At 41.2% G+C, this 72,089-nt stretch overlaps 1 protein-coding gene across 1 annotated transcript; it reads left to right on the top strand.

Moving 5' to 3' along the window:
- Window positions 1–45,351: 45,351 nt before the first annotated feature.
- On the top strand, window positions 45,352–53,177 carry FAM110C (family with sequence similarity 110 member C). The gene is made up of 2 exons (XM_058682359.1): window positions 45,352–46,507; window positions 50,456–53,177. The coding sequence occupies exon 1, from the start codon at window positions 45,528–45,530 to the stop codon at window positions 46,473–46,475; it is 948 nt and encodes a 315-aa protein (XP_058538342.1). The 5' UTR covers window positions 45,352–45,527; the 3' UTR covers window positions 46,476–46,507; window positions 50,456–53,177.
- The last annotated feature ends 18,912 nt before the right edge of the window (window positions 53,178–72,089 follow it).

Below are 72,089 nucleotides of genomic sequence, written 5' to 3'. Positions count from 1 at the left end.
CAATAATGGAAATTCAGGAACACCTCAAGAGTTACAGCAGAAAGAGGCAGGGAGATTATCTTGTTCCATAAATTGCAGAAATGAAACCAGATCAATGTAAGCCCTCATCATAAATCATTCTCATTGGGAAATTCAGCCATTGGCACTATCTTCCTGGCGGAGGGAAGGAGACACACATCTGTTATCAGTAAATATTCTGTCTGACAACAGAGGACTCTCCTTGCCTGAGTGTAAATAGTACAACTGGTTTAGGCCCACTAAGCTGTTCTAGATTTCAAACAAAAACAGCTGGGTATGTATATCCTGAGCCAGAAAATAGCCTCACTCTAGCAGTTGGAAGATAAATACCAAGCCAGAGGGCCTGAAAGAGACTGGGCATTAAATAGAGACAAGACAGCATTAAATATACTTGTGTGGGAGCCAACATTTCGAACTGTGAGACATTAGGAATCTATCGACAACCTATTAAATGTAAATGTCTATTAACAGACTGTTAGCAGAGGGTGATAAAAAGAATATTTATACTTCAGTGCCATGGTATAAAAATGAAACCTGGGGCACCTGGGTGGCTCAGTTAAGCATCTGACTTTGGCTCAGGTCATGATCTCATGGTTTGTGAGTTCGAGCCCCACATTGGGCTCTCTGCTGACGGCTCAGAGCCTGGGGCCTGTTCAGATTCTGTGTCTCCCCCTCTCTCTGTCCCCCCCCCCCCACTGATGCTATGTCTCTCTCTCTCTCAAAAATAAATTAAAAAATTAAAAAAATAAAAAATAAAAATAAAAATGAAACCTGGCATGATTGTTCGTACACTGACGAGCTGTACCCTAGGCAGCTGCCACATGCTGTCTCACAGGGAGAGCCTGTCTCCTTTCCTGCCATCTCACTTGATATTTGTCTGGAATAGGGGCCTGTAGCAGTGTGACAGGCATCCCCTGTGGTCCCCTAGCCAGAGTTTGCAAGTGATCGCAGCCTACCACAGCTGACAAGCTCATCACAGAAGCGTTTTGAGTCCTACTTATTGACTTTAGGGTTTCATGTGCATATACATGAGAAAGATACACACAGGGCTTATTGGGGAAAACCGTATCTACTACCAGAGATTTCATCAACTATCTACAGTAGTACCTGGAGTCCTTCCTTCTCAAGAGGAAGACTCTTTATCTGAACAGTGTGAAATAAGAGCTCCAGAGTCTTCCAGATTTGGTTGGGATTCTAGCTCACCATTTAATGGACCGTGTGATTTCAGTTACATTAAAAAAAAAAAAAAAAAACTCGTGAAAATCCCACTGTTACTTTTAGGGAAACCATACTAAAAATAAATCAATAATGCTTGGGGAAAAGGAAAGCAAATTTCACCTTAAGTTATGGTATCAGAAGTTTAGTTACCAGATTATTAGTTAAACTAACGAATAATGAGTGTTTATTGCTTCTGTATTGGTTACCATACAAGCCACAATATAGCAAGTATGAACAAAATCAATTATGATCCCTTCCCTCACACATTTTACTGTCTAGTGGGAAAAATATATACTAATCAAATAATCACAACTGCCAATAAGTAAATTTTCTATGATGACAAGTGTAATAAAAAGATAAGTACAGGGAGCCATGAAGTGTATAAGGGGGCTTGAATTAATCCTGATTACTGAAGGGTCCCCAGAGAAAACCCTGAGCTACATACAGGAAGAGGGCAAGGAGGAGAGTATTCTTGGCAGAGAGAGTATCAGCATAGAGAAAAGGGAGAGGACCAGAGCAAATGGGGGAAAAACAAACAAACAAACAAACAAACCAACAAACACAAATAGATCCACTTATATCTAGAGTTCTGGGGCCTTCAGCTCTAAACTTTATGCAGGATACTAATGACCTGGTCTATCCTGAGGTGACGACCAGGGTGGTGGGGGTGCTAGGAGCTATACCATTCTAGGAATGGTTGAGGAAACCTGGAAACAGTCTGGAGAAAAGTAGAATGACGTTAAATTGTTTAAACTCTCTATGAAAGAAAATAAAGATTTATCTGCATTGCTTCCATTGGCAGCTAAAAAAAATCACAAGCAGAACATGAATGCAGATAGGTTTCAGTTCTACACAGGATTACAGTTAGGATAAATCTGGTTGAAATTTCTCAGCGTTCCCATATGTAGAATTCTACATAATGCCATGAAGTATGTTTTTCATTTACTATAATTTTTAGATTTTTTTATTATTTCAAAATTTGATATGAGGGTTATGTTGCACGGAACACATAATCATTTCTCTGAAATCCTTATCTACTTTTTTTCCTATACCTTTTCTCAAAAAGGTAGAATCTCAAGGTCCTATTCTTAGGAGCAAAATTTAAATGAAGTCATTCATTGAAGCCATTTATTTGTTTATTTATTCATTATTTTTTAAAAATAGTTTGGGAGTGCCTACTATGTGCCAAGTATTATGCCAAATGTTGGGGATAGAGTAGTAATCAAGGCTGATATCCTTGATAATAATTCTGGATCTGCGTGCCATTTCTCAGACTTGAGGTTCAAGACTCAGCTCTAGTCCAGTTACTATGCTTTTCTCTAAGCAACTAGAACTTATCTCTTCCAAGTTGTATTACACTTGATGTGATACGGCCTCTTAATTTAATTAGCTCTCTGGAGAGTAAGTCAGTCTGTACCCACTGTAATATGACCAGTCATTGCCCACAAGTCAACACCGGGCCACCATTTTACCCTGGTGAGTTCCTCAGCCTCACTACCAGCTTGGAGGATGCCTTAGTGCAGACAGCACCTAGAAACTAAGAATTGTTTACTGCCTTTGATAAGGAAAGAGAAACTCAAGTTCTGATATATTCTAAATTCTGATCTTTGGGTTATCTTTGTCTATATTAGTATCTCAAAAGTGAAAAAAAAATCTTGCTGACCAAACTTTATAATCTTTCTATGTAATAAAATGACAAAGAATATTTTTATACTTTATTTCACTCACTCAACAAATATAATTTTTTTTAAATGTCTATTATTTATTTTTGAGAGAGAGAGCACAAGCAGAGGAGGGGCAGAGGCAAAGGGGGACAGAGGATCCAAAGCAGAGTGGTCTCTGAGCTGACAGCAGAGAGCCTGACATGGGACTCAAACTCACGAACTGCAAGATCATGACCTAAGTTGAGGTCAGACACTCAACTGACTGAGCCACCCAGACGCCCTCAACAGATATAATTCTAATCCAACTCACACCAGATGGTGATCTTAATTCTAATTTACTGCCTTTTCCTGAGAACATCACAAAAGAATAGTTTTGCTGGTTAGCATAATGTACTACATTCTGGAGTGTTAAGAGTTACATTTTTCTTGGTTTTCTATTAGAAAGTCAAAGTTGAAGCCTTGTCTAAAACAGAAAATTGATTTATGCTGTAATTCTCTTTGACCTGGTGAATATCAGTTGTTTTAATGTCAAGAATGAAAAAGTGAACAAAGGAGTCTTGCAATTATGTGAATGAACTAGCACAATGGCACCTAGCTCTCCTCCTACAGACCTGGGATTTATCTTCCTTGTAGGGCAGGCTTTTTAAAGCTCTGATGCCACCATCTGGGCTCTGTAGTGAAGGAAATAAATCACAAATGACTTTTTAAAAAGATAACACATTCATTTCAAATATAATACTTAGCTGTGAGTTATAGTCAGAAAAAAATACCTTCATTGACATTTTTATTTATTTTGCATATTCTACCAAGATCCTTGGGCAAATGGTGTCACAGTGACATGAGTTCTGGTTCTGCAATCAGAACTGAGTCTCCACGCTTGCACTTACTACTGTGAGACCACAGACAAGTAACACTCTCTTTGTTTGCTTCCTCATCGGCAAAATACAGTGCCTAATAAATTACTGTTTCAGGATTGAATGACATAAAATATGTAAACTATCTGGCACATAGTAAGTGCTCAATAAATGGTATATTAATTCCATTGATATTGGCACATTTTAGCATTTTTTATCCTGCATAGTGTTGATTATATCTAATTTATGTTTATCAAAAGTTACATCTTAGGTTGTTATTACTATTTCTATCCTAGGAATACATATAAAATAAAATTTGTCTCAAACTGCTTCTTCTTTGTTTTATAAGGACTAAATATGATAATGAATTTAACAGAAAAAAATAGTTCTTGAATATTATTGGCCCAAATCAAAGTAATTTATATGAAATAATATCTAATATTTTATTTAGAGGAATCAAGGTTATATGTCAACTCTTAAACCTGACTTATGAAAGCTAATAAGCAGGTGAGGAGGTTTAAATCCTTAAACAGGTCACAGTGCTCTAAGATTAGATAACAAGATACAAATGAACAAAGGGTTCCAACTCTTGGAACCTTTAATGGGGTTTCCAAGTTGGGCAAATAATGAATTATGCAATGCCAGTACAGGAAAACACGTGCCAGCAGCTTAGTGAAGACGTCTAAACTGGAAATACAAAATAAAATATCCTCAAAAATAGAGAAATATATAGGATACAAAATACATTCCATATAATCTCACCCATGAAACAACTGTTCTAAATTTGTTTTGTAAATCACAGAATTGATATATGGACATGAATGGAGAGACAGACTATTACCAGAAATAACATGAGCCTGGATATACTGCTTTACATCTTGCTATGTTACTCACACTGTATTATGGATGTGGTTCCTAACGTGAAATGAAACCTACCAAAATGCTACAATCAGCTGAATTTCATATTTATTCCTGGTACATTTTTTTAGTGCAACGTCTCTTTCAACAAGATTAAAGGATAAACCATTTACAATCCGGGACTTAAAAAAAAATACTGTGTACCTAACACAAATATAGAGTTGAAAAGCTTTTCAAGCCAGATGTCCAGATGTTTTGTTTATATAAATCTGAACAGGTAACAATTTAGAAACGTTTGCATGTCTGTGGGAATTTATCTTTTCATTATTTTATTTTATTCTATGTTTTTAGTTTTCAGGCTCTATTTAATTGTTTAGATTAATGTGGAAATTATAAATTATTAATATCAATAAAGAATATTTTAAATTTTGTTCTGCCTTACCAGGTGGTGCTAATTTTTGTAGCACATTTGATTTGCTTTCAGGAAACCATAAAAAATATCATTTTTGCTAATTTCTTAGCTGTTCCAAACTAAGCCTAAAAGTCAAGATAAATTAAGAATGAAGAGTCTTTCAGTATTTGGATAAGTTGACAGTCAACCTGTAAGTCATTACTTTAAAGTACACACCAATTACGTGTGCATATAACCAGCTTTTCAAACAAACATAGCCTCTACCATTTACACAAATTGTAAGAATTTCTGTTAGTGTAACATCTCGGCACAGGCAGCATTGGTTTTTGTCAGCTCATAAGTATTCTTTACCTTGAAAAGTTTATACTATTCCTCTGTGGACACTCTCTTACCAAAAGAAAAGAAAACAAAACTTCTTAAAATGTTACATGCCCAATCAAATCACCAAGCAGAAAGCTTACAATAGTTTTCCTAAGAAATTGTGGCCAGGTGATTCAAGTCACCAACTTAATAGGGTCATAAAAATGTCAGAATTATGCAAATACTTTGCAAAAGAAGTTAAACAGTATACATTTTATGGTTAGCTCACAAATTTCCAACTCGTTACACCACTGTGTGAGCACAAGGATCAGAGGACAATAAAAGAAAAAGTCATCCTGCAGAAAGTAAATTCTAGATTAAGAATTAAATACTGTATTTCTTTCTTCCTTTTTTTTTTTTTAGATCAGTTTCCTTCTCCTTTGGGGCTCACTGACTAATATTTGTTTGAACTATTCATTAGTAATGAAATGTAGCACAAGCTGCCTACAGTTCCCAACCACAACGAAATCAGTTTAACAATTAGGGAGTATTTTGTTTTAAAATTTCCTAAAAAAGTGTCATATAATTTACATGGCAGTATGGGTCTTGTAGTTTAGTTTATAAGGACACTTTACTTTCAGTACTAAACAAAACATGATATACAAGATTTGTATAAACAAGTGTTCAGATATGCTTTTTTTTTCATTTAATTTAGAAACAATCATCAGGCAAAGACCAATGGAGATAACCCTAATAAATCTGGCTGTATGGTTAATGGCATACCTACTATAATATAGCAACCAGGCTAAGTGATATGCAGGTAAGATCTCATTTCACCCTCCTAACAACAATAGAGTTGTTTCAAATATGGAAACTGAGGCACAGAAAATTTAGTAGCTTGACTCCAGAGGCAGCATCCTCAATATCTCTAATCTCTATATGGACCAAGGGAAAATAAATCCTGCTCTTTAGTTATTTCTCTTTATTCTTAATACTTGCATCCTCAGTGCCATACCAGGAGTGGTTTTTCAGGGAAAGAATTAAAACTGTTATGTTGGAAACTGGTAAGTTAGAGCTGGCAGTTTTGGGGCGAGAACAGCGATTTCCTCCTGCCTGAGAACGCTGCTAATACACACTGTTACTAAGAAGAAATTGAACCCCGGGGGAGGGCTCCGCGGTCTAAACCTTAGGAATCAGATTTAAAATAAAGAATTCTCCATGTACTTAAACAAATTAATAAAATTTTATTAAAAAATGCTTTTAAACAGAAGCAGTACTATCAAATAGTATATTTAAACAAACAATATTTAACCTTTTCTGTGTAATCTTGAACTAGTGATTCAAGATCCGTCTAACCTTGTCCTGGTCATTGAAACCCCCCCTGAATTGTTTTAGAATTGTAACTGTGCCTCTGGCTCCCATATGCTCCTGGGATTCATGTCATCTAATCAAAACACGTGTTTTGGCAATATGTCATTTCCTTCAACATATGAATTCAGCTGCTTTTAAAGTTGATGTTTAGGGATACTTTAGCTTAAGAATTCATTCATGTAACAGTGGCCTTTTACAATCTCCTCCCCAAGCCATATAGGAACAACCATCCACAGGTTTAAGGCTGCACAAAAGAAAAAATCAGCTTGGTAGGGAAGAAGTGGAGGTGGACAGGAGGGTAGGTTAAAAGGAGAGGGGAGAGGAAGGAAGGAAGGAAAAGTGAGAACCTGAGAAAAGCAAAACAGGAAAATGAAGTTGGTGTGGCCTTCCCTTCCCAGGCTTGAGTCTAGGGCAGCACAGTAATGAGAAGAACCAACTGTTTGATCTGCCCTCCCAAGTCTCAACCAGAGATGCTGAGGACACCTTCAGCCTGTCCCTAAGTTCTACCACCCAGTGACCATGTATCTACCTCTACTGTGATCATTATTTCTCAATATGTTTTCAAGTGACTGTCTAGGGTGCTACAGAACTCCCTTGAGCATTTTTTGCAGATCTAGTGGTCCTGAACTCCCTCAGCTTTTGTTTATCTGAGAAGTCTTAACTTCTCCATTACTTTTAAGGGTAAACTTGCTGTATATAGGATTTGGGGTTGCCTTTTTTTCTTTTAGCACTTTGAATATACCAGCCCACTACCTTCTGGTCTCCAACGTTTCTGATGAGAAATCTATGATAATCTTATTGAGGATACCTTGTATGTGACAAATCACTTCTCTCTGGCTGCTTTCAAGATTCTCTCTCTTTCAACAGTTTGGTTATATGTCTCCATGTGACTCTCTTTGAGTTCATCCTAATAGAATTAGTTGAGCTTCTTTCATATTTATATTCATATCTTTCATCAATTTGGGGAAGTTTTCAGCCATTATTTCTTCAAATATTCTCGCTTCTCCTTCTGGGACACCCACGACACACATATTGGTCTGGCTGATGTTCTCCCACAGGTCCTTAAGTTCTATTTGCTTTTCTGCAGTCTTTTTTTTTTTCTTTCTGTTCCTCAGACTTGATGTTTCCCACTGTCTTACCTATAAGTTTGTTGATTCTTTCTTCTGTCCATTCAAATCTGTCTTTGAATCCCTCTAAAGAATTTTTCATTTCAGTTATTGTAATTTTCAACTTCAAAATATATTATAGGTTTCTTTTCCAGTTTTCTGCCTCTTTATTGATATTTCCATTGTGTTCATACACTGTTATCTCAACTTTCTCCATGTCTTCTTTTAGTACTTTGAGATTTTGAGACGGTAGTTTTAAAGTCTTTCTCAAGTATGTCTGCCAGCTGGTCTTTCTCAGAGATAGTTTCTATTGTTGTTTTTTTCCTTTATATGAACACACTTTTCAGTTTTTTGTGTGTGATTTGTATTTTTGTCATTGTTTTTGTTGGAAATTGAGTGTTTCAATCTAATCATATCATAACGTTGGAAATCAGATTCTCTCCCATACCCAGTGTTTGCTGTATTTTTCTATTTGCTACCATGATGTGGGGTACTTCATTGAAGCAAATGGCTTTTGAACTGGATAACAGATTAAGCCTGGAGGATTTTTGAGATGTATACAAGAAAAAAACATGTATATTGCCATGAAGAGACAGTAGAAATATGGATGTTAAAGACAATTCTTCGACACCTCAGAAGGTAAAAGAGAGCTGGAGAGAAAGCGTCCATGTTCTTGGAGAACATATAAATAATCATGAACAGAATGTTGCTGGAAGTAGGAACATTAAAGAGCATTCTGATGAGTCTCAGATGTAAATCAGGAATGGCTATTGGGAAATGGAGAAAGGTAATCCTTGTGATTAAAGTGGCAAAGAACTTGGCTAAATTATGTTCTGCTTTTGGTGGTGGGGTGGAAGATAGAATTTGTGAATGGTAAAATTGAATATTTAGCTGAGAAGTTTTCTAAGCAAAATGTTGAAGGTGTCCTAGGTCCTAGGTCCTTCTGACCACTTACAGTAAATGCAAAGGGAAAGACATGAATTAAAGGAATTATTAAGCAAAAAGGAACCAGAATTTGGAGATGTAGAATATTTTCAACTTATCTGTATTGCAGAAAAAGAGACACAGAGAGGGAGAGAGAGAGAGAGAGAGAGAAGGAGGGAGGGAGGGAGAGAGAAATTGTGTTCTAAAGAGAACATTAAGGGTACGATTGAACCACAAATGTAATCAGCCGCATCAGCAGAAATCTGGAATGAAAATGGGATTATATGAGCAGAATTAGTGCCAGTTTTAACTGAAGAAAACGAAGATGGGACAAAATGAAGGAAGGCTGTTGGACTTCTTAGATTCTACAGGACAGGGCAATAAAGCTATTCAGCTATGAATATGTGCTAATATTTAAGAAAATAGAAGAATAACCCTGAAGTTGACTCAGAGTTCATCAGGCTACCTCCTGGGCTTCAAAGGCTGTGGCCACTGCTGGGGCCACCTGAAATTTGAGAGTGAAACTGTCCAGAGCCTTAAGGGTAGGATCCCTGCCTGGCAAATCCATGGGTGTAAGACCCACACCTGACAGAACTATAAGGGTATAACCCCTGCCCCAATGGATCCAGAAGGCAGGATCACCACCGCAGGGAGTCACAAAGGCAGGGAATCAACCAAGCAGGATTGTTCTCAAGAGTTGAGATATAATGCAATTTTCCTTGCTATGTTTTGAACTTGCTTGAGACCTATCACACTTGCATTTCTCCATTTTCTCCTTTTTATAATGGGAATATCTAACCTATGTCTGATCCCCCCACTATTATATTTTAGAAGTACGTAATTCTCTGATTTTACAGGTTCACAGCTGGAGAGAAATTTTGCCTCAGGATAAATCATACCTCAAGTCTTACCCATATCTGAATTAGATGACATTTGCTGAGAGTTAGACTTTATACTTTAAGGTTGATACAGCAATTGCACTACTAGGTATTTACCCAAAGAATACAAAAATGCTAATTCAAAGGGATACATGCACCTCAATGTTTAAAGCAGTATTATATACAATAGCCAAATTATGGAAATGGCCCAAGTGTTCATTGACTGATGAATGGATAAAGACACAATTATCTATATCTATATCTATCTCAGCCTTTGAAAAGAATGGAACACTACCATTTGCAACAATGTGGATGGAGCTAGAGAGTATTATCCCAAGCAAAATAAATCGGTCAAAGAAAGACAAATACCATACGATTTTACTTATATGTGGAATTTAATAAACAAAACAGAAGAGCAGAGGGGAAAAAAGAGAGAGAGAGAGGGAGGCAAACCAAGAAACAGACTCTTAAGTGTAGAGAACATCCTGATGGTTACCAGAGAGGAGGTGTAGGTGATGGGGGTAGAGGAGAGTACATGTTGTGATGAGCACCAGGTATTACATGTAAATGTTGAATCACTAAATTGTACACCTGAAACTAGTACTACACTGTATGTTAACTAAATGGAATTTAAATAAAAACTTAAAGTTGATGGTAGAATGAGGTAAGACTTTGGGGCTGTTGGAGTGAATAAATGTATTTTGCATGCAATAAAGACATTGATTTGGAGGGGCAGGGGCACAATGTTATAGACTGAATGTATGTGTCACCCCAAATTCATATGTTGGAATCCTAATCCCCAGTGTGACTGTATGTGGATATGAGGGCCTGTGATGAAGTAATTAAAGTTAAATGAGGTCGTAAGGGTGGGGGCCCAGATCTGATAGGATTAGTGTCCCTATTAAGAAGAGACACTGGCCCACTCTCTCTCCACCATGGGAGGACACAGTGAGAGGTGGATGTCTGCAAGCCAGAAAGAGAGCCCTCACCAGAAACTGACCATGCTGCACCCTCCTCTCACACTTGCAGCCTCTGGACCTGTGAAAAAATGAAACTCTGTTATTTAAGTCACTCGGTCTATGACATTTTGTCATGGCTGCCCAAGCAAATTAATACAGTGCCAACTAAGTTACTTCAGAGCATAGGAGATGTTTGATGTTTGTTAAGGGATTCGAGTCTGTAGAAAGGAACCAAAAAGACAAATATATCCCACTATATAAAAGCACCAATATGTATAGGCCTAAATGAGGGAGTTGGCATGAACATCTAATTATAGAAAATGGTCATGCTTCAAATACGAATTAGAAAATGATCCATCCTTTGAAGTGTCATTGTCTCAACAAGATTATCTCTTAAAAACTCCTATAGTGTAAGCATAATTCTTAATTTACTTCAGACTTAAAAGGGAACTAAAGAGCAATGCTTTTTGATAAAAGACATTTCCTAACTAACAATAATAATAATGAAAATAATTAGGGTAACAATAGCACTTGCCTTTCTGTTTTATTTCTTTGTTGGAAGGAAAACATTCATACATTTACACAAACTGGTATTCAGCATCTGTTTTGCACCAGCAGGTGTATAAACACTGCAAGTAAAGTGAAATTAAATGTGGTACTTGCCTCATGAAGTATATTTCATAGCAAGAAATAAGATAGAAACACACATAGTTTGCTCCAACGTAATGGGAAACAGCCACTAAATGAGTAGGGCCAGTTCTGTGACATGAGTAGCTCAGTGTATCTTATGAAGGAAGACAGATGTGGCAAAGCCTCACAGCACTTCAGGGAGTTTCTTTAAATAAAGGTAGGCATTTATTAGGTGGGGAGGAAGGGGCATGTTCTGGGCATAAGTAACCACATCTAAATTCATTTGCAATCAGAGATCTTAGAAGAAGTTAAATAGTTAAATTACTTGCCTAAAGTCACCCTTCTAATAGAAGAGTCAGCACTTAAGCTCAGGTCTTCTAATGCCAAATCTGTCGTTTCACTATTGGTAAGTTGTGTGTGTGGTAACTTTCAGAGATGCTGGTTCCTTCCTTGTGACAGGAGATGTTGTATTCCTTACCTGTTGCTACATATCCAATTGCTCAGAATGACAATAGTCATTTGTTGTCTCCCACCCTTTCCACAGCTCAAGTCCTGGGTTGTCTTGAGTGTCTGTAGTTACACATCAACTGAGGCTACAATCATCTGAAAGTTTAAATGGCACTGCAAAGTTGGTGCTGGTTGTTGTGGAGGCTTTAGTCCTCTGCACATGGACTCTCTCTAAGATGGTGACTGGATTCTCCAGAGAAAACAACCCAACAGGCCAAAGTAGAAGCAGCAATGCCTTTGATAACCTCCCTTTTAAAGCCACAAACTGCCTCCATATTGTATGAATCAGATAAAGCCATCCCTGACTTAATGTGGTAGAGAATTAGACAAAGTCATGGATATCAGGAGACCTACTCGGGGCCATACGTCATTATATTCATACTTTCTATAACAATAATTTTATATGGCTAGAACAAAAGCTTCTATATAGCTAATGCCTTTAAAAAGTTCTCTGTGATCCTTGAGGGGCGCCTGGGTGGCTCAGGCCATTAAGCATCTGATTTTGGCTCAGCTCATGAACTCGCTGTCTGTGAGTTTGAGCCCCGTGTCCAGCTCTGTGCTGACAGGATGGAGCCTGGAACCTGCTTTGGATTCTGTGTCTCCGTCTCTCTCTCTCCCCCTCCCCTGCTCACACTCTGTCTCTCAAAAATAAATAAGTGTTAGAAAAAAATTTTTTTAAGTCTTTATAATCCTTGAGAAAGCATGACAACAGATGTCAGGATTACTCCTCTGAGGCACCAGTCTTACGAGGGCCCCTACAACTTCATGAGTTTTGCCTCTGGGATTTCTACCAGGGACTCAAGGTGAAGATTGGAGGACAATCTCCTCACACTTCCAGTAGAAAGACAGGTTAGGAACCATTTGAAAGACATCTGGTAAAAGCAACCAGTAAAGTATACCCAGCATATTCTGTTCTCCAACTGCCCTCAAGGAAAACTCCTTTACCACAGCCAACCCCCTTTGGGAAGGAAATACCAACTCCACCCTTCCTGTCTCACCTAGGGGTGAGAAAATTGCTGAGAAACACATTTGAAACTCGAAGCCAAGGAGAACAGGCTCACACAAAGGCGGAGGTGTAAGCACAGTACTATGGAATGTTTACTCCCTACTTTCACCTTGCCACAGCAATAGGGCTCCCATGGGGACATGACATCAGAAGGAGCTGTGAGACTCAGACCCTACCTAGGGATTCCAAAGAAACCCTAAGACATTAGGGGAGATAAACATGGGGAAACTAGAGAAAACTTTAGCTTCCACGCCTACAGCTATAGAAAGTACTAAACACAGCCTGACTCCTAGCCAGACACACATAAGTCCTCACAGTAATGGTCTATTTACCTCAATTCCTTTTACTATATACATCATGGCCAGCTTTCAGCATCAAATTACAAGGCAGGCTAAAAGGTGACAAACCCAGTCTGAAGAAACAAGTGAGCGTCAGACCCAGACCCAGATTTTCCAGAGGTTTCGCAAAAATTAGACTAGGAACTTAAGACAGCTATGATTATTATACCAAGTGTTCTAATGGGAAAAGTAGACAAAATGCAAAGACAGGTAATGTAACTAGCGAGGTAGAAATTAAAAGAAAAAAATAAAAAATGATAGAAATAATAATTTTAAAAACATGGTAATAGCAATGAAGAGTGCCTTTCATAGACTGGAAACAGCCAAAGAAAAACTCAATTGGCTTGAAGATATGTCAATAGAAACTTCCCAAACTGAAAAGCAAAGAGAAAAATCAACAGGAAAAAAATGGAGCAGAGTATCCAAGAACTGTGGACCAGTTACAAAAGGTCTAACACAAGTATGACAGGAATACCAGAAGAAGAATGAGAGAAAGGAGCAGAATAAATGATTGAGGTGATAATGACTGGATGAGAATTTTCCAAAATTAAAGATAAACCCCAAACCACAGATCCAGGAATCTCAGAGAATACCAAGCAGGATGAACATACTCCTAGGCATATCATATTCAAACAAAAAGAAAAGAAAACAAACAAACAAACAAAAAATCTTGAGAAAATCTAGAGGAGAGGAAAAAGGAAACACCTTACCTGTAAGAAACAAGGACAAGGATTGTAATGAGTTTCTTTTCAGAAACTTCACAAGCAAGAAAAGTGTGGAAAGGAAATATTTAAAGTGTTGATAAAAAGTCGCACAACCTAGAATTCTATATCCCACAAAATTATTCTTGAAAAGTGAGGAAGGCTTTCTCTGGCAGACCTGAAGAAATTTGTCTATTGTGAAGCTCACTTGCAAGACAGGTTAAAGGAAATTCTTTACAGAAAAGGAAAACGACGAGGTCAGAAACTTGCATCTACATAAAGAAAGAACGAGCATTAAAGAAGGAATCAATGAGGGTAAAATTAAATCTATTTTACTCATTCTTTTTAAAAATTGTACTTGTTCTTAAAAAATATATTGATCTGACAGCCTTTTTCAAAACAATACTGCGACAATGCACTGGGTTATTATAGGTTATGGAATGAAAGAATTAACAGCAATGGTAGAGGGACAGAGAGCAGGAGTGAGGTGCTGTTACAGGACACCTGTGCTTCCTGTGATGTAGGAAGCGTTAGCGAAAGTAACGTTCCTCTCAAATGTATATTGAAAACCCTGTTGCAACTACTTCAACAATGTTTGAAAGACATACAACTAATCGTCTGAGAAAAGACAGAAAGTGGGATCTTTTAAAACCTTTGTTCACAAAAACCTTTCAAATGCTGGATCCATGCTGGAGCATGGGGTGGTTCCATTTTTGAGTTATGAGGGACCTTCATACTGCTTTCCACAGTGCCTTCACCGATGAGATCCCCATTTCAATTCTTTTGGGTAAATATCCAGAAGACAGATTGCTTGAATTATGTAGCATTTGTTAGGAACCGCCATGCTATTTCCTACAGTGGCTGTACCATTCCTACCAACAGCAGACCAGGGTTTCAATTTCCACATCTTCACCAACACTTACTCTTATTTTTGTGTGTGTGATAAAAAATCCTAACAGGTATCATGTGCCGTGTCGATGTGTTTTTGATCTGCACTTCCCTGATGTTGACTGACGGTGAACAGCTTTTCATATACCAGTTGGCCGTTTGTATGTCTTCTTTTGAGAATGTCCCTCAGTTGGGTTTGTCACGTTCCTTCCTAATTTAACTGATATCATGCACCTTTGGCAAATATACCACAAAATGAGGCTATGTCCTCCTCAGTGCATCCTATGGGATGGTACATGATTTCAACTTGTCAGATCAAAGTTTATGTCACCTTGGATTGTTTGTTGAAAGTCATGTCTGGTAAGCTTCTCTACTGTAAAGTTACTATTTTTTCCTTGAAGGATAATAAGTACACAATAATTGGTCTATAATCTTCAAAACTGTCATGCATTAAAAGACAAAGTTACAAAAGATGAGAAAAAGCTGAGATTCTTTAATTTGAAAGTAAAATAATGTCTATATCTTATTTAACCAACCCCCCTTTTTTGTATATGGAAACCTGTTTCCAATGAATAAATTGGTTTTATTAAGCAATCTATTGGGGATTTTATTTTAAAATAGAAAACATATTTGCATATTTAATGAGTACTTTGAAGTCAGAGTTTGCAAAAACTGTTAAAATTTTTTTTCATACAACTGTAGATTTTTGTGTCTAAAGATGTGGTATTTGTTCACAGTTATTCATAGAAAGATGTCTTCGTCCTGTACATGTGGAAAATAACATGAGGAATTTAAGCTTCCTGCTCATGATTAACAAAAATATAACATACACCATTTGGCCTCTTGTTATTATCACTAACAAGGGGTTAAGATAAAAATACATGAATTGTACGTGTGTGTGCCTTTTCTAAAAAGCAACAGATGTCCATGGCATTAAATGACGTAAGAACTTTCAAATTATTTTGGTATCAGATAAAGACTACCAATTACTAATTTCTGGTAATTAATTACCAATTACTATTTTCCCAAGTTTCTGGAAGACTGCATTGCTGTTATGTTTATAGTGTCTTGCTTCATGCCTCCCTTATAACCAGTAGCCTTGGATTTCAGGGTTCTCCCTACTTGAAAATCTTCCACAGATGAGCACACCTTTTGACTTTCTTTGACTCAGTGTGGCCCTTATCCCTGCCCCCTACACGTAGCAACTGTGAGCAGGTGGTTAACGTTAAATAAGACACACATGCAAATGACCAGTAGGTCATGGCCCAGACTCCCCATGGAAACTTGGAGGCTTGCTCCTGTCAACCTGGGTTTCCCCACAACAATTTCACTCTGCTTGCTTCTGGCTCTTGCCTCTGATCTGACATTCTCAAGATAGTTTTGGCTTGGTACTTTACCAACAAGTGTCCCACTTGCACTTTGCTTTTGATCTATCCCCTACCTCAAGCTGATTCTGTTCATGAACTTAACCATAAGCTTCAACAATGCTCTCTGCTCCAACTACCCTGGCCCCTTCCATGGGCATCCAAACCCTGACGGCTATGATGGAAACCCTATGTTCCTTCTCCACCTACTTCTTGAGCAATCTTTCCTGTTTCAAGTTACGGCTTCAAGCTGACTTGAATCAGTGCTTGAAATGCCTTCTACCACAAGGATCAATAACTCTTTATATAGTTTATAGTATGCTTTCACGTGGCTTTGTGAGGTAGGCATGCAATGATTTATCATCTGTTTTGAAGATAGTAGGACCCAGATTCTGAGAAGTTAACTGATTTCTTCAAAGGCATATAGCTGGTAATGGACAGTAAAGACAAGGGCCCTAATTTTGTACTTTAAGCCTCGTTCTTCCCTTAAACCATAGCTGCTTGAGTTGTAGCACTTTTTGAGTGCAAGACAACATCTGACTTTAGGTATTATGGATCGGAACAGGTGCTGTGTGTATATGTTACTTATTAGAGAAAATGCTTTTAGACTGTGGTTCCTATAACCAGACAATAATTCCTCCCTCCCTGCCCCCGAGATTCTGTTCAATTACCTTTATACTGAACAAAGGATAGTAGGAAAATTAAAGACAACTCACTTGTATTAGATCGGACCCTTAGAGAAAGGGTGGCAGAGTGGCAGAGTGTGTTAACACAAACTAGGAATAAGAAGGACCTAGGTTTGAGCCCTACCTCTGGGGCTAACTAGCAGTTTTAGCTTATAGCGTTCAATCTCAGTTTCCCATTTGTTACTCTGGAATATTAGTATTTTGGTGCATAGTGTCTAGTACATATTAGATGCCCAATTAGTGTTTGATAAATACTTGACAAGTGTTATTAAATTGAGGTGTGTGTGTGTGTGTGTGTGTGTGTGTGTGTGTGTGTGGTTTCCTGGGGGAAAAGCTTTGTAGCTTAATTACGAAAATTAAAATGCAGATAATAACACTGCACATGAAGGGCCTGGAACATAATAGGTTCTCCACAACTGGCAGCTGTAGGGTTTTATGTGAGGTAGGTGCTGAGATAATGAGGAAGGCAAAAGGTATTGCATTTTCTCAATTTTAGAGTCAGGAAGCTAATCTGAGCAATTTTTAAATTTAATTCTTTCATTCCACAGATAAAGTTTATCACTGATATCAGGAAGATACAAGTAAAAGGAAAATTAGAAAGGTTCCCACCACAAAAATGTATAATAGTTGATCCTCACAACCACCCTGTAGTTGGTAGAGCGGATATTAAAATCGTCATTTATTGATGACAAATGAAATCTCATCTAGTGACTGCAGAGATAGGCCTCAATCTCAGTTCTTTGACCTTAAGACCCAGTGCTCTTTCTAGAGTCATTAATTTTTAAGTCAAGAAACAATACCTATTTTCAGCTTTGGCAGCAATTCTATGTATCTATTCCTGAATTCAAGTTACTACATATCTGTTATTTCTGCTGTTTTTGTCTTGTTCTTCCTACTTATATAACATCCACCACATCTGTCTTTAGATTACATAAAAAGGAATAAATAAAAACGCCTCGTCTACTTTGTGTTTGTGCCAAGTGCCGGCTCAGAGGACCCGCAGACAATGAATGTTTTCTGAGAGCAGTGCTTGGAATATATACGTACTTTTCTCTTGTTTTGATTAGTGCCTAATGGTTTTCCACTTCAGTTTTTGTCAGATTGTCCTGAAATAGTAATAAGTAGTAACAGGAGAACAGGTTGCAGTGTTGGTTGGGACTTCTGGGGAAGCTGGCACCGTGTTAGAGATCACTAGCTACAGTACCAACATGGGAAACAGTCTCCAGGAAACCGTCCTACTTGAATCATGACGATCTGCTCAGTTGTGATCTCACCATCAAAGTTGCAATAATTCTGGAACCACAAGCCATGGCCTTGATGCTAATAGGGATGTAGACCTTTGTTTTTCTTGCCTTTATGTTATATGCTTTGCCAGCTTGCAAATGAAGACTCTTAAGGAAAATTTGGCATGGCTTTCCTTAGGAGAAAAGCATTGAGACATCATGCTGTAAAAATTCAGTAGAAGAGTGGTCAGAATATAAATGTTTAGAATAAAAATAAAAGGAGAAGTTTGGTCTCTGGCTTTACCACAAGCTAAATGAAATTGAGCTACTTGCCGAAAAACTCTATGGTTGAATATTCTCATCTTAGTTAAAATAATAACTGTAAGACTATGACATAGGTAAAATTTATGAATATAAGGTAAAATAGTTTTATAAATATACAGCAATTTATATAAAAAAAACTCATAGCATGTTCTCTGGTGTCACCTCATTTATCCCCAGAAGCCCTCGTATCCCCATGTTCCTGGTGGGGAGAGCAAATCGGTGCTCTATGGCAAGTTACATCAAAGTTGGAAGAATAATGCACATCTTTTGACCATGGGAGTTTGGGTTAGCTACCAATATGGTCAGGAAAAGGAAACATGTTTTATATGGTTTTTAAGCAAATTTCCTGCGGAACATTGGCTGAAATCGCCCTTTACACATCATTTCTCTTTACATCTTCACAGATTAGATGTACTCAGCATGAAATTGAGGGCAGAGAAAGGCTGAAGGCCATAATGTAAGCACAAAGCAAGTCACAGGCAGCTCTTTTAAAGGTCATTTATAAAAATTATTAAGAAAATGAGATGTCGTGATAATATATCTGACTGTTTTCTCCAATATTTAAGTGCTTGATTCTAGGGTTAATTAAAAATCGAGGAAAATGGTATACAGTTGACCTTTGAAAATGTGGTATTTAGGTCCACTGACCCCCCCCCCCCCCTGCTCAATTCCAAATCCATGTATAACTTTGACTCCCCCAAAACTTAACTACTGATAGCCTACTGTTGTCTAGAGGACTTACAGATAATATAAAGTTGATTAATACCTATTTTGTGTATTAGATGTATTATATGCTGCATTCCTAATAAAGCAAGGTAGAGAAAAGCAAATGTTAGTAAGAAAATCATAAGGAAGAGAAAGTACCTTTAAGGTATTTATTTACATTTAAGTACATTTAAGTAAAGAAAGTACATTTAAGGCTGTATTTATTGATATCATAAGTTTATATATTTATTAATAGAAATCCACAAATAAGTGGACCCACACAATTCAAACCTGTGTTGTTCAAAGGTTTCAATTGTTTCAAAAGCAGTTGTTTCAATGCTAACCTGGAGAAGAAAAAAAAGAACCCTCAATTTGAATGTGAAGTAAAGAATGTATGTGCTACCGTCTAGCAGACAAGTCCAACACCTTAATTCCCAGTGTCACAAAAGTTACTTTTCTAAAGTTTATTTATTTATGTTGAGAGAGAGAGAGAGAGAGTGCAGAGCCCAACATGGGGCTCGATCCCAAGCATTGTGAGATCATGACCTGAGAAGAAATCAAGAATTGGATGTTCAACCAATGGAGCCACGTAGCCACCCCACAAAGGTGCTTTCAATGACACAATAGCTGATGGTCATCCTCGCTCCCAGGAAGAGGGGTACGGAGAGGTGTGTAACCCTGAGAAAGAAAAAAGCTGCTCTTCCTTCACCTCTAGGACCTGGACTGCTGCCCTCCCTTTGAACATCAACATTGGGAAAAGAAGAAGGTAAAACCAAGAGCCCTTGGCAATCACGCCTAAACGTGTTCAAGCCACAAACTGCTGAGTGCCCCTCTCCCGGCCAGAGTGGGTGCCAGCAGCCTGTCTACCTCAGTCATCCTCCTTCTCCTGCATGAGAATTATTGGGGCCCAGCCGGAAAATCACCCAGCTCCTGGGAGCGTCTAGGCCACAGCAAAGCCCTGCTTCCTTAAACTCTCCTAATTACCAAACATAAGCCAAATCCTAGTATAGGTTCTTTCTAACATCCTCTTGGTAAGATGCCCCACTGTCCCCTGTGATGTGTTCTCCCCTTCTTAAATGAATCATAAGGCCAACTTGTGCCCTGGCGAGCTTTGGCTGGAAGACATTAACACCAGGACAAGTTATATAGGACATGCCGGTGATGTTTCATTTATTGATCTGAGTGGTGGTCACATTAGTGTTCATGTGTTCATTAAAACACTTTTTGTCTTTTTTTATTCAAATATAATTAACAGAGTGTTATATTACTTTCAGGTGCACAGTATAATGATTCAACAATTCTATACATTACTCAGTGCTCATCCAGATAAGTGTGATCTCAACCCCCTTCCTTAGATCACCCGTCACCCCCCCACCTCCCCTCTGGCAACCACCAGTTTGTTCTCTGTATTTAAGAGTTTTGTCTCTTGTTTGTTTGTCTGTTTTATTTTTTAAATTCCACATATGTGTGAAATCAAACAGTATTTGTCTTTTTCTGACTATTTAGCATCATATCTTCTAAGTCCATCCATGCAGCAAATGATAATATTTCATTCTTTTTTATGGTTAAGTAATAATCCATTTGTATGTACCATGACTTCTTTATCCATTCATCTGTGGATGAACACTAGAGTTGTTTCCCTATCTTGGTGGTTGTAAATAATGCTGCAATAAACATAGGAGTGCATATATCTTTTTGAATTAATGTTTTCATTTTCTTCTAGTAAATACCCAATAGTGGAATTGCTGGATCATATGGCCTGTCTTTCCTTCCTCTCTCCCTTTCTTCTTCCTTCCTTCTTTCCTTCCTTCCTTCCTTCCTTCCTTCTTTCTTTCCTTCTGTCCTGCCTTCCGTCCTTCCTTCCTTCCTTCCTTCCTTCCTTCCTTCCTTCCTTCCCTCCATTCTTCCTTCCCACCTTCCTCCCTCCCTCCCTTCCTTCATTCCTTCCTTCCCTTCCTTCCTTTCTTTCTTCCTTCCTTCCTTCCTTCCTTCCTTCCTTCCTTCCTTCCTTCCCTCCTTCCTTCCTTCATTCCTTCCATTCCTTCCTTCCCTTCCTTCCTTTCTTCCTTCCTTCCTTCCCTCCTTTCTTCCTTCCTACCTTCCTCTCTCCCTTCCTTCCTTCCTTCTCTCCTTTCTTCCTTCCTTTCTTCCTACCTTCCTTCCTTCCTTCCTTCCTCCCTCCCTTCCTTCCTCTCTCCCTTCCTTCCTTCCTACCTTCCTTCCTTCCTTCCCTTCCTTCCTTCCCTTATTTCCTTCCTTCCTTCCTGCCTTCCGTCCTGCCTTCCTTCTTGCCTTCCTTCCTTCCTTCCCTTCTTTCCTTCCTTCCTTCCTTCCTTCCTTCCTTCCTTCCTTCCTTCCCTCTTTTCTTCCTCCCTACCTTCCTTCCCTTCCTTCCTCCCTCCCTTCCTTCCTCTCTCCCTTCCTTCCTTCCTTCCTTCCTTCCTTCCTTCCTTCCTTCCTTCCCTTCCTTCCTTCCCTTATTTCCTTCCTTCCTTCCTGCCTTCCGTCCTGCCTTCCTTCCTGCCTTCCTTCCTTTCCTTCCTTCCTTCCTTCCTTCCTTCCTTCCTCCTTCCTTCCTTCCTTCCTTCCCTCCTTTCTTTCTTCCTACCTTCCTTCCTACCTTCCTTCCGTCCTGCCTTCCTTCCTGCCTTTCCTTCCTTCCTTCCTTCCTTCCTTCCTTCCTTCCTTCCTTTCCTTCCTTCCTTCCTTCCTTCCTTCTTTCCTTCCTTCCTTCCTTCCTTCCTTCCTTCCTTCCTTCCTTCCCTCCTTTCTTTCTTCCTACCTTCCTTCCTACCTTCCTTCCTCCCTCCCTTCCTTCCTCTCTCCCTTCCTTCCTTCCTTCCTTCCTTCCTTCCTTCCTTCCTTCCTTCCTTCCCTTATTTCCTTCCTTCCTTCCTGCCTTCCTTCCTGCCTTCCTTCCTGCCTTTCCTTCCTTCCTTCCTTCCTTCCTTCCTTCCTTCCTTCCTTCCTTCCCTCCTTTCTTCCTTCCTACCTTCCTTCCCTTCCTTCCTCCCTCCCTTACTTCCTCTCTCCCTTCCTTCCTTCCTTCCCTTCCTTCCTTCCCTTATTTCCTTCCTTCCTTCCTGCCTTCCGTCCTGCCTTCCTTCCTGCCTGCCTTCCTTTCCTTCCTTCCTCTCTCCCTTCCTTCCTTCCTTCCTTCCTTCCTTCCTTCCTTCCTTCCCTTATTTCCTTCCTTCCTTCCTGCCTTCCGTCCTGCCTTCCTTCCTGCCCTTCCTTCCTTCCTTCCTTCCTTCCCTCCTTCCTTCCCTCCTTTCTTTCTTCCTACCTTCCTTCCTACCTTCCTTCCGTCCTGCCTTCCTTCCTGCCTTCCCTTCCTTCCTTCCTTCCTTCCTTCCTTCCTTCCTTCCTTCCTTCCCTCCTTTCTTTCTTCCTACCTTCCTTCCTACCTTCCTTCCTCCCTCCCTTCCTTCCTCTCTCCCTTCCTTCCTTCCTTCCTTCCTTCCTTCCTTCCTTCCCTTCCTTCCTTCCCTTATTTCCTTCCTTCCTTCCTGCCTTCCGTCCTGCCTTCCTTCCTGCCCTTCCTTCCTTCCTTCCTTCCTTCCCTCCTTTCTTCCTTCCTACCTTCCTTCCCTTCCTTCCTCCCTCCCTTCCTTCCTCTCTCCCTTCCTTCCTTCCTTCCCTTCCTTCCTTCCCTTATTTCCTTCCTTCCTTCCTGCCTTCCGTCCTGCCTTCCTTCCTGCCTGCCTTCCTTTCCTTCCTTCCTCTCTTCCTTCCTTCCTTCCTTCCTTCCTTCCTTCCTTCCTTCCTTCCCTTATTTCCTTCCTTCCTTCCTGCCTTCCGTCCTGCCTTCCTTCCTGCCCTTCCTTCCTTCCTTCCTTCCTTCCTTCCTTCCCTCCTTCCTTCCCTCCTTCCTTCCCTCCTTCCTTCCTTCCTTTCTTCCTTCCTTCCTCCCTCCCCCATCCTTCCTTCCTTCCTTCCCTTCCTTCCTTCCTTCTTTCCTTCCCTCTCTCTCTCTTTCTTTTTTTCTTTCTTTACTTTTTGAGTCAGAGAGAGACTGTATGAGCAGGGAGAGGGGCAGAGAGAAAGAGAGAATCTTAAGCAGGCTCCATGCTCACCACAGAGCACGACACAGGCCCAGTCTTACAACCATGAGATCACGACCTGAGTGGAAATCAAGAGTCAGATGCTTAACCAATGAACCACCTAAGTACCCCTCTATTTTTATTTTTTTTGAGAAACCTCCATATTGTATTCCACAGTGGCTGCACCAGTTTGCATTCCCACCAACAGTGTTGCACCCTGCCAACACCTGTTGTTTCTTGTGTTGTTGATTCCAGCCATTCTGACAGGTGTGATGTGATATTTCAGTTTAGTTTTGATTTGCATTTCCCTGATGATGAGTGACGTTGAGCATCTTTTCATGTGTCTCTTGGTCATCTGTATGTCTCCTGTGGAAAAGAATATCATAGGAGTATAAGAGTATAAGAATATCACAGGAGTGGTAGTATTTGTTAATAAAAGTAATTTTTAAAAGTCTGCATTGGATGGAGGGATATATTCCCTAGCCCAGGAATAAATATTCTTTCAGACAAATCACCATGCAATAATTACACAAATAATAATTAAAATAGTTTTAAAACTATTAAAAGTTTTAAAGTAGTTTTAAAATAGTTTAAAATAGTTCTAAATTTAAATAGTTTTAAATAAGTCTCATGTTTAAACATTAACAAAATGGGGGAGAAAAAAAGAGGCATAACAGACTAGTATTCCAAAATGTAGTGATAGTTTACATCAATATGAACATTCTTGTCTCTGTTTTCTCTGATCAAATGCACTTAAACTCAAACCAGCAAACTCACTGAAATTAATGCGGTAGAGGGACATGAGCTCACATGGGTTTCAATCAGTGAAGGAGACACCGACGACTTCTCATGTTGACTTTTGGTTTTTGGAAGGAATCGCCAAGAACCCCCATGAGCGGGTGTTCCTGACCAGTGGCAGGGACCAGGTGTCAGGCAGATTTGCAGGTACCCTGCCTAACAGAGACCTGGCTGTCTTCCATGAGTGGCTTCTAAGACCCACTGAAGTCAGCTCCATCAACACCTAGTAGCTAGTGGGGTCAAGGCCAGAGTGGAGGATCAATAGGAACACTTTTATGGGCCAATCCTGGAAGCATATGCATTGTTCTGTCCATATTCTACTGGCTGAGACTCAGTTGCATGAATTCACCCATGCAAGATGGGCTGGCAAATGTTGTCCCTCATGGGCATCAGCTTCTTAGCCAAATATTTGCACAATATGTGCAGTAAGGGGACAAAAAATCTTTGGTGGAGAGCTGTCCACCTACCCATCCCTACCCCCAAGTGAAAAATGTGACTTCTGTTATGTTAAGCCCATGTGATTTTGTGGGATTTTTTAAGTTATCACATCTGGTTTATTTTCTTCACTAGTACCATGGGGGAAATTCCATACCTCAGAGGGATGACCGTCGACTACCAGTTGACTGCTATCAAGATGTGGAAGTAGAGGGAAAGGAGATGGGGCAGTGGAGAAGCAGCTAAGGTGGGTCTTTCAAGAGACCTGGCCATGTGCATGAGAAGTTCCTTCATTTATCAAACAAGTGTGTAACACCTACCACAAATCGGGTGGTGTACAAAGTGCCTTGTCTTTTTACAAATGTTAACCTATTTAATCCTCATAACAGCCTATAAGCAATGTGGTTATCCCCATGTAGCTAAAACAGAGTAAGTTGAAGTAAGATCCTTAGTAACCTTCAGCTAGCAAGTCACAGAGTCAATATTTAAACCAGCCCATGTGGCCCCAGATCCTCTACTCTGGCCTTAATGCATTGTTTTATGCATTATGATTTGGGAGATTCAGAGGACAACTGAGCAGTTATCTTCAAGGCAGTTGAAGGATCTGAAATGTTAAAGGGAGCTCAGAGATAAGGAATCCGGCATTTCTCCAAACAGTAACCATCTATGGCTATAGGTGTTATGGTATCCACTGCAATGGGCATGAACTATGAGTAGATGGTATTATACCCATTTTACCAATTTTGAATAGAAGTCTAAGAAAGGCCACATGCCTTGCCCAGGATTTCACATCTACTGACTTAATGGAACCAGGCTTTGAACTCCCATCTAACTCAAAAGGCCTCCATTTTGCTTCTCTCTCTCTCTCTCTCTCTCATTTGTCTTTCTTTCTTTCTATCTTTCTTTCTTTTTGTGAGAGGGGGAGAGTGGGAGAAAAGTACTATTGATTCATTTGCCCAAATAGAAAGTTAAAGAGGAACATAAACCAAATCAACCAGAAGATACTTATTTTCCATTTTCCAGTTACCAGATAGCAATCACCTCATTATAAGGTACAATAATCTTACTCACAATTCCTAAATAATACATTTCCACTATGAATCATTGCTAGGTATGGTATGCAACCAAAGGGCATTTTATTCTTCATGACTCACATCAAATGGTTTTTATTCTAAAACCTAGAAGAGAAAATATTATGCTGACAGATAACTAACCAGAAAGCTTCTGCAGGTGTTTCCATGACAGAGCTGTAGTAAGCTATCATGAGATTTGCACTTGGATAAAATGGAAATACCAACAACACAGCCCTTTGGGGGTTTGGCTTGCCTTTTGATTGATTGGAGTTAGTATGCTGAAGGGGTTCTGCCTGCCCAAAGGTCCCAAGCAATCTAAAGCTGTCATTCATTTTGCCAACTAGTTACCTTTTCCTCACGCCCTTGGCAAGGTTTCAGTGGGTGTCCAGAGAGTTTGCCGGTTGTTGTTTCTGTCTTTAGGTTTACGTGGCTGCAGGGCTCCCATCACTGGAGCCCAGGGACACTTCTGGAATACAAGAGATGGAGTTTTAAGGCTAAAAAATCAGTATTAGTCTGTTCAACTGGAGAATCACAGATAACTTTAGCAAATTTAGTGAATTTAACTACAGAGGCAAAGATGTGCCTTAAGTGTCTTGTAGGAGGTTGTCAGGGAAATGGGGCCCACAGTCTCTCAACTGCCTTCAAACACACTTTGTAGCTTAGGCAACCTGGAGGTTTCAGAACTGACAGAAAGAGGATTTCTGAGTAAAGGGGAAAAAAGGCATTAGAGGAATAAAAAATGCTGATTGTATTGGAGACTTTTGCACATACTGCCCTTCATAATCCCTGCAGAACCCTGTGAGGAAGGTGGAATTATCTCGCACAGCTCTGGTGAGCAGCCCTTATCTTTTATCAGACTTTACAACTAACAGTTGACAGAGCCAGGGTTTGGCCCCAGTCCGTCTGGCTTTAAAATCAATGTGCTTTCCCAACCCTGTGTTGACTCACAATCAGAACCTGTTGTATGGGCCCTAAACTGGAGCAAACATGTCCACACAGCTGTTCCTCCCACGGTCTACCAATGACCTCAAAACTAATAGAAAAAGAAATCCAAAATTAATTAACTTCCTTTTTTTAACATTTATTTTTTGAGAGACAGAGTGTGAATGGGGGAGGGGCAGAGAGAGAGGTAAACACAGAACCGGAAGCAGGCTCCAGACTCAGAGCTGTCAGCACAGAGTCCCATGTGGGGCTCAAACCCACAAACCGGGAGATCACAACCTGAGCTTAACCAACTGAGCCGCCCCATCACCCCATAAACTTCCTCCCTAAAGTATAAAATAAATTGTTAAACTTCGCAATTATCTCTGAAAGTGTATTTCTGTACAGGTTTTATTTATCTTCCCGTTTAATCCACATCCAATTCTTAGTAATTGATTTTGGAAACTTCGGGTTCCCTCCGGCTCAGAGGAGGATGTGATGTCCTCAAGTGCAGCATCACCACACTTTTACCGGGTCCCTGAGGGCTGCTTGCCCCTTGGCCACTGAAAGCCGAACCATGGCCTTTTCCCCACTGGCCCTCATTTCTCGGCACAGCCATGGACAAAATAATTAGGTTTCTTGACACAGGTTTTTAGTTTCCACAAACCTCATCTGCTCTCTTAGAACAGGTTCAGGTAATGGTGTGAACTGCCAACTGATTATGTAAAATCATATTTACTGAAGATTAACATCCATGCAATGTCTTTAAAGTTTTAGAGAGAATTATAAACATGTCACTGCAATTTCACACCAATGTCTTCTTTCACTCAGGTTAGAATGTCATTATTTGAGCACTGAACTCAAGATTAAGCACACTGGGTCCTTGTTAAGAAAGAACAATTGTGCTTCTTCATCATTTTGACTGGCTTCCCACAATATTGCCAGGGAGTCCCAGGCGTTTGCTTCAGTACCTTGGGGCAGCTGGCAGGTAACACTGCAACCTGGCGCCTCTGGGGGCCTCCGAAGGCCTCTGTGGCCTGACCCCTGGTGAGGTAAGCATCCCCCCACCCCTTCCTCCTGGCAGCCTGGAGTTTTCTGCTTTAGGAACTATGACTCAGCTGCCTCTTTGTACTGGGAAGTCTCAGTTCCCTTTTTTCTTGTTTCCCAAAGAACTTCAAAGCTGCTGTAGAATGATTATAAGCAAGAGTATGGAAAATAGTGACAGTCACAAAAAGGTGAGCAAAGCCACCCAGAGTGATGCCTGCATAGTAAGAGAGGCTAATTAGGAATATTTTCTCATTATTACTGAGTGGATTTTTGCAAGAGGATATTGATCAATTTCCTAAAAATTTAGGAAAGCCTGAAGGAGGAAACGGGCCAGAATTACAATGGGTATTTTGGTAGGCCAGGGAAGGAGTGTTGGCCTTACAGTCACTGGGATGGGCTATAGTGGTATCTCCCTCTGGGTAAAGGTAAGGACACGGTCTGTGGAAAATGGGGCCCTGACATGCAATAAAAATTTAACAAATAACTGAACTCTTTTCAACTTTTTTTCAATATTGAAAAGGTACTGTACAGAATCTCCTTGTTCTTTCTGAACAACACCTGTGGTCACAGTTTGATGGAACACTGACCTATGTGCTAGGACACTGAAGCATGAGTTTGTTCTCCAGTAAGAATGAGAAGGTTTGTGCCAAACAAAATTAAATGGATTGCTGAGGTATAGAAGGTGCTCAGATTCTTTAATGTGCTATTGTATAATCTTAATCACAAAAAGGACAATTTAAAAGGTAATTTCCCAGACTCATCTGATGACAGGGCCCATTGCCCTGGGTATTCCTGCAGACCCTCCTGCTGCCACAAGGGAAGACACTCCTCTTCCCGGAATCAGGGGTTCAGTGAAAACTCCTTCTAAATATGACTGAAGTTAGGGCCTGAGAAAATTAGACTAATTTATTTAGGGCCTAATTATTTTGTCACTCTCCTTACCAGAAATGTTTGGTGAACCCTGTCTCCTAGCATCTCACACCTTTCCCCAGCCTGGCCTTCCAAGGCTTCCCCACATCACGGCCCTGCCACATTTACCCTGTTGGTTCCCGCAACCTGCCCAGGGCGTGCTTCTATTTGTCAGATTTACCACAAAAGAAACAACCTCTGTAATTAGCAAAGAAGACATCCAGCGAACCTCAGAACAAATTAGATGGGAAACAATAGAAAAAGAATTTCTATACAGCAAGTGTATCTTGAGAAAATGCCTTAGCAAAATCCAAGAACTGTCATTCATTAAAACAAACAAACAAACAAACAAACAAACAAACAAACAACTGAGACAAGCAAAGTATGTAGCAGAGATTGCACAGGGCAAGACCTCATGGAACACACAGGAGGTTTTCCGTGTTGGGAAGGAATAGCATCCAAACCAGAGCAGTGTACCCCGGCCACTTGAGAGGGGTTGTTATAGAGCAGAGCATGAAAAAGGGGTTACCGTCTGACATCAGCATCTACTTTATGTAATCTTTCATGCAAATCTTTTTTTTTAAGTTTTTTTAAACATTTATTTGTTTTTGAGAGACAGAGCACGAGCTGGGGAGGGCCAGAGGGAGAAGGAGACACAGAATCCGAAGCAGGCTCCAGGCTTGGAGCCTTCAGGACAGAGCCTGACTCAGGGCTTGAACCCACGAAACGTGAGACCATGACCTTAACTGAATGGAACTGGATGCTTAACCGACTGACCCATCCAGGAGCCCCTCATGCAAATCTTATATCACTGCAAAGTCTGTATTGTTCTCATTGCAGGATGCTTTCAGTTATTCTCAACAAAGCCTTTTATTCTCTTCATAATTCCCAAGCTAAAAGACACTACTCGAGATGTGTCATGTGTAACACCTGGACTGCACGTGACTGATGTCTGTGGTAAAAATGTCTTGCCAAAAATGAGTAGAGTGAGGTCAGGATCCTCCCACGCTGAATTGTTTCAACCAGCCTTTCTTCCATCTGCTCATGCTTCCCATTCTGCTATCATCAAAATGGGTTCACAGAATGCTGGCTGAAAACATGGGGATCTGATGCTTTGGTTAAGCTAATCAGCTGTAAAGTGGCTGAATAATTTCCACTTGGATCTTCAAAATATCGAAGATAGTTTATAGACCCCTGTATTACTTTTGAAGATCTCAACTACCCTGGGTATTTGGGCTGGGGATCCCTCTTGCAGTAGATGTGTTCTTAGCACCCAGTCCCTCCTGTGGCGTCACATCCCCTACGAGTGGCTATCGGTGAGTGTGCAACTTCCCCTTACCAGTCTCCTTCTCCAGCTTCTTCCAGCTTTTCCTTACATCGTTCCCCAGACATAGAGTTTATTTAACTTAAAGGCCTGTGTTGGACAAAGCTGACTGTTAGAGCTTTGTCATTGTTGACAAGCCTTTACAAGAGGTGAGTCTCTGAAGCCTAGCAAATAACAACATCCCAGAGTCTGATCAGAGCAGCGTTTGCAGTTTTGTTTTATTCTGAGAAACTGTTTTTAAGGAAGCCTTTCTTTGAATTTCTTAGTGAAGAAGCTTGTTTTCCTGAGAGCTGCAAACCAGAAGATACATCACTCTTCAGACCTCCCCACACTTTCCTCACAGGTCACAACAGCAGAGCTGAATAGACCTGAGACATCACCTAGGCTGACCTCCTCATTTCATGAATGGGAAACTGAGCCCAGCAAAAGTTAATCTACTTAAAAGTAGTTGGTTAGAACTGACTTTATAACCAGAGTGAACATATAGGTTATCATTCAAATGAACAGTTTTTTTAAAGTAAAGGGACGGGATTAATGATTGTGTGAGAATTACAGGTGTGAACTGGGATGGTGGCAGGTAAACAAAGATCTATGCTCCCCCTAACATAAGCAGGTCTTCTGAATCTTACAGCAAGCCTACCCTAACACTGGTTCATGAGAATGATAAGAATTCTTTTGTTTTGTTTCACAAAAGCAGTTTGAAAAAATTATTTTAATGTTTATGCAATTTACTGTAATACATCCTGAATTCATTCTTCATTATCATTACTGTGCTATCATAGCTTTGCATTACCCAAACCAAAACAAACCAAGGCAATTGAGTAATAAGAAATAATTGGCATTTTTCAAATTCCTCAGTGTGAGTAAAAGAAGGCAAGAACCCATTTATCAAAGAATGGAATTTAGTGTTTTTGAAAATTAGAAACTTTATAACTTAGCTCCCTCATTAGGTTCAGGGTTTTGCCATTTTATGCGCGTGGAAACCGATGCTACTTTTTTTAAAGGTTATTTACTGATTTTGAGAGAGAGCACGCATGAGTGGTAGAGGGGCAGAGAGAGGGAGAGAGAATCCCAAGCAGGCTCCACACTGCCAGCACAAAGTCCAATGCAGGGCTCAATCTCAGAAACCATGAGATCATGACCTGAGCTGAAATTGAGATTCAGACACTTAACCCACTGAGACATCCACACACCTCCCAATGTCATGTTTTATGAACAAAAATTTGACTATTGTAATTAAGCTTCTCATCATGGAGTGAAACTAAAACATGAGATCATGTTTTAATAAAAATCCAAATGATGCACTTTAATGAATGTCCTTAAAGTAGTAGCTGAAAAGATCTTGATATTGATTATATCAGTAATTGGTCAGGAGTATTAAAAACACAAATCAATTCACAAATTACTGTTGGTTACCCACTGAATGCAGATATGCTGCTAGTTTTTAGGGACTCGAATACAGAAAAGAAAGGTTCTGGCCTTGGAAACCCTACATAATGTGATTGGAAAAATATTGCATAAGGTTTTAAGAACAATACATCTGACAGTCGCAGGCAGACTATGATCTCCTTTCAAGTTTCCTGTGTAGATCTGGATGGGTTTCCTGGGAAGTTTCAGAAGACCAGCAAGAGACACAAAGAGAGAAGAGGAAGCTGGGCTACAGGGGTGTGTGGGAGGAAGCAGAGGCACTTGGGAGAGCTGCAGGGGAATGCATTGCCGTTAGCACATTAGCACAGCCCTGTGTCAACTTGAAAGGGCATAGCCAGACCCAGGCAGTGGTTTGCGCCCAGTAGGCCCTGTGCAGGCCTGCATATGAGGTACCATGGCAGTATTTTTTTTTTTTTTTTTACATTCCTGTGTTACATTTTGAGTGGAAAAAAAACCCTTTAAAACTAATAAAGAGATATGAAAATAACATCTAGTCTTTACTACTGAGTAGTTATTAAACCACTTGCACCAAATAGGTGTAATCTCCTTTTGATCTTTGTGAAGTATTTAAAGAAGCTTCCCTAATTTGATCAGCTTCTGGCATTGATGGGTTTTGACCACGGGAGAGCATTTTCAGTAATTTTTATTGGACGCTGTGTCTGTAAGAATGGAAACCAGTAGTTTCACCTTAACATAACTTTACACTCTTGACTGAGGATAGTCAGTTTTAGAACAAGTCTGGCCATGGCCAGGTAACAAGGGGCAACTTATGACTCAGTTTCTTACATCTACTTCTCCTAAAGAGCATTCCACAGGCACTTGTGTGCCCCACAATAGAGGATTTTTGCTTCCCTCTATGTGGGCAGCTGTACAAGAACAGTACACAGGGGCACAGTTCTCTAGACTGCCCGTATCACCACCAATATCTATATTATTTAAAAGGGGAAAAAATTAATAAATGATGAATGAATTTTACACTCAAGTTTCACTCTTCTTTTTTTTTAATTTTTAATGTTTTTATTTATTTTTGAGAGAGACAGAAGGAGAGAGAGAGAGCACGCTAGTGGGGGAGGGGCAGAAAGAGAGGGAGACACAAAATCTGAAGCAGGCTCCAGGCTCTGAGCTGTCAGCAAAGAGCCCGATGCGGGACTTGAACTCACAAACTGTGAGATCATGACCTGAGCCGGAGTCGGACGCTTAACTGACTGAGTCATCCAGGCGCCCCACAAGTTTTATTCTTCTTAAGTAAATAGTAGAAAAAGAAAGAATGAACAATAGATGAGAGTAGCTCCTGGGAATTTGTTAAGTTTCACATGTACAAGAACTTCCTATGCTCCTTGGTCAGTAACTGTGACCAAATGAAGACGGTAAGATCGAATACTATCTGCGATTTCACCTGTGGGCTTGTTGTAACATAAACTGTCAAGATTTCAGTAGCTGGAATTGATCTAAGTTTTCAGGGTTTTTTGTTTTGTTAGTTACTTTGTTTGTTTGTTTGGCTTAATTGCTGCATTTAGAAAGCGACCTGATTTAGGAAACAATTGTCTTTCTTTTGGCATCTTTCCAGGTTATCTTCCTTTTACTTTCCAACCACTCGATTTTCACTTTGAAAATGACTCTGCTCATATCTTTCACTTCTTCACCATCTACTCTCTCATTAATTCAGTGTCAGTCAGAATCTATGTCTGTCACTCAACTAAAACCACACCCTGGCAACCCTCCAGCGTCTCATCACCCTTACTTCTCTGTAATGGCTGTCATGGTTGATCACCTCTTCTTGGAATGCCCTCCTTCCTCGGTGCCACACCACCTAAACTCCTCTGAGTCATCTGTAGCCTAGGCTGCTCTTCTGGCCCCAGAACCCCCAACACACACGCGCGCGCACGCGCACACACACACACACACACACGCAGTAGTTTGTATTGGTCTTGGTTTGATTTTCTCTCTGTCTCATGCACACGTGTACATGCACACACATACACACATGCATACACATTGTCTCTCTTTCTTTTTAAACTCACTTTTGCCTTTGGGCATATCTTCCATTGCCATGGTTCTGTTCATCCAGCTTCTATATTGTATCACCTGCTCAGACATCTCCACTAAGCTTCATGTCCACAACTATATCTGGTTACTGGTTGTTTCCATTAGAATGGGCTCCTAAAACCTAAACTAAAGATGTCCCAAACTGATCTAATTCTCTTCTCCCTAAATATCCACTCTTCCATATTCGACTTACAAATTTGAGGCCTTTCCATTCTCTGAGTCAGATAGACTAGAACTTCCCAAGTTTTCTTCTTTTTTCCTTCCTTATCCAAGCAGTTGCCAGCCTCTGCAGATTTAGTCATCCCAATATATTTTCTATCCAATCTCCCATTTCTTATGCCACTGTATTAGTCAAGGTTCTCTAGAGAAACAGAACCAATAGGATGTGTATATATAAAGAGATTTATTTTGTGGAATTGGCTTATGTGATTATGGAAGATGGTGAGTCCAAAATCTTCAGGGAAAGTTGTCAGACTGGAGATCCAAGAAAAGCCAATGCTGCAGTTTGAGCCCAAAGGCCATCTGCTGGCAGAATTCTTCCTTGCTATGGTGAGTTCAGTCTTTGTTCTATTTGGGCCTTCAGCTGATTGGATGAGGCTCTCCCATATTATTGAGAGCAATCTGCTTTATTCAAAGTCCACTGATTTAAATGTTAATCTCATCCAAAACACCCTCACGGAAATATTCAGACTAATGTTTGACCACATACCTGGGCACTGTGACCCATCCAAGTTGACCTATAAATTTAAGCATCACCTCCACTATCATATCCACCTATCACTGACAGTATCTCATAAAAATTATAATACTCTTGGGGTGCCTGGGTGCCTCAGTAGGTTAGGTGTCTGACTTCAGCTCAGATCATGATCTCATGGTTCTTGAGTTTGAGCCCCACATCGGGCTCTGTGCTGACAGCTCAGAGCCTGGAGCCTGCTTCAGATTCTGCGTCTCCCTCTCACTCTCTTCCCCTCCCCTGCTCATCCTCTGTCTCCCTCTCTCTCAAAAAATGAATAAACATTAAAAATTTTTTAAATAAAAAATAAAAAAATTATAATACTCTCCAACTGGCCTTCTGTCTTTTTAATCCCTCACCACTTCAAACCATCCTACCACTGCTCTATCACTGTTAGTATATCTCTCAGTATAATACTATAAATCTTGCTCACTTTTTTGCTTTTCAAATCACATGCAGGCTCTAGTAATACATATCAGGCCCTCCCTGATATTGAGCCAAATAATCTTTCAAGCCTTATCAATAATGCTTTTATTTTTTGTGTTGATGTAGCTGACTGGCTATTTCCAGCTGTTGTAGGTTAAAGCCTTGGTCTCTCATGTTTCCCACAGCAGGAAACTTTAACTCCCCAATCTGTTCATGCTGAAATTCTGTTTATAACATCTTAGCTACCACCAAACTCAAATTTACAATAATAGCTACACTCCAGTACATTTCTTTAGACACTTGAATTGTCTGTATCACCACCAATATCAACTGCAACGGAAAGAAAAAAGAAGCTAGTAAATGATGCATGGACATTTTATACTAAAGTCATATTCTGAGAGCAACAAACTGTGACAGAGAGTGAGGTTTAAATTTTTTCATATACCTGAAAATGAACATTGCAGCAGAGTAGAAGCCTGTGTCCCACCTCCCTCGCCAGAGGAAACTTCTAGGGTAGATTTGGTGTATACTAGTTGCATATGCAAAATACTGTATTGTTCTCTTTCTTTTTAGTTTATTAAGATATCAAAATGTACATAATATTCTGTAATTTCCTTTTTACAAAGCATTGTTTTTCAGATTTATCCAAGTCAATGCATATAAATAAAGTTCATTCATGTTAGCTACTTCAATGTATTCATTGTATAAATACTCAAAATTTATCATTACAGTTCCCTACCAATGGATATTTAGGTTGCTGCCTTTCTTTTTTTCTATTACACATAAATGTGTCATGTTTCCTTATAAATACGTTTATAATTAGGCAATACACTCAAAATTTAAATTGTTGGGGCACCTGGGTGGCTCAGTCAGCTGAACGTCCTACTTCAACTCAGGTCATGATCTTGCAGTTTGTGGGTTTGAGCCCCGCGTTGGACTCTGTGCTGACAGCTCGGAACCTGAAGCCTACACCCTGCTTCAGATTCTGTGTCCTTCTGTCTCTGCCCCTTCCCTTCTCGTGTGCTGTCTCTCTCTCTCTCTCTCTCTCCCTCAAAACTGAATAAACATTTAAAAAAATTATTTTAATTCAAATTGTTAAGTGGCAGAGTGTTTTCATCTTTAAATTTGCCAGATATTGTGCAATCGTTCTCCAAAGTGATTCTGCCAATTTATATTCCAATCAGCAGGTGTATGTGTACATTTCACTATCTGTAAATCAATACTATGGTCAGAATGTTTTAAGATTGGCCAATCACGACAGTGTGAAATATTTCCTTGTTTATAATTTCTGATTATTACGGGCTTCATCTTTCAATATGTTTGTCAGGTATTTGGATTTTCTCTTCTGTGAGTTGCCTGTTTATATTCTTTGACATATGGCTATTGGAATATTTGTGCTTCCTAATTTGTTAGTAGAGGTTCTTCACATAAAGTGAATTCTAACATTTGTCAATTAGATCTGTTGTACATAACCTCTCCCATTGTGTGACTTGCCTTTTATTTCATGTTCTTTTGTAATACATAAGTTTTTATAATTGTGATGTGTTGGGACTATGAAATACCTCTCTTATTATTACTATTATCTATGTCTTATTTAAGTAATCACTTGATAAAAATTTTAAATATTATATTTTTACTTTTACACTTTGCTTCTTTAATCTATCAGAGTTTAATCCACAAACTTTGTGTTTATTGAGAGGAAGAGATAGAGTAATTTTCTATTCATAAAGACAGTTGTCCCTAAACTATTATGAACATTTACCACCCACTAATTTTATTTTATTTAAAAAAAAAATTTAACGTTTATTCATTTTTGAGAGAGAGAGAGAGAGAGACAAAGCGTGAGTCGGGGAGGGGCAGAGACAGAGGAAGACACAGAATCTGAAGCAGGATCCAGGCTCCGAACTGTCAGCACAGAGCCTGACGCGGGGCTCAAACCCACGAACTGCGAGATCATGACCTGAGCCTGAGTTGGACACTTTACCGACTAAGCCACTCAGGTACCCCTATCACCCACGAATTTTAAATGTTCCCTATATTATATCTAATTCAAGACTATTTTTAACTTATGTTTATCTGTCTTTGCAACAATGTCATACTCTATCAATAATAATAGAGTAAGTAATTTTGTAACAAGTCTTAAATATCTGTTAGTAAAAATCCTGTCCTCCTTGTTTCAATTTTTAAAAATTCTATTTTGGGGCCTTGACTCTTTTTTAAAACTTTAAAGATATATTTTATTTAGGGGCGCCTGGGTGGCTCAGTCCGTTGAGCGACCGACTTCAGCTCAGGTCATGATCTCGTGGTTCACGAGTTCGAGCCCCGCATCAGGCTCTGTGCTGACAGCTCGGAGCCCGGAGCCTGCTTCGGATTCTGTGTCTCCCTCTCTTTCTGCCCCTCCCCTGCTCACACTGTCTCTCTCTCTCTCTCTCTCTCTGTCAAAAATAATGAACATTAAAAAAATTAAAAAAATAAAGATATATTTTATTTAATCCAAAATACACAAAATATCATTTTCTTAATATAAAATATAATATTTTTGCTGCATCTTAATTCAGACTAGCCACACTTCAAGGGCTTAGTAGGTACATGTGGCTAGTGGCTACCATGCTAGATAGTGCATTGGACCTTTATTCTTGCAAATGATTTTTTGAATTGCCAAGTTCTATGAAAAAAAGATAATCTACATTTTCATATTGTTGTCCATCCATCTATGAGCAAGTTGTGTCTTTGTTCATTTAGATCTTCATTTATATCCTTAAACATATTTTGTAGTATTCCACATCCAGGTTTTGTGTATTTTTGAGCTACTTCACCAGATTCCTTGGAATATACTAAGCTATATACCTTGGATTTTTTTAGTTTTATCTCTTGAATATTTTTCTCTACTATATTTTCAAGTTGGTTGTTGTATATCATGTATGAGTACTGTTTGATTTTTATATGTTGATCTTATGTCCAACAATATTGCTAAAGTGTCTTGTTTGTTCTAATAATTCTTTTTTTTTCTTTTTTTAAACCATAATTTATTGTCAAGTTGGCTAACATATAGTGTGTAAAGCGAGCTCTTGGTTTTGGGGATAGATTCCCGTGGCTCGTCGCTTACACACCACACCCAGTGCTCCTCCCAACAAGTGCCCTCCTCAATGCCCATCCCCCATTTTCCCCCCTCCCCACACCCCATCCACCCCTCAGTTTGTTCTCTGTGCTTAATAGTCTTTCATGGTTTGCCTCCTTCCCTCTCTGTTTGTAACTATTTTTCCCTTCGCTTCCCCTGTGGTCGTTGGTTAAGTTTCTCAAGTTCCACCTATGAGTGAAAACATATGATATCTGTCTTTCTCTGACTGACTTATTTCACTTAGCATAATATCTTCCAGGTCCATTCATGTTGCTGCAAATGGCATGATTTGATTCTTTCTCTGAATCTAGTCTGGAGGTAGGAAGGAACCAGGGAAAGTGGCTTTTAATACATCATTTGCCACCCTAAATCAGCTTTGTTGTTTTTGAACTGAGCTCATTCCACTTCCTCCAAAATCACTCCTTTATCCAAGGCTAAGCTGCTTATTCCTGAATGCCAGGAAATATGTTGCTGAATCTCTCTCTCTCTCTCTCTCTCTCTCTCTCTCTCTTTCTCTCTCATGTCATCTCCTTCTTCTGAAGTATTGAGCAGAGAACAACTTAGATGCTCCTAGTGGGAAAAGGAAATACTGAAAAAGCTCTTGTTAATGTTTTAAAATATTACTATGTTATATGTAGTTAAATGCGATGCATTTGCTATAAAAGATACAATCAAGAGCAATAGGCATATTACAAATGGATATGTTTCCAAAGTCCATTTGTAAATAAATTTAAAAGAACCCCAAATATACCTTTTCATTGTAATAAAATAAAATTATAACATAAAAATGTTATAAACGGTAATTTAATGGATAATCCATCACAACCATTATTCAGCTCATAAAGTAGCTGAAATAGTGTCCAAATAGAACTATTGTAGTAACCGTCACTTGATGTTGACAGAATAGTTTCAGCTACTTTGCTAGTAATAGCACTGTAGCCATTATTAAGTAATATGATGTCCAGTAATTTGTGTGTAGGGAAAATGCTTCACTACAGCTGGAAGGGTGTGCTTTTCCTATCCTCCTAACTTAGTCTCAGAATAGAATAAGCTAATGATTTTTTTTAATATTTGTTTAGTTTTTGGAGGGGGAGCACAAGCGGGGGAGGGGCAGAGAGAGGGGGACAGAGGATCCAAAACAGGCTCTGCGCTGACAGGCTGACAGCAGCCCCGATGTGGGGCTGGAACTCAGAAACCACGAGATCATGACCTGAGCCTAAGTCGGGTGCTTAGCCAAATGAATCATCCAGGCGCCGGCTGGATCATGTAATGATTTTTAAGTTAGGTGTTATATGTCAGGGAGCTTCAATAATTAATCATAACAGAGAACAAAATGCCATGATAAATAAGTGTGCATATCTCCTAATTACTCATATATTGAAGAAAACAAATTTAATTAGGAGGGGATGAATGGGCATAGGAGCACCTGTAGACATTCAGAGAGTGACTTATGGACATCTTTAACAGAACCTTATTACTGTACCAATAATATGTTTAAAAGATTTATTTATTTAGTCATTCAAGATTATTAAGCAATTTGGGTTAATCTATGCACAAAATTTAGCTAAGTGTTCTACAACAGAAGCTTAGGTTCAAAGAACACTCTCTATTTTCCAAAGTCCTTTCTATAGATGCTACTTAATTTGAATTTTATAAAATTCAAATAAAAGAGGGAAGGAGATATTATTATCCCATTTTAGTGGTGAGGAATCTGAGACTCAGTTTAACTGATGTGAACACCTTCATTCAGTTATGTGTGGAAATACCCAGGATTCAGATCTAAGCTTCATAATTTTAACTCCAAAGTTCTTTCCATTGAAAAATATATTAATGTTTATTTATTTTTGAGAGAGAGAGCATGAGCAGGAAATGGGCAGAGATAGAGGGAGACAGAGATTTGAAGTGGGCTGTGTTGGCAGCAGAGAGCCCAATGCAGGGCTTGAACTCACTCACAAACCCCAAGATCATGACCTGGGCTGAAGTGGCTGAAGTTTAACAGATTGAGCCACCCAGGCGTCCCCGAGCCATATATATGTATATGTTAAACACACAGCTCATTTTATACACACATTCACACATGCATGTGTATGTACACATATTAAAAACAGCAGATGATTCCCTTAATTTTTATCTGGACCATCATGTATTATAAAGCATTAGCCACATTACTGCTCTCCACATGCATTTATAAAGTATTTCATTTATTTATTTTTTTTACTTTAATTTCAAATTAAAGAATATTCTCCATAGGACTTTTAGGAATTTACTGTCAATGGGCGATAAATGTTGCATAAAATCGATGGGAATCAAAATGCTTTGGATTACTATTATTTTGCAGTTTTAAATGACTGATAAGCTCCACGTGTAATCTCCATGTTCTTCTTAGCTCATTAACTGAGCAAGGAGTACATATTACCAAAACTGATTCAAATAATAAACTTTAAAAAGATATGTAACCTTCTATTAAGAAATTCATTGCTACGGTGTTATTTTAATCAAACAAATGCTTTAAAACCATTATGTGAACATATGTTATAGCTAGAGTCTATTGTCACAGGAAAGGTGAATGAGCACATCGATGGTTTTTCTATTTGTGTATTCAATCTGAAGATAATTGACTAATATGTTTCAGAGCAATTGTGGTTATTTGTAAATGAATGTGTTCATAAATAGTATTTTGCTTTAAAATCTTTAGTCATAACATTATAGTTCAGTGGTATTAAATACATTCACGTTGTTGTGCTCCATCACCACCAGCCATCCCCATAACTTTTCATCTCGTAAAACAGAAACTCTGTCCCTGTTAAACAGTAACTCCCCATTCTCCCCTTTTCCTAGCTTCTGGAAACCACTATTATACTTTCTGTCTTTATAATTTTGACTACCCTAAGTACTTCATATAAGTGGAATCATATGGTGTTTGTCTTTTTGTGACTGGCTTATTTCACTTAGCATAATGTGAAGGTCCATTCATGTTGCAGCATGTTATAGAACTTTCTTCCTTTTAAGGCTGAACAATATTCCATTGTATGGATATACTATATGTTGTTTACCCATTCATCCATTGATAGATAACGTGGGTGCTTCCATACTTTAGCTATTGTGAATAAGGCTGCTATGAACATGGGTGTACAAACGTCTGTCTGAGACCTTGCTTTCAATGTGTTGGGTATATAACCAGAAGTGGAATTGCTGGATCATAAAGTAATTCTATTTTAATTTTTTTGGTGACCCACCATGCTGTTTTCCATAGTATGATAACATTTTACATTCCCACCACAAGTGCACAGGGATCCCCATTTCTCCAATTCCTCATCAGTACTCGTTGTTTTCTTCCTTTTTTAAAATATTAGCCATACTAATGGCTGTGGGGTGATATTTGCATTTACATAATGATTTCTGACATTGAGCATCTTTTCATGTGTTTATTGGCCATTTTTATAATCTTTCCTGGAGAAATGTGAATTCAAGTCCTTTTCCCACTTTTGAATTGGTTTTTTGTTTTCTTCTGTTTGTGTGTGTGTGTGTGTGTGTGTGTGTGCGCGCGCGCACGCGTATTATTGAGTTGTAGGATTTCTCTATATATTCTGGATATTAGTCCCTTATTTGATATATGGTTGGCAAATATTTTATGTCATTCTATGGGTTGCTGTTTTACTCTTGTTGATAGTGTCTTTTGATGCATAAAATTTTTAAATTTTTATGAAGTCAATTTCCTTATTTTCCTTTCGTTACCTATGGCTTTGGCATCAAATGCAAGAAATCATTGCTAAATCTAATGTCATGAAGATTTTGTTTATGTTTTTTTCTAAGAGTTTTATTGTTTCCGGTTTACATGTAGGTTTCTTGATCCATTTTGAGTTAATTTGTGTATGTGAAGTTAGGTAAAAGTTCAACTTCATTCTTTTGCATGTGGATATCAAGTTTTCCCAGCACCATTGTTGAAAACCCTTTACTCTCCCTCATTAAATGGTCTTGGCCCCCTTGTTGATATCATTGGACTATATATATCAGAGTGTATTTTTGGGCTGTCTATTCTATTCCATTGGTTTTCATGGCAATACCATACTCTTGAAATCAGATGTGTGAGTCCTCCAGTTTTATTCTTCTTTATCAAGATTTGGCTATTTGAAGTCTCTTGAGATTACATATGAATTTTAGGATTGGCTTTTCTATTTCTGAAAAAATGTTATTGGAACTTTGATAGGAATTACATTGAATCTGTAGATTGCTTTGTGTAGCATCGACGTTTTAACAATATTGGGGTTATTTTTAGTTACTCTTTTTATTTATTTACATTTATTTATTATTATTATTTTATATTATTTTTTTTTTGGAGAGAGAGAGAAAGAACAAGTGGGGGAGGGCTAGGGAGAAGGAGAGACAGAATCCAAAGCAGACTCTGCACCATCATCACAGAACCTGATGTGGGAACTCACAAAGTGTGAGATCATGACCTGAGCAGAGATTAAGAATTGGATGCTTAACTGACTGAGCCATCCGGGCTCCCCCAACAAAATTGTTTTCTATTCCATGATATATGTTTCCATTTATTAATGTAGTTTTTCATTTCTTCATGGAATGTAGTTTTCATCGTACAAGACTTTAACCTCCTTGTTCAATTCTGAAGTATTTTGATTTTTTGATGATATTATAAATACAATTGTTTTTGTAATTTTCTTCTCAGATTGTTTATTGTTAGTGTATAAAAATGAACTTGATTTTTTATCTATTGACTTTCTATCTTACTACTTTGCTGAATTGAACCTTTCATTCTCTCTCTCTCTCTCTCTCTGTGTGTGTGTGTGTGTGTGTGTGTAATTTTTATGGTTTCCTGTGTATAAGATCATATCATCTGCAAACAGAGAAAATTTTACTTCTTTTGCAGTTTGGATGTTTTTGATCTCTTTTTCTCGCCTAATTGCTCTGGTAGAACCTCCAGTACTATGATGAATAGAAATAGTAAAAGCAAGAATCCCTGACTTGTTACTGGTCTTAGAGAAAAAAAAAATCAATCTCTCATCATTGAATATGATATTCATTGTGGGTTTTTCACAAACGGCTTTTATTATGTTGAGATAGTTTCCTTCTATTCCTAGTTTATTGAGTGTTTTTATCATGAAAGTGTATTGACTTTTGTCAAATGCTTTTTCTGCATCAATTGAGATGATCATGTGTTTTTTCCCTTCATTCTGTGGATGTGGCACATTATTTTGATGGAATTTCATATGTTAAACCATCCTTGCATTCCAAGAATAAATTCCACTTGGTTATGTGTATACTGTTTTCAATATCGTGTTGAATTCTGTTCACTAGTATTTTGTTGAGGATTTTGCATTGATGTTCATAGGGATATTGATCTGTAGCATTCTTGCAGTGTCTTTGTCTGGCTTTGGTATCATGGTAATCAGGCCTTATAGAGTGAGTTAAGAAGTGTTCCCTCATCTTCAATTTTTGGGAAAAAGCTAAGAAGGATTGGTATTAGTTCTTTAAATATTTGATCAATGAAATCATCAGGTCCAGGACTTTTCTTTTTCGGGAGATGTTTGATTATTGATTCAATCTCTTTACTAGTTATAGATCTATTCAGATATTCCATTTCTTCCTGACGTAGTGTCAGGAGGCTTCGTTTCTAGAAATTTATCTAAGACTGCTACTATATTTGTAATATTTAAAAAATCACATATATCATGCTAATTGCCTACTCCATAAAATATCCTGTAGAAGTACGATTGTAAATGGTTCCACAATACTACCGCATGGGAGTGTCACACATTACCTTCCTCCTGGTGTTGAATGTAGGTTGACTTCAACTATTTCTCTGCAATTAAAATCCACATACTGTGTGTGCATCTCTTCTATGTTCCTTGGGATAAATTTCCAGTGGTAGAGTTTGTAGATCATTGGGTCTGTAAGCACTTTTTCCTTCTGTGACCAAGTCTTTTGAGGTGGTACCAACAATTGCTTCTCGGCCTTTTGGCTAAGATCAAGTGAGGTGATACCAGGAAGGAAGTTAGGCTTCAAGTTTAAGCTACCAGTTGAGCAACAATGACACTTTATTTAGACAATTTTCTTCTTATTATCTTACTATTCCAATTCTATTTTCCCAATAAATTATCTGTTTAATAAGTGGAGAATTATGCATAAAAATGTAATTAGTTTTGTCCCATAGCAATGTCTTAAATAAAACTTTATTTATAGTAATTTTACTTTTATTCTTAATAGGTTCAGTACTCATATGTGAATTTACTAACTGTATTTAAAACTTGATAAACACTGACTAACTTATAACCATCATCACCAAAATAATAAATTTAACATTTGGTGAAAATTTGCTCTGTACCAGACATAGTGGCAAGCTCTTTATGTACATAATCTCATTGACTTAACAAAAGCCCTAGCAAAGTGGATATAATGAGTTCTGATTTACAGATGCGGAACCAGAGGGCCCGAGAGGACCAACCTTATAGCCTCAAATTAGACAAGGTAGTCACTTTGGACTAAGCAATTAAACACAGGGGTTTTTGTTTTGTTTTGTTTTGTTTTTTTGTTTTCCCTCTGAGTGACAAGAGACCATGCTGCCTAAGCAGACAAAAGGCTGGATTTGGGGCTGGCACCAGCTCTTTCCACCAAGCAGGAGTATCACACTGTAGTCACAATGTGTCCAACACAGCACCTGCCCTCTCCAAGCCTCTCTCTTAGTCTATCCCTCCCCACCCCCCCCTTACCTAGTATATCATCAGTCTTCTTTTCCCACGAGTATAACATTTTCCCAGGATACTATCTAGTTAGTCTGTTTCTCAGGAGACCTGATTTCTTGTTGGGCTTCTATCCCTGACTATGGGATTTAGCCTCACAGGGATTTAAGGTCTATGGACCCATTTGGCACAACCCAGCTGCAGTTCTCCAATCATCAGGGCATGGTGGTCAGTCGGTGCTGCAATTGCTGACCCATTACCAGCCCCTTTTGGTGTCCACTGGCACTCAAGAGGTGAAACAAAATCTGCCCCAGACCTTAAGAACCCTCCTGTCCGCCATTCACGGGCTGCTGCGTTACACTCATCCTCAACTTCGAAAGGTCAGCGTATCTTGGAGGTGGCTTTAACATAGGAGATAACGTGGACATTTCACTCGTCCAGCTGATATTTCTTGTCCTTTGTCCAACTTTTGGAACTATTTCCTCTTACACTTTTAGCATTCCTAACCGGATCCCTGCCCTGGTGACCAGTTTCCCCGTTGCCTCGATTACGGTAAAAACAGCAGTTATTTGGTACTTTGTCAGGTTTTTTTCCAACTCCTTGGAGCCTTGCCTCTGCCACCAGCCTGCTATTTTCCCGAGTCTCCGCACCCGGTGGTCTGGCCACCGGGGTTCGACCCATGGCAGGCCAGTGACCAAGTCTGGTCTCGATTCAGGTCCCTGCTGTGCGTCCACATTCTTTTTATCTAACACATACACTAACCCTGTCCTGCGATTCGTCTTCTTTCTTTTCATATCCGTCTCCTTTCTGATAAAAGTACGTGCTCAGGAGTAGAGCTTAGAAAATTAAGCAAAGTTGTTTCGAAACACGCAGAGGTCACTTTAAGAATTCAAAGGATGTAGGACACCTGCCCAGGAGTGGGGGCAGCCTGGTCCCTCTGCCTTCCCCCCACGCCAGAAATGGCAGCAGCCAGCGGTGACCTAAGGCAGCCTTGGCAGGGAGGAGGCTGCTGATATCTGGGGCTGAACAAACTCGGTTGCTCCCGGCTCCTCCGCCCTGGGAGACAGCCTGGACTTTCCCGCACCCTACAGTCTCTTCTAGGTGCGCAGCCCACCAGACGCAGTCAGCCCCGCAGCCCTCCGGTGATTGGCTGTGCAGGGCGAGGTGCTGCTGAAGACCCGGCATGCCTACCCAGCGGGGGGAGAGGGGCGGGGCCGGCGGGAGGTGAAGGGAGGGCTCCAGAGGTCAGTGAGGGGCGGGGCCCGGCGGGAGGTGAGGGGCGGGGTCCGGAGGGAAGTGAGGGGCGGGGCCGGGGCGAGGTGAGGGGCGGGGCCCGGCAAGGGGCGGAGCTGCAAACCGAGCTGCCGGGTGGGGAGGAGGTGGGGGCTGGCGGGGCGGAGCGGAGCCTGGGGGCGGGGCCGGCGTCGCTCGCCCACAGGTGTGGACTCGGGTTAGTTCAGACCCTGGACCTGGGCAGGCTGGTAGTTGGGCGCCATTCTCCGCCCGGCGCGGACTTAGGAGTTGGCCCGAGACGCCCGGGAGCCGCAGGCGGAGGGGTGTCCGCGGGGCGCCGAGCACCAGCAGAGTCCGGAGGATGCGTGCCCTGCCAGCCTCGGACGCGTCCCAGAATGAGCGGAGGCGGACCGGGGTCCCCGAGGCCCCCCGGGCGCGGGACGCGGCGGTGCCCGCACGCAGGAGCGCGGTGGAAAGGCTGGCGGCAGACCGTGCCAAGTACGTACGGGGCCCGCCCGGAGGCGGCCCGGGCCCTGCTCCCGAGGGAAGCAGTACCAGGACGAGCGAAGGGCCTGCGGGCGACCCTCGGCCCCCGGCCCGCGTCCCCGGTGCCGTGGCGCGCAGGGCCATTGCGCGGAAGCCTCTGAGGCCTGACTCGCTGGTCATCTACCGGCAGAAATGCGACTTCGTCCGGGGACAGGGCGCCCACAGCTCCATGGGGGGCCTGGTGAGGAAGCTCTTCCAGGGGCCGGGCAGGGACAAGACGCCGCTGCCTCCGGAGACGACCCGCGTGGGAGGGGAGGTCAGGGCCGGGCCCGAGGGGGCTGTCCAGCCCGAGCCCGGCTCCACGGCGGCCTCCGCGGCCCCCGGCGTTCCCTCGCCCCCGGCGTCCCCCGCGCCCTCTGGGACGCCCAGCAGAGTCCGGGCTGCGCCCCGGGGCAGGCGCGGGGGGCTGCAGCGCTCGCAGTCGGACCTCAGCTCCCGCTGCTCCGCGTCCTTGGCGGAATTTGACACCTTCTTCCAGTTCTGCGGCCTGGAGCCCGAGGTGGTGGAGGCGCTCGGGAGGGAGAACTTCTCGGCGGGGTCGGACCGCGTCACCCTCAAGGTTCGAAGCGTGAGCGTCGCCACCTCAGACAGCGGCTTCTCCCGGCACAGCGGCGACGAAGAGGGGCTACAGGAGGAGGAGCTGAGCGAGCAGCTGCCCAGTACCACGTCGGTTGTCGACAGGAACGCCCGCATCATCAAGTGGCTGTACACCTGTAAGAAAGCCCGGGAGGCGCCCGGCCAGGGGCTGCAGGGCCCGGCGTGACAGCTCGCGCTCTGGGGAGACTTGGACCCCAGGTGTGCAACCGTAAAGCCCGGAGGGGTGTCTGTAAGGGTTGGTGGGGTTGGCCGAGTTGGGTGGAGCCAGTTCTCTAGCGCTGCACGGGACCCTAGATACTGAGACACGGAGGTTCGTGCCTCCAAGGGACTGCCGCTGAAGAGCGGAAGAGCCACCAACCCAGGTCCCCTGCAGCACCCTTTCTTTTGAGTGTTTTGCTTCTGACTCCCTGGAATGGTAATTCTGATAAGAGGAGAAATTAGAGTTATGAAATGCTCAGTCAGAGAGCGATTATTTCCTGTGTTGACAACAGCCCGAGAGCGCTAGGGTCTGTGGGAATTGAACTGCAGGCACCCCGAGGTTGCATCAGAGCTTACTGGTCCACCTGCAACCCCAGGGTGGGACTGCCAACTCCCCTCCAGCAGAAAGAAAGGCTCTGTGTGTGCATGGTCCTGGAGGCCTTCGTCGAGCGTGTCAGAGAGGGAGGACTCTACAGGATCTTACCAGGTTGGCATTCAGTTAGCTGCCAAGGTCTCCCTTTGGCTAAATTTTGTTTGTTTTGAGAACTTTCTAAGGAGGGTCTTAGTTCACAAGAAGGGGCATCAGTTTGTTGAACTGGACCCAGTTACAACTGGGTGTCTTTGAAATCCACACAGCTGTGATTATGTAGTTTATTTGCCTTTTATCATACGGGAGATAAATTTCTTGCCCTTGGACACCAGTAGTACAGGGTTGTTCTCAAGTTATTTTTCACTGAGGAACTAAGGAATGTTTATCCTTATGACACCTACTCTTCCTTCCAGGCACATGTGGTGAGGGCATTTTGGGGGTAGTGAAGGGAGAAGAGAAGGTATCTTCTCAGGGTTCTCTTTAAGAACCAAGAATGTAAACATTGCACTGTATTTTTTTCTCTTACCCTTCAATGACAACTTGCTATTGATTTTTTTTTTTTTTAAATCATGAGATGGAAGTTTTTTGTCTGCCCTTGATATAAACTAAGTGAAGACACAGTGTCAGTCTTCGGAATGGTGGGCAGGCCACTAGAAGACATGTTTATGGACTGAAGAAGGGCATAACTTCCCTGAGTAGACATGGCCTTAGCACAGATGTGAAAATTAACAAGGAGAAATAGATTGGACTCAGAAGAATTGTGACTTAAGTTTTTCCACATAATTTATTGAATGTGATTGAATATATAGACAGTGAGAATTTAAATTAAAAAATGGCAAGAACAACACATTGTATTTTTCACAAATTATCTTCTGGAACTGAGGTGAATACGTTCCCGCGAAGCTGCCATGAACACGTTGGTGTCGAGGAGGAGAGTGGTAGGGACTGGCGTGGTTCGTTCTAGAGGGACATGGTTAGTGGACAGAGCACTAAATGGGGGAATTGGGAGGTGTCTTCCCCTAGAATTACTCCTGCGCCTTAGCCTTCTGTTGTCCATAAAAGGAAGGCAGATAGGCAGATAATTTCCAACCTCTCTACTTTTTTGATTCTGTATAGTTAATAGTCTGTGTATCTGTGTTTCATGGTTGGAACCTAGAAAAGGAAAACAAAACCATTATCTATTGGAGTATGTAAAAAGTAAATGTGTAAATAAGTTCCCTCCAGCTTGCCACAGCACACAAAGAGTAGGTAGAATTGGGGGTATAAATAGTGCTGAGGTAACAAGATGATGCACAAACAAAACAAAATAAAACCTGACACAGTAAAGATCAACACACTCCATTCTGTTTTTTTTAATTAATTTTTTTTACACTTATTCATTTTTGAGAGACAGAGAGAGATAGAGCACAAGTAGGGGAGGGGCAGAGAGAGAGGGAGACACAGAATTCAAACCAGGCTCCAGGCTCCCAGCTGTCAGCACAGAGCCTGACGCAGGGCTCGAACCCACGAACCGTGAGATTGTGACCTGAGCCGAAATCGGACGCTTAACCGACTGAGCCCCCCAGGCACCCCAACAGACTCCATTCTTATCCCTCCCAACCCAGATGCACCCTCACGCCCAATCTCCAATGTCAAAGCAGTGACCTTGAAAGAGAGTTTAGGAATCCATCTGTGAAGTGACTTTTTGAAGCCCCTTTTAGGTTTAAGCCTATGAAAAATGGAAGAAGCTGGATTAGCTTGTGAAAACATTCACTTTTATGACAAAGAAAAGTAGTTGAGGCAAGAGGAAAAGTGACAGAAGGTTTAGGAAACTGCCAGGGTGACTCCATGCAGGAGAGGAGTGGTTTTCCCTTTCCCTTAATCTTACTGGTTCAAGTGGGAAACTGTCATCTTCCTTTTGAGCTGTTTGCTTTTGCTCAGAGAAGGGAGATGGGTGTGACCAAGTGACTGCCCGCCATTCTGTATGTCACTGGCAATCACCAGCACTGAATGATATGCTTCACAAATTTGCTCCCCTAAAACCGTAGTTCGCATTCTTTGAAACTTCATTGCAGGAGACCCAAAGTCTGGCTGCTTGGGTGATCCTGGAGGAAGTGAGTCCCCTGGGCTTTGTTCAACTCACTGGGACTGTGCAAATTCTGTGCATGACTGCAGCCCCTCAACTCAGCACCTCCAGATGTTGGTCTCTTCAGAGGAGAGCCAGCAGAGAGAGACAGGACCCAAAGCACAGAGTGTGGCAGCCACTATCCCCCTCTGCGAGAGTCATCTGACAGCTTGAACAAAAAGGGTCTTCACAGGCTTACTTGTCTGATGCTAATTTCTTGACTTCTGGAAGCTGTGGAAGCAATAATGCAAGCTGTAGTTTTTCTCTAGTTTATCAGGATATTTGTGTGGGAATCCATGTGGATTCATTTTAGGATTTCATGAAAAATTCAGAAAATCTGAGATGAACAAAGGTGTTCTTTCTAAATGAGAAGGAAAACAAATATATTTTATATAGTAGCCTTTGTCCTTTGGTAAATAGAGATAAATTAAAATAAAAATATCCCATCACAAATTAAATAAGAAGTTCATAAGTTTGTTACCCAATAGAGTAAAAATGCTTACTTTTCAAAGTTGAAAATATCAGAACTGGAGAATAACTTACAGAATCTACATGCAGTCCCACTGGGGATCTGTGAGCAGTAGTTATACATGGGTAGTTCGGGCATTGTTTCCCAGTGTGTAATTCATGAACGTTGCTTTTCATCTGTTGGTGTTTAGTCATCTTCCTGTCCTTCAAGTCAGCACAATGGTAGGGCTGCTGAGTTAGGTCTCTCTGGTTTTCTGTCTTTCTCATAGAATATAAAAGATACTGATATCAGTATTGCTGTAAAAGAATGGCACTCTGTTCTTTGGGCTAATTAGGGATAAACATTGTTCATTTTCAAGGCAAAAAGCTCAGATGTTCTCACACTTCTCTTAGATACAAGAAGGAGCAGCAGAAGCCCACTGAGAGCTGGTAGGGTAGAACTGTGTGTCCTCCTTTGCAAAGATGCCCTGGGGGTAGAGCAAGCTGGGACTAGCCTTTCTGCTCTTTTCTTTTTTGACCTGGGAAGCTCTCCAGTCACCATCTGAGACTGGGTTTTAGGTGAACAAGTGGCTTGAGTAGCTAGAAGGCCACCCCTTTCTGTCTTCAGGCCAGCCCCTGGGCCTTTCAGAGAGCTTTGTGTGTGAAAAGGGCAAATCTCCCAGTCTTCACGTATTTATTTGGACTGCCTGCCTTCTTTTCAGTTTGTTGTCAACCTCTGTGATGATTAGCACTGGCCTGACCAACATTAAAGATAACTTTTCTAGTTGGAGGCAAACAGAAATTTGAAAAGTCTATAAAAAGGCTTGAGGGGAATGACTGTTTGTTCTCACAGAAACCAGATGATAGCTGCCTCTGCTAAGGCTACCAACTTCTTTTCACAATTGAAAATACTGAAGATACAACAAAACCAAAGACTAAGGGACCCAACTTTGTAGTATAATTTTGGCTTTACAACTTTTGCCTGGACTGACTGGTGTTGATTCACTGCCTTTTCCTTACTCCTCAGGAAGCAAGGCTTCCCGATTGTGGGGGCTCCTTGAAGTATGTCATGGATGACTGGGGACCCAGGTCCATCCTCACTGCCACAGGATTTGTTCAGTGCACCCAGGTGGCCACGTGATTGCTGTTTTCTCAGGAGTAAAGCATCCCATTGAAGAATCTTACTTAATTCAGAAGCTTTGAAATGCTATGGAGAAGAAGGGAACCTGGAACTTGGAAATCCGCTGAGCTGTAGCTGTGAAGACACAGCTGAAGCTCTGGGAAATATTTTCTTGCTTGAGGTAGACCTATCCTTGCTTCCAGAGGGCAGCAGAGGAGGGGAAAACTGCTTGGAAATATTTTCAGGGGCATCTTTTTGCCTTGCTTGTTGCCAAAGAGGTACCATGGTGAATTTTAATGATATCTAAATTGATTTTAAAAAGAAAAAAAGGCAAAGAGTATGAAAACCAAGCATGAATATTGTAGTATTTACTGCCTTCAATCAGATTGGACTGTTTGGCACCAATTAAATCAAAATTCTGTGATCATGAGAAGGTACATTCTTCTTAAACACTGTGGCTAACCAAGAGCAAACCCACACTCACATACTTACACTTACACCTCCATTTTATGAGCATCACGGCCACTTAATCTGCAAAAAGCACTTTGAAAATAAGTTGAGGACTACAAGGTCATTTTAGTGATGCCACTCCTATTGGGTTACAGACATGTGGACGTGCCATTAAAAGAGAAGTTAGAGTTGATACCACTAAAACCCCTGGTTTTGATGGCTGGCAGGAGAATTGAGAACTTCCTTTCCTCTCCTCACATCCACAGCAACCTTCCTCCTTTGCACCATGTAGAGCATGCCTCCACGGGGCTCTGGTTCCCAACTGTCCAAAGCAGAGAGCCATGGATTACGTGGAACACACCATGCCCATATGCCTAATTCCCACCTTCATGGATCACACACATCCCAGATATGGCACCAGCTTACCCTTCTCTGCAAGAGATGTGTTTGAGACCAGGGGCAGGCTCTGGGCTGCTGGCAGACTCCAGAATCAGAATGCTGTCAGTAGGGAATTACTGTGACCCTAACCCATTCCTGACACCCAGGCTGCATGTATTTTATATTTAGAGGCTTTGGAGATAAATGTTATATCAATGATGACAACCCAAAGAAAATTTGTAACCCAGTTGACTCTTTTGAAGCTTATTGTGTTTTAACAAAATCTGTCTCTTCAGGAACAAGTTATGGAGAACAGTATGGAGGGGAGAAAAATGGGCTTCTCAATGGTAGAACATTTTATAAACCAATGCATTTTGATATGTTCATGTACTTGTTTAATATTGTGTTCTAATTTTGTAACTTTTACTGTGAGAGTTTGTCTTAGAGCTACTTACTATTTATTTTTACCATTATTGGTCTCCAAATAGTTTTCCTTAATATCATATGGTTTTAATTTTTATCGTACAGCTTTAAATCATTTTCTCCTTGGTATTGTTTTTGTGTATGTTGTTTCATTCAATATTCAACTTCTGAGTGTAAGCAGAGTACTCACTACTCTATAAAGTACTCAGTACTGTAGTGATATGTTTTCATATAAATCCCACATATGCATTTTTGGAGGCTCTCTTGGCCCATGGATGTATCTTTCTCATTGTAGACTATTTAAAGACAACAGTTCCATGCTTTAAGAATTTTCTCTCAACTGTCCCTCTAAAAAGCCTGCTACTTTGCTGTTGAATGGAGTGTGGTTTAAAAAGATAATGTCAAAGATGAGAGGAGGTTTTTTTAAAAGGCTCTTTACATATGCTCAGCTCCCTTATTTGCAGATGTTTCATTAATTGTGCATGTCAGTGCTTCAAGTAAAACTGTTCTGTGCCTGTCTTCTGTCAGAATAGGATGAACTGAAACCTCAATCATATTTACCTTAGATAAGAATGGCGCAGACTCACCAGACTCACATAAACAAATTGGTTGTATTTAAAAGCACCAAGATCTTCCAGAAGCATCTATGCTTCTGTGGAGGTACTGGGAAGGATTCAGCCCTGAGCTAATTCAGAAGCAGATCTCGGAGGTGGGAGTGGAGAAGAGGAACAGCGTGTCTCCAGGCTCCAACAGGGGCCATTGAGGGTCTGTCTCTTCCATTCAGGTTCATGCCTTAGTGTCAGGTTCCAAGTGTGCGGGTGGAGGGGAGAAGTCCCTTCTTAACCCTGAATTATCCCGGTCTGCTGGAGACTTTGAGAAAATCAAATTTGAAACTCAGTCTGAATGCACAGCTTGTAATTGCTTCTCACAAGGATAACAATAATTACTAATGCAAAATAGTTTCGTTTGTTCATGAAAGAATAACATGTAAAATAATATGATTAAACACAATGAAAACAAATAATTATTGATAAAGCAAGGAAAATAGCTTGACAGTATCCTTTTCACTAATATACGGGTATAGATTAACAATGCCCCTGACTGAAAGGTACTTATGTAACTGTAAAGTTTCCTCATATATGGTTTTTAAACTACTGGTCACTGACACTGACATAAAAAGAAGGCTTTATTAAACATTGCCCTTTTCAGTAGGTTCAAAGTTCAATGCCATGGTTACAGTTGGTGATACCATAAAACATCAGGCCCAGGTGATTGTTATGGTGGTTTTTAAAGATATTTTTCTACACACTACCTGCAACTAGAGTGCAATATTATGTATTCTGTATTAAAGAAATAAAATATTTTTTATCATTTCTTACTCTTTATGAATCTGTGCAGCGTAAGGACACTGAAGCCAGAGTGTGCATATTGTAATCACTCCTGTCTTTTGTGTCTCCGTTTTCCCCTAATATGAGATTATCAGCAAAAATGAGGAAGTCTTGTAGGCAAGTCAGATGGCGTGGAAGTCTCTGGCTCTCTCTGGAAGTGGAAGGCAGTATAAACAGTTCTGAATATTCAGCATGTTGTTTTTCTTTAATTGTTTCATCAGTCTTTTGCTTTAACATATTTTCACTCATGTTTTGCTAATGTCAATATTGGAAAATGGGCACAAAGATAAAAAGAAAGTACAGTTTGTAACCTTTCACGTTAGTGAACTCATTAGGGAAGGCAACCTCTACAAATACCAAGTTTGCTGCCAGCGTCTGCTTAGACTGGAGAGGTAGGAGGGAGGCAGGTAGGGCAGCTTGATCACTGAATTGCTGCCCTGAAAGAGCCAGACTGGCTTCTTTTTCAGTCCTGCGGTGGCTTTTGCCCATACCCATGCTGGCATCCAAAGACAGGCATTCTTTGGAGAACAAATGAGCCACTCTGCATTTCCATGAAGACAACTGAAAACTCCCAGGCACCTTGGAAGCTCTCTCAGGTCCTGTCTAGAAACAGTGCAGAGCAGCTGTCTGTTTCTTCCTGCACGTGTACTTGAGCTCTGACCTCTCAGTTACCCTTTTTCAAAATTCAGCCAAACAGAAGCAATGAAGTGATGAACAGTGGTGTTTAAACTTTGCTTGTATTTTCAGTAATAAAATAAATAGATTTTTATAATATTTAAATGTTCCAGAGCGGAAACATTGAAAAGGAGGAAACTGAATTCTCAACCAGGAACTTATAATTCTGGTCATGGAAGCATCTGGGAGCAGCTGATGGGGAGAAAATACAGACACATCAGAAAATGTGTTCCTACCCAATGATACTTTCCTAATTAATTGTGCTACAATACCCCAAATTCTACAATTGTCACCTTCATGTTATCTCCTTGAAAACTGTTGTAAAATTAGAAGGTTATCTGAAAGGGAGAATGTATTAAACCATTAATAACTATTTGTCTTTAGGTCAAAATAGAACATTCATTTCCTTAGCAACAGTCTGAACCATAGGAACAGAAATGGAAAGACCTGGATCTTGGCTTCAGTGTGGCCTGTGGTATCGTCGTTTTTCAGCTTAAGTAGGACTCTTAGTCACAAGTGCCAAAACAGGACACCATGTTGCCAATTAACCCCACGTCTTACTGTACACCTGGTGGTATTGAAACAGCTGTGCTACTGGGCAATATTGATGGTGATCAAGGACAACCCTCTGATAGCAACAGGCAGAATTTACCCACATGCATTTGCTGAGGAGCCAAATACTGTATGAGGCACTGGGGAGTCTCCAAGCTCCCTGCCATGATGGGCTGAACATTCTAGTAGGGGATCAGATATTCCCTAAGGATGGATAGAAGGATAGATGATGATAGATGATAGGTAGGTAGGTAGATAGATAGATGATACTTAGATAGATGATAGGTAGGTAGATGGATAGACAATAAAATATATGATAGGTAAAGATGGGTGGCACTGAAGTAAGGGAAGGAGAGATGATGGAGGGAGGGAAGAAAGGAAATAGATACAGTGAGTGGTGCTGTGGCTCTAATTTATGAACTTCAATATGGTTTTTGGTTTCTATTTGGTGGCCAGCCCATCTGAACCACAAACAAATCTCAAAGTCCAAATAGTATTAAAAGAATCAAGCAGCAGAGAATCAAACATGCAAATTGTAAATGACAAATATTTTCACCTCCTGAGGAGGTTTATTTTATTTTATTTTTTTAATTTTTTTTATTTTTATTTTTATTTTTGAGAGAGAGAAAGAGTGTGCGCATGAGAGGAGGAGGGGCAGAGACACAGAATTCGAAGGAGGCTCCAGGCTCTGAGCTATCAACACAGATCTTGACTTGGGGCTTGAACTCACAAACTGAGATCATGACTCGAGCCGAAGTCAGATGCTTAACCCACTGAACCACCCAGGCAACCCCAGAGAGGTTAATTTTAATCTCTGGTGGCCCTTCACCCTGGCAGCCTAACACTTTGATGTCTAAACTAAATAAAAAGCAGAACACATAACAAATGGGACCTAAGGGCTTGGTTTATATCCAGTCAGAAGGTTGTTGGTAAGGGACTGCAAGCCTTCCCGTGGCTTTGAGAGGAAGTCCAGTTTTCAGACATGGAGAACCAGAACAGGCCAGTTCTGGAGAAGTGGCAATGTTTCTTCTGAGTGGTCTCCAAAGCTGTCTCTGGAGCCCTGTTGGAGGTAAACAGCACACTGGGTGGAGCCAGGCTGACACATCAGCACCTGAGGACCGTGTTCCTTCCTAAACTGTGTGGCAGGGCAGGACTGCAGAATCCACAGCTCAGAAAGGGGGCATGTCCAAGGTGCCCAAGGAGCTCTCATACTGTTTCCCTTGTAGGTGTGTGGGGGGAACCAAAGAAAGATGGTTCGTGTGGACCTCTGCTGAGATGGGCAGAGACCACTTGGCCAGGAGCACAGACGTTGAAGGCTGGAAGTAATGCTAGGAATCACTTGGTTCCACCCTCCCAGCTTCCTGGGGGATTCAAGACCCAAGATCACTTACCTCCCTGGTGCACCTAGGCCTAGAAGGTAGATCCCTCCTCATTTGTCCAGGGCTCATCTGAGCCCTGCCTGAGGTGGAAGAATGTTGGTAGGATGACCCACTGCCCCTGTTTCCCCGTCTTTCTGGGTTAAAACTGAGTTCATGTCCTGAGAAAACTTTCAGTCTCTAGTAAGTGGGGAAGTTTGGACACCCAGAGAAAGGGAGCCTTGATTAACCCACATCTGGATGCCAAATACCCTGTTTTACTTAATTCCTCCTCTGGGGAGATTGATGTCAAACTACTGTGAGAGCACATGAAAATCTTGATTTCATGGTTTCACTCTTGCCCTAAATTAGGACAGCTTATTGTGTTTTCTGCCTAGTGGGGAAGATCACATGGTCAGGACTGAAGAGGGCCAGAAGTTTCTCTGATAGGACGCATGGAGTCCAGTTTTAGTCCTGCACCTGACTCTGGGAAGAAGCTTGCCACCTCAGATCAGGAGGGAAGCTGGCACTTCCCAGGCATCTTCAGCAGCAGGAATGGGACTGAGTGCTTTGCTCTGGTTACTCCACTCAACCCTCATGATGATCTGTGAGGATCGTCATTTTACATGGGATGTAGCTGAGGTGTGGAGAAGGTTTGTACCTGCCCAGGTCAAAGAACTAATAGGTTGGAGAAGTGAGAATATGAACTCAAATCTGCCTGGCTCTAATGTGTGTGCACCAGGCTGTTTCTAAGAGGTAAATGCCAATAAGAATGTTTAAAGGATTTCATAATCTCTCAAAGGCATAGACTGATTCAACAGGTCAAAACCTAAGCAGGATTCTGATATAGGATGCCACTCCCACATTGTTTGAATGTCCTAAGATTACCATCTGCTGAATGACTCAGGTGAGGTAAGGTTGTCTCAGGGATGAAAATGCTGCCCCACATCCCACACCCCAAAGCAGCATGCAAATATTCACACACAGGAAATGCTCTCATGGTTTAGTTTATGTTGATACTTTTATATGAGATAACGTGTGTTTTAAAAAGAGGATTATGGAGAAAATCAGGGGGGAAACAAACCAGCTGTGCCAGAAGAGCTCAGACCAGCACTGAACGGGGCCGCATGGAGGCCTGGATGAATGAACTGTATGATGGTTATTTGCTGCCTTGTAAATCCCACTTCAGAGAGTTGTGAATCCAAAGTGCATGCATATCAGGGAATTCTGAGGCTGGATAAGAAGTTCAAGACCTTCTAGATCACTGCAGAGAAGTCTGGCACAACTGTGATTATTTCAGAAGCTAACCACTGACTTTTAGGTAAATAGAAAATGACCACAGTTGTAAAAAGCAGGACTCCTTTCAATTACTCTGAAATACTGGAAAGTTTGGTATATCTTTGGGTGTTTTTTTTTTTTTTTCAGCTGTAGTAAAAGTCCAATATATGCACATTCAAAACATCTACTTACAGCCTCTTGAGTATATTTCCAGGTCATACAAATGTTACTCTGTTTCAAGAGAGAAGTACAAGTGAGCCCAGTGTCATGCTCCCTCCATGCAAGGACAGGTGAAGGCAGAATGACTCACTGTTCCTGCTGGCTTGGGTTGGGCCTGAGTTAACAGCTCTGACTTGAAGGTACAGGAAGTTGTTGTCCCCTCTGCTAGCATTGCTCAGGATTGCTCACCTAAGGCCACTCTGGCCACCAGATGTATTCATGTGGTCTGCATCATAAACCTGCAGTGGTCCATGGTGTCAGGACACCCGTCAGAGAGCTAAAGAGGATTCTCTGTGGAAGAATGCATTCTAATGAAAATGTATCTGCACATACTGTATAGTGGGTGCCTGTTGAAATAGAAGTTCATGGAAGCCAAGCGCCTTAGGGGCACAGAGTTGCCATGCAGTCACAGCCAGTGTGCTTCAGAAATGATGGGCTTGGAACAGATAAATATCCTGTCTGTGAAAAGGTGAAGGTGAAGATCAGATGGTGGAGAGCCACCGTGGAGAGCCAACGGCATTTAGCCCATAGGCAGTGCGATCATGGTAGCTGCTATTATTCCAATCATATCAGTCCCCCAAGATTGCAATATATATTTGTCATTCACTAATTTGTCTAAAGTGCGTGTAAACCTGGGGCGCCTGGGTGGCTCAGTCGGTTAAGCGTCCGACTTCGGCTCAGGTCACGATCTCGCGGTATGTGAGTTCGAGCCCCGCGTCAGGCTCTGGGCTGATGGCTCGGAGCCTGGAGCCTGTTTCAGATTCTGTGTCTCCCTCTCTCTCTGACCCTCCCCCCTTCATGCTCTATCTCTCTCTGTCTCAAAAATAAATAAATGTTAAAAAAAAAATTTTTAAGTGCGTGTAAACCAGTTTATATTGTCAAGCTGCTGTCACTTCTGTGACAGTTCATACTTTTTCTTTTTTGGAGACCTCCAGCTTTCATGGCTCTAGAATGTGGAGTTTGCTGGTCAGCTTTATCATTCCCTAGATAGACATTGCTTTCAGCAGAAGAGTCAGTGCTGTCTAGAAAGTCCCTTCCCCACCATGGTTCGGTAAAGTGAGAGTGGGCTAGAATTTCAAAATAGGAAACACGAAGGGAAACAAACACTTCCTGTTGTTGTTTTGAGCTGGACAAAGCACCACAGTGGCACTCAGGAATTCTGGAGAAGGATTGCAGAACTTGATGACCATGTACTTAAAAATCTAGAAGTCATTGATGGTATTAGCGGCAAAGCAACACTATCTCATACTTACTTAGAAGTTTAAAGTTTACAAGGTTCTCTTATATCCAGTTTCTCATTTGATCTTTACAAACATCTTTGAAGCAGTCAGGGCAAGTATTAACATTGCTTCTGTTTTGTAGAGGAAATCAAGAGTCGAATTACCTGTCCAACCTCACACTGGTATTTAGCAGTATACCTGAATTGGGGTGGTTGGAGGAGTAAGAAATAATCTATTAGCTTCACTGAATTGTCAGATGCTCCCTAGGGCTCATTTAAGAGCTTAATGGAGGCAGATTTGTTTTGTGTCTTGACTGTTAGGTTTCCCTAAAGCTTTCTGGAAAACTCCTATATCTTTCTCAAGAGATTCTCCACCAATTACTTTATCCAGTCCAGTGAGAGATCCAATTAAATTTTCAAATTCATCCTTTTGCATAAAACCTGTTGTATGTTGAGTGCACAGTGTGTGTGTGTTTGTGTGTGCGTGCATGCATGTGTGTGTACATGCATGTTCAATTTTAACATGATCTCTTGACTGCTTTGACGGGTCATATTTGCACACAGTAGCTTATGTGTCACACACACAAATATCTCTTCATTCACTCTTAGTGGAAGGAAAACCTATGCTGAGGTATTTGAAGCCTAGATTACCCCCTCACATTTGCAGAGCATGTTTATAATAGTCTTCATATGCACCATTGTCTCATTTGAAATGTCATTAGATTATGGCATAGGTAATATGGAAATGGTCATAGCTGTTTTCAGACAGACTCAGGAAAAAGGGACTGACTTTCTGAATTTTGCCAAATTATTGCTTCCTGTCCTCTGATTCCATCCAACAGTCTTTGCAAACAAAATTCTAGGGTGCTTATCTGTTTTTTTTGTTTGTTTGTTTTGTTTTTCTAGCTCTTCATAATAACTCATTTTTCATATCCTGAATCTTCAGAAATAAATATCATAAAATGCATGTTACTGTGTGAGGGCTTACAGTCTGAAACCCAAAACTTCATAGTTAGATGGAAAGTTTATCCCTACTCCAACATCCCTTCATTTCTGACCAAAAGCCTTTCAGCAAATTATAACACTTGTGTATAAAAAAAAAAAAAACTGTTCAGAGACACTGTTACTAATTAGTCACAAGGTTTCAAAGTCATCTTCCATTACCTGGCTCCCTGGCTTATTTGGAAAACACCCCCTCCACCTTGGTAAGCTGTGCACCCCCAGGCTTCTAGCTGGACCTCATGGCTATGTTGAATGTATTCTGGTGTCAAGGTTAGGTTCAGACTCTCCAGGGATGTGAGGGAGTGAAGATGTTAATTATGCTTAAGAGGGGACTTCTTCCTGCACAGATTGGTCTCTATTGTATGTCTGGGATAAAGGGCTAAAGCACAGATTTATGTTCAGGAGCAGAAAGAATGCCGCAGAGGAAAGGACAGGATGGGAGGGCCTTCAAGACCACCTGTGTACACTCCCCCAGCTGCAGATGAGGGGCCATAGTTATCCCTGGTGACAGGTGGTAACTACCACCCACGCCTCCTGCGTCCACTCCCAGGGCATTGCCGTGAGCCTCTCACTGATTTTCCTCCTCATCAGAACCATCTTGGAATCAATGATTTAGAACTCTTTCAGTAACTTAATGAAAACTTTACATTTCAGAACAAAAACAACTTATCTTTAGTGTCTAGAGACACAAAATTCTGTAACTATTCATAAGAAAACAGAAGTGGGGATTGTCTAAAAGAAACTGTGGGTAACATTTGCAGAGAACTAGTTACGGGTTAATGTGTAACTCACTGGGTCCCTGTTCCTTTCCAAAGGTGACATTGCAGGGTTGAATGAATGGTCTTACTCACCTTTGCATCATTGGAATAGGCTCATTCATACTTCCTTGCCCCAGCTCTCTGAGGGTCAGCCTCCCCCTGTGTCTTGCCTCCAGGGTTTTCAGTGCACCTACCACCCACTGTCAGCACCTTGACCTCTGTCTTGGCAGCTGGGAACACATCCAAGTCTTTTCTGTCATGAAATGGCCTTCCCTGGACCACATACCTCCTGCTGGCGGCCCCTCTCCCAGTAAGGTAAAGAGGGAAGAAAATAGTTGAGTAAAGAGATCCACACAGAGGAAGCAGCATACATGAAAATACTGTGATGGAAAGAATCTGATCCTCTGAAATGTGGAAGAGTCTACTGTGACCAGAGCACAGGGGGTGACAGGGAGATTGGGGAGAAGATGGGTGCAGAAAAGTAGGGAGAGGAAGTTAGGATCATCTGGCTGCGACTTCTGTCACCCCATGATCACCAGGGTTCATTCTGCTGATCTGGCTGGCTAGGCGAATGTCCCCGTCCTCCCTCAGCCTCCACATGCAACCCTCCTGGAACTGCATGCTTGGTTCAAGTGGACGACCTTCCCTGCTCTCAGGTCAAGGGCATGTAAGTGGCTGTGTTTCCCTGCCAGAACCTCCAAATATACTCTCAAGGTCCACTTGTAGGAGAACGTAGTGTACTCAAGTTTCCACGACTCCAGATACATCCAGATGAGGCACTGCAGGTACATTCTGACTCCCACAACTCCCCAAAAAAGGCGAGAGTCAGCTTATTACACACTATAGTCTTCAGACCCAGTAAGGGGTACAGATTTTTTTCTTAAGTGTAGTGGGGAAACCATTTATAATTGTAAGAAATTGGATGACATTGAATTACATTTATATTTCCAGAAGATCACTCTACCTGTTGGATGGAGAATGGATGGGAGGTAAGGAGTTTAGGCCCTGCTTTAGCATGAAAGTTTGATGTGCCTGCAAGATACCCAAGAAATGCCAAGTTGGCAGGAACCTGGAGGGGTCTGGATTGTGTAAGAGAGGCCTGGGGATAGTTAGGATGTAAGCAAGGGGACAGAGAGAGAAGAAGACACAGGCCCAGGACTCCAGGATAGTGGTGCTGACATACCTGGGGAGGAGGACCCAGCAAAGATGATGCAGGAGCCATCAGAAGGCTAGCAGAATGCCAAGAGAACAGGTGTTTTGTTTCCCTTTTATCCTTGAGGTGGGGGGGGGGGGATGCTTAGTATAGTTAGGATTGCTAGTATCACGTTTGACAAGGTAGTGCCCACTGGAGTATTTTTAGAAAGACTCTTACTGTGTTGCTGGATTTTAGTTTTGGTGTTATTTTGGAAAGAAGGAAAACAGACTGCAGTGGCCGGGAATGCAGGATACAGAGGACCAGGGACAAGTTGTGCTCAGAGGCAGACAGGCAGTGCCTGGAAGGAGGGAGGTGGGAGAGACACACTCTGGTCACCACTGCTGGGTAACCTGGGAGAGAAGAAGGTGTCCGAGACAAGGTGGCAAATAGGAGGAGCAGGACCCTCGGGGGGTGTGCAGGACAGAACCAGAACACAGGAGAAGCACAGCTGTCCATGGAGGCCCTGCCATGTTCCTTTCTGGAGTGAAGCAGTGGCTGTTACACAAGCCCATGGCTGCCACCTTCATCCAGCCAGTTGGTGCCATCGGTTTCAAGATGTTCTCCCCGGCCGTCTGTAATAACCTGACTAACAATGTGTAGACACTCCCAGATTCCTTTCCTCAGCTCATTTGCATTTGCATTTTCCCTCTCATTTGTACTATATGGAAATGTTTATGCTGGAATGAGAGATGGCTAGTTACAACAGAAGTAAAAGTTCTGTTGTATATTCATGCTACAGAGAGTTGGAGAAATATTTATTTTCGTCAAATGCACAGGATGACCAGAAAGCAGTTTTCTCTCACACACTATCTCTGTGAATCAGAGTATTAGAACCAGGAAGTACCTGAAGGGTTCTCTCGCCTAATGCCCAAATTGTACAGATGGGGACACTGAGGACTAAAGAAATCACAGAAATTCTCTGAGGTTAAATTTCCCAGGGCAGGGAATTAGTCAGTGGTAGCACAAGAACTTACAACTGGGAGACAAGATGTTCACCTTAGTGCATTTTTTATTACACCAATATGCTTACTTGAGGCAGATCTTATAAATTACTCCCACCAGCCCACTTATAGTAGGCCTAAGGAAAGAAGGTACCTTCTCATGTTGAAGTAGCCTTTACTAAACACTATTCTCCTGTCCCCACCACCCCCTCAAATTCCAGCTGAAGATTCCTGCTTTAGCTCCTTGGCCATGTGCAGGGATTTTCTTGGTCTTTTCCCTTATCTGCAGGACCAGTGGTAAGAAGGTTACCCACTGGACCAGGGAGTACCTGGGGCAGAACCAGCTGGATGCACAGGGTAGGGGGCTGGGTCAGATGTGATATGAGGCCAGGTCCCTGAGGTAAAGAGAAGGTAGAACAAAGTGGTATGCCCTCTAAGTAATGAGATCCAGAGCCTTGGTGATATCAGACATTGAGTTGGAAAGGACAGCGAAAACAGAAACATCTGAACATATACCCAGGCCTAAATCGTAGATAGTCCCAAGGCTGAGGTCCTCCTGGCAGGGCTGCCAATCAAATAGCCCCTGTGAACCATGCCCAATTGTTCATTTAAAATCCGTGTGGTTGGAGAAAGACAGATACCATATGTTTTCACTGTTGTGTGGATCCTGAGAAACTTAACAGAAACCCATGGGGGAGGGGAAGGAAAAAAAAAAAAAGAGGTTAGAGTGGGAGAGAGCCAAAGCACAAGTGACTCTTAAAAACTGAGAACAAACTGAGGGTTGATGGGGGTGGGAGGGAGGGGAGGGTGGGTGATGGGTATTGAGGAGGGCACCTTTTGGGACGAGCACTGGGTGTTGTATGGAAACCAATTTGACAATAAATTTCATATATTGAAAATAAATAAATAAATAAATAAATAAATAAATGAATAAAAAGGAAGTGAGGTAGCAAAGGTGGAAAAAAAATAAAATCTGTGTGGTTGATGGAGCTAATGGATTCTCTACAGAGGGTGGCCAGAAGACCACCAGCCTTACCCTGACTCCTCACAGGGGAAAGTGCCTTTAGGTCCTGCCCAGGCCCATTCATGATGAACAGCAGATGTGCCCACAGGAGTCTAGCTCCACTAGAAAAGGAATTATTAATCCAGAGGGCAGAGAAGAAGGGGGAGAAAAGGCTTATATCTGGCATCAAATTACTGGAAATGACACTTTGTTCCTCAAGTAAGAGCCACTGACACCTGGTCCTGCCCAAGGGCCAGATGCAAGCATTAGTTTTTCTAATTATTTCCCGAATCTTTGCCATATTACAAACTCATGATTTTGCTTCCCTAGTGATACCCTAACACAAATAACAGGAGCACTACATGCTATAAAATCAATAAAATTTCACTGAGTGCAGTAGGTGAGATGCTTTGGAGCCCAGCAACAGTCTCCTAAGGACAGTAGATACTTGGTACCTGGTACCAGGCCAGGTACCTGGTTTTCAAAGTAACCCTCTGAGTATCCCAAGGGAAATGTGATCTTAAAAAGAGACGGGAGGAAGAAGGCCAGCAAGTAACCTAAGCTGGGCCCATCTGCAGTTCAAGGTGGCAGATCCCAAGTCTCTCCTAGGAGAAAACCTTTCTCTTGAGACCGCCATGCTGTCAGGGCTGGTTCCTCCTCAGAAAGATCTTCCTCCTTCTTCAGGGATTCCAATTCAGCACATGCTATCCTGCAGGAAACTATGCAGTCACTTAAAATCATGTTTAAACAGCCATTCATAGGAAAAGATCCATCCATACATTAGAGTAACACACGTTTAAACTACAGTATTTTAATTTGAGTGTACAAAAATGTCTTCGTGAAAGCCCTCTTCAAATTTTCAATTTTCTTTTTCGTGTGTGCTGTGCTCACAATGCCTCATCTGTTAATTGCAGGTTTAGGGTCATGATGTAGAACAAGGAATTGACGACTGCTTCTCCATGATGTGCGTGCACTATTCCCACCTCTCCCCAGCTGACAACTGTTAAACTGTTACCCTCTTTTGGGGCGCCTGGGTGGCGCAGTCGGTTAAGCGTCCGACTTCAGCCAGGTCACGATCTCGCGGTCCGTGAGTTCGAGCCCCGCGTCAGGCTCTGGGCTGATGGCTTGGAGCCTGGAGCCTGTTTCCGATTCTGTGTCTCCCTCTCTCTCTGCCCCTCCCCCGTTCATGCTCTGTCTCTCTCTGTCCCAAAAATAAAAATAAAATACGTTGAAAAAAATTAAAAAAAAACAAAAAACTGTTACCCTCTTTTAATTCAGCAGAATCTCACCTTGATCTAGTTTTACAAAGCTCTAAACCTAGTTTTCTGGGAGATAGTGATGCTATTTCCACTTTCATCTTTTATTGTTTTGTAGCCTCTTTACTTAAGTCGTGTCAGTATAAAGCATCTGCATAAACAGGCTTGGGGACAAACTACTGGCCTTTGGTGATCACACAGCTCACATGTCAGCTGAAGTGTAGCAGGGACTATTGAGTTGCCCCCAAGCTCAAAACTGCATGTGCTGTAGGCATCCTGTGGTTACTGTGGGGATAGAGAATACCCTCTGACCCAAAAATCTATTCAGTGGGGCAGTTAGGGGCCCTTCTCCTGGATGCCATCTTCCTGTGATGTTCTGGCCCTGATTCTCTTCATGACATTCTTAATCACATTTGGGAAAAAAGAGCGAGTGGCATTCAGAACTGAAGCACGTACTGAGAGGCACGCCGAGGTTTTATCTGGCTCTGTGGTCAGACGCATCTGCTCATGGAAGAAACTTCTACGGAAGTGAAGGCCTCGAGCCCAACAACCTGAGTGGGTCAGAGGTCTGTCATCAGGCACTAGGCCTTGACTACTGGGCCAGGGACAAAAGGACAACAGGAGACAGTGCCCAGGAACAAAGTCAATCCAGTTCCAGTGAGGGCAGTGAGGTTGAGGCATGCATTTACACAGGTGGACACAAGGTCAGGCTGAGGATGACAGAAGTCAGGGGACACATTCGACTTCAGGCAGAGGACAGAACGCAGAGGCCACATCCAGATCTGGGCTTTACGCTTCACCCATTAGGAGACTGTGGTGTTACCCTTTGTGAGTTCAGAGGGGGGCTCTTCAGCACACCAGTTGGGTTTGGATGTGTATGTTATGTTACACAATGGGTTTCTTTAGTCCACAGGTATTATGCTGCTTCCCCCGCTGAAATTAGAGACACAGAAAGACTGCCTGCTGATTGGAGAAAGCAAAGTTTACTGTCCTTCCAACTGGATTTATTATTACCTGTCTTGGAGCACACAGAGGTGCACTCACCACTGAATTCTTCTCTCTGAGCTGTGGAGGCTGCCAAAAGCCCAGTGTCTACACAAACTGGAACGTGATTGCTACCACACCTCCCCTCATGTCTCTGGTACAAATACAGCCTCCAACCATTACTTCTGGCAGGTTCACACTCAATCTTCCTGCCCGCAAAAGGTAGGTAGTTGAAATTTGGATTGTCGTGTTAATGTTCACTTACTTAAATAACAATATATATGCTATTGTTAATGCCAGGGCACAAAAATTTACTTTAGACCCAGAAATCCACCAGTGCAGCAAAGCCTGTCACAAGTCAGGCCATTTGTGAAGTGACTATTCAAGGCAGCTTGCTCGTAATCAGCTGGCATCTCCAATGTAGAGTAAGGGTTGGTTGTTTCTCTGTGTTTGGTTCATTGCTTTTTTTTTTTTTTTCTTAAACTTTCATGATTGTTAGAAAGAAAACATGTGGTAAAAAGAACACTGTTTATTTTTGGATTGACATTTCAGATATATATTTCAATATGCAGATGCCAATTTATGATTATTCTAAGAGGCATCAAAAATATAATTCTGAAAACTTAGAAGAACTGAACTCAGCTTATAAAATAATCAAGTAACTACATTTTATCATAACTGAAACTAAAGTAAATACTCCAATAAGAAATAGGTTAGTTGGTTAATTTTAAATTCAACTGGCTTTAGTTTGTGAGGTCATGGTGCAATATTGTGTTCTGAGCGTTTTCTGAAAAGGCCCTTAAAAGAAACATCCAGCCCGAGGAAGCATGATGAGCAAGAAAGAGATTGAAATCATCCTGGTGTAGCATGCCCAAAAAACACCCAAAATATGTCATTTTAAAGGAAGAAAAATTCCTTAGACTTAGGGCACTATGATTTTTAAAATTAGTTTCATGATAAGAGTTTAATAATATCAACGCTTTATAACTATTAAGTGAATTTGACTCCCTTGAATGACCTAATTAGTGAGCTAGTGGAAATTGGTCATGGGAAAATTTAGCCTGAAAGCCTGAGATTCAAAATACTATCTTATTTTCTGGCAAAGAACTACATTGCAGAACCTCATGCCCACAAATGATCAATTTTCAACCTAAACATGTAACCTCCATATGAGCTAGTCAAGTACCACCCAAACACCAAAACAGCATCTTTTCATTTCAGATTTTGATTTTTGTCCACTATTCCTGATATAATAAATGGTCTGAATCAAGAACCTTTACTCCCCTAACAAAGTCTTGGGTGCTCACATTCATCTGAAGTGAATAAATATTTGGTGTTTGTCCTGCTCCTCAGTTTTATGATCTGTAAACAATTTCTGTGAAGGCTCCCATTCCAGAGGAGAAAAGGTGTCCTCTGTAGATTTTCTGACAGTTTTAGACCCAGATAGCATCATATAAAAAGAGAGAACCATCTTAGTCAGAGGACCTGGAGGAGAGCTGAAGAATCTTTCCCAAAACAAAAGGTACCTCACCAGGTCCTCAGAGCACTGATTTTGATCATTTTCATTACTCATGATTGTACAATATGCCCATTTATGAGGTGAATGCTCCTTTTATTTGGGGAGTTCATGTATGACTCTTTAGATCATCTTCTCATACCTGGAGTAAAGGCAGTATGCCTTTCCTTTCTTTCCTTTGTTTTAGACCAAGCATTAGCATAGTTGGTTAGTGGCTGTGTCCATCAGAGTGGGCCGGTTAGTTCCTACGTCAATAGCAGGCGTTAGGTGCCTGCACTCTTGAGTGCTGTCTGTGAGGCTGTACTCCGTTGTTTCAGTTCATGAGGTTCTGAGTCACTCCCCTACCTGTCATGGCCTTCATGACATCACCCTGTCTCAACCGTAACGTGCTCATCAAAAGCTCTATGGCTCTGTCTTCATCTTGGGTTAGCAGAGCTTAAAGACAAAAGTGTATAACATGCAAATAAAAATCTAAGTGGTGAAGGAACTAAATTTTCTGTTGAGAGTTGCTGCTAGTCTGTTTTTTTAAATCTTCACTTAGAAACAGAACTGAATTTGTTTTACCCACAAATGTCAGTTCCTTGTGTTATTTTATATTTATTAGCATAAGACACAAGGCTTCCTCTTCTCACCTTTGGGATGAAAAATGGAAAAATGTCCCAACAATTAGACCTCAGTGGAGTCTTATAGAAGTACTCAAGAAATTCCTAGCATGTCCTCCCTGGAGCTTCTAATTTAAATTCTCCTTCAGTTTCATCTCACCTCACTGGGATCTATTTGATAAATGTTGGGCACCTCTGCAATGCCAGAGTATTCTCTGTGGTGTGTGTATCCAAAGCACACACACAGTGTACTTCTTGAGGCTACCCAGTGAAGGCATCTAGGAGGAATTTTGCCAGCCTAGGGCATTGTGACAAGGATTTGAACCTCACTTAAAGGGATGGGCTACTATAATTTAAGAGCTCAGAAGCAGTATTTCCTAAGACTGAGATCCTTATTTAATGCTAGGACAACTCAAAACAAGGCCTGCATCAGAAATTATTTAGAAAGTATTTGAGAAATGATTAATCAGCATTGTATACATCCCAGATTTCGGTCGTGTGTGTGTGTGTGTGTGTGTATTAAAAGAAAGGGATTAACTGATCTTATGAGCCATTTCTCCCATTTGTAATGGCACCAATGTGCATCACAAGCATTACTTTGTTATTATACTTTATTCTCATTTTTGTTCTGAAGTAGATAAAGGCTTTTGTTCCTATGTAGATAAGGACAGTGTCTCTTATTTTTCTCAGACGTATGGATGGTCTAATTCATTTTCTTGCATTGGTTATTAACCAGAAAAAGGTAAATCCTCACTGCCATGTCTTTTACCCCACTTGGTGCTACTCAGATCACAATTAAAGTTAAATATATCAATGCTCAGAATAGGAACGTCTAAAAGGTTTAATGGTTTACTGAAATCAGGGCATATCTCTAAAGCTGCTTAGATATTTATGTTTATATAAAGGTGTTCTCAGCCTCAAGGAATGGGCTCAAATTTGCTGATGAGAGATGTCCATGGAGAAACAGACACTACGTGAATGAGCACCAGTTAAACTCAAGTTTTATCAGTTTCTTGGATATGGTGTATTTTAATTAAGACTTTCTAAAAAGTGGACCCTGTCTCTGGTCGCACTCAGTCTATATAGCCATTTGCACACCAGGCCTGTGGGCTCCCTGGCATCCTCTAGAGCAGTGAGCTCCATTTATCCCATCCTCTGCAATAGGACCGCTCATCCCCAGACTGAACTTTGATATCTCCTGTTTTGAGCTAGAGCTTGCAAGTGCTACTACAGTAGAGGAAACTCTGAGGCAAAGTTTGCAAAGTCAATAACGTTAAACAGTCTGAGTGTGGCAAGAGGAGACACAGGCTGATGAGGCCACAGGACCTGCCATATTAGGTGCCAAATCTAGTGTTCCTTGATCCTCTACAGTGCTTCACTCAGCCCTGCTATTAGCTACAGCTATTGCAATCACCTGTTAGTAGGTGAGAAAAGGCAGGCTGCTGAGGTGAAGCCACTGTGCTGTGGCCACACAGCTACTGACCCACAGAACCATGTTCAGGTCAAGTGCCCCACACTCCAAATTGTGGGTGCTCGCCACAACCATGTACTGCTTCTAAGTCCAAAACGATAAAGGGAAATCAGTTCTGAAGGAAGAGGAAAGCTGCATTTGAAACACAGAGAGCACCATTTCCAAAAGCTCATAGGCATGGGATCTTTAGCACCTGTAGAGAGTGACGAATAACACAGTATACTTGGAAGCCAATGTGTAAAGCGACCTAAGATCAAACACTTGTTTGAACTGACTGTGGCACTGGTCTGACTCTCAGGATAAGACTGTAACCTGCTATGGAGCAGTATGCATGCATGTGGGTGCAGGCGTGTGCATGTGTGCATGTGAGTGCGTTCGTGTGCATGTGCGTGTGTGCATGTGTATGCAAGCATGTGAGTGTGTGCATGTGTACGTGTGCGTGTGTGTGTATGTGCATGCGTGTGTGTGCAGGCATGTGTGTGCATGTGCCTCTGTTCACCGAGGGCAAATGTGCCCTAAATGCAGACATGGAACAAGGATCCTGTTCCCCAAACAGGATCCCAGCTGCTGAGCTCCTTGCAGGGTCATTCAGGCAATGGTCATTTTATGATGGATAATTTCTAATAGATGTTCAAGAAATACTGGATGCAGATTCCATCTTAACTTTCCTTCCTCCACATGCCTGCCCTCGTCTTATCCCCAAGCTCAGTTGACAGAGGTGAAGGAAGAGAATTAAAATAAACAAGCAGAATAAGGAGATGGCTCTTCATGGACTCTGAGAGAAGCCCTGAAACAAGCCTGTGTCACCACACCCTTAAGTTAAATAGCCAAATCCACAAGAATAAGCTCTATCTGTCCCCACCCAACATTCTCAACCCAGTCCCATAGCACTCCCAGTCCCTGGGTGCCAAGATTTTCCTGTAGCTCCAGCTTTTAGCATGCCCTATTAGCATTAAAAAGAATTTATCTTTAATCAGGAGAGCCATGTCAGGTGGATGCAAATCACCTTCTTTGAACAGGGCTGCAACAAGCCCAGACTAGACCGAAATAATTAATGAGAGGCAGGTAAAATAATTAAGGAATAAAACACAGTTGGCAGTGGTGCCTCAGGGGCCACGTGTGCAGGTTGCCAACCTGGAAATAAAGGACTTTCAGACCTCAAGGAGTTGAAGTGGCCCCATTGATTCTTAATCTGCTAATTTCCAGGTGAAATTGTAGGATTAGCATTTTCTACTTCTGTGGAGATCCCTCAGTGTGTGCAAGCAGGGTCTACACTGAGGTGGAATTTCAAATACCCTCGGCATCTTTTTTGTGTATATTTGCTACTTAGTTGGACACAGGCTGTGGAGGCTCCATTTGACTCTGCTGTGCGGGGCTGAAAACAGAAATACAAGTGCAGTGCACAACAGTATTCATATAAAGACTTGGAAAACACATGGATCCAGTTAAATTTCCATTGGTGGTGGAAGATTATGTCACAGTAGGCGACCAACTGCTCTGGTTTGCCCAGGACTGTCTTGGAAATTTGGGACGGTTGGTCACTCAGAAGGACACTGTCATTCTCAGAGCACAGGGTGCCCCTGACTTCACTGTGTGATTAGTTGATATGTCTTTTAAGTCTACATAATTTGTGAGTTTTCCCTCTATCTCCTGTTTCTGATAATTTGTATATTGATTTTTCTGATTCATCTTCATATTTTAAAAACAGAATTTCACAAAGAAATAAAAAGTAAAATAGCTAAATAATCAGTAAAATTTAAAATGGTATAGTTTTTTGGGGTGCCTAGGTGGCTTGGTGGCTTAAGCGTCTGACTCTTCATAATTTTGCAGTTTGTGAGTTCAAGCCCCACATCGGGCTCCACACTGACAATGAGGAGCCTGCTTGGGATTCTCTCTGTATCCTTCTCTCTCTGCTCCCCCTTCTCTCTCTCTCTCTTTCTCTCTCTCTCTCTCTCTCAAAATAAATAAATAAACTTAAAAAATTTAAATGGCTTAGTTTCTTGTTAAAATAGTCTGGTAGTTCTTCCAAAAGCCAATCAGAATTACTATCTGACTCCTGATAGTAATTTTACTCCTATGTAAAATTAGTCAGTTTTACTCCTATGTATATAACCAAGGTAACTGAAAACATATGTCCACACAAAAACTTGTACATAAATGTTCATAGCAGTATTCATTCATAATAGCCAAAAAATGGAAACAACCCAAATGTCTATAAGCTGAGTGGATACATGAAATATACTGTATCCAATATAGTGGAATATTATTTAACCATAAAAAGGAATGAAGTAAGATCTGTGCTACAACAGGGATGAACTCTGAACACATTATGTAAGTGAAAGACACCAGACACAAAAGGCTACATATGACATGATTCCATTTATAGACATGGGATGTCCAGCAGAGGTAAATCTGTAGAGGTTTTCAGACTAGCTCCAGACAGACCCTTGCTGATGGGACAGGAGCTGCTTCATGGGACAATGAGGATATTTTGGATTTAAGTAGTGGTGGTTGTACAACCTTGTGAATTATGAAAGGTGCAAATTATGTGTTATGTGAATTATAGCTCAATTTAAAAATCAAGTACATTTTCCATAAATGAGGTTTATGAGTTTCCAGGTTAAAAAGACCTATCAAGGGCCCTTCAACATGAGTGTCAAAGGAGTTTCACACTAAAGTACATTATTGTAAAATTGGAGAGCATTGGGGATAATGATCTTAACAACTTCAGCAAGGCAGAAGAAGAAGGTCACCTACAATCAAGAGTCTTGCACTGAATTTTTTCAATCGCAATTCTAGATATAATAAGAAAATGGAACTTTGCCTCAATTTCTAAGCAATTGTATCTGTTTTTCTAAACCCAGCCAAACCATCAA

This window comes from Neofelis nebulosa, chromosome 9 (assembly GCF_028018385.1).
Source record: "Neofelis nebulosa isolate mNeoNeb1 chromosome 9, mNeoNeb1.pri, whole genome shotgun sequence".
Classification (NCBI taxonomy): domain Eukaryota; kingdom Metazoa; phylum Chordata; class Mammalia; order Carnivora; family Felidae; genus Neofelis; species Neofelis nebulosa.
The sequence above is the reverse complement of the archived record's forward strand: the minus strand, read 5'-3'. Positions and strand labels throughout refer to the sequence as shown.

What these genes read in the sequence shown, in the direction of transcription:
- FAM110C (XM_058682359.1), top strand. Translation starts at nt 45,528, where the DNA reads ATGCGTGCCCTGCCAGCCTCGGACGCGTCCCAGAATGAGCGGAGGCGG.